The sequence below is a fragment of the Cupressus sempervirens genome, chromosome 11 (assembly GCF_028749045.1).
Source record: "Cupressus sempervirens isolate cs-2001-9-10 chromosome 11, ASM2874904v1, whole genome shotgun sequence".
In the NCBI taxonomy this organism is placed as follows: Eukaryota; Viridiplantae; Streptophyta; class Pinopsida; order Cupressales; family Cupressaceae; genus Cupressus; species Cupressus sempervirens.
In genome coordinates this window covers 655,863-727,951 of record NC_143128.1, presented here as the reverse complement: position 1 = coordinate 727,951, position 72,089 = coordinate 655,863, and the positions used below count along the sequence as shown (strand labels likewise).

General features: G+C 34.0%; 1 protein-coding gene across 1 annotated transcript; it reads right to left on the bottom strand.

The window, feature by feature from the left end:
* Nucleotides 1–40,803: 40,803 nt before the first annotated feature.
* On the bottom strand, nt 40,804–67,672 carry LOC149527934 (uncharacterized). The gene is made up of 2 exons (XM_089811164.1): nt 67,561–67,672; nt 40,804–41,432 (listed from the first exon to the last, which is right to left on the bottom strand). Exons 1-2 carry the CDS (start codon nt 67,670–67,672, stop codon nt 40,804–40,806), a joined length of 741 nt encoding a protein of 246 aa, XP_089667290.1.
* Between the last annotated feature and the right edge of the window lie 4,417 nt (nt 67,673–72,089).

Sequence of the window (72,089 nt, the reverse complement as noted above, 5' to 3'; positions counted from 1 at the left end):
CCAAATATGCAAAAGCAGGCACTTTATCTCAGTGCATTTACAAAAAAAGGAATGCAACAGAATAGAAGCATACAATGCTCAGAATTCAGAAAGAAGAGTGAGCCAAAGGAACAGAAGAAGAGATTCTAGGACCTGTAGAATCCAAGTAATCCGCCAGAGTGCGAAAGTGCAAAACTCGAAGGAGAAAGAACCTGGAGTAGAATCTGGATAAAAGACCTCTGCAACTAAATAATTCATAGAACTAGCTTTCCAACGATATCTGGCGAGCCCAGAAAAGAGTCTGAATGAGCGAGATATGGCTCCCGAAATACAAAATAGAACATTTGGCTTTGACTGCCAAAATAGGCAACCAAATTGTAGCAAAAATTAGAAAAACTTGTACCATCATCTCTGTCTCAGAACCAGCTTTCGAACACACTTTTTAGATCAAAAAAATATGTCTGTATGATCAAGTTACGGAAGAAAAACTGACAGGGCCTCCCATTGAAGAGCATATGCTAAAAGTGAAACTTGGGCACAATAATCAAGGAAACAAATAGCACCATTCTAATCTACTCGAAAAATCATGCACTTTCAAAACAAGAATCGCCTCGATACGAGGTCGTATGAGAAAGTTATGAACCTCTGAAGTTTCCAAAATGAGAACTGTGCATAGCCACGGCTAAGAATCTACAATTTTTGAAGAATTCATGCATGAAAATCAAAAAACAACTCCACTAGTGGATAGAGCAAAAAAAAATAGCCAAGTTCATAACAAGAATTGTCAAAATAGGAGTTTGTATGAGCAAGAATGAGACATTTGAAAAATGCGTTCAAATCTGCGACTGCTAATGGAGAGGGGTATGGCTGTAGCTTTGCATGCTAGATTCTACAAAATATACAGCTTGCATGCAAAATCTAAAAGATACCCAGATGGTTTCTCGGGGCTGCGAACAAAACCCAGAAAGTGTTTTTTCTTTTGATGTATAGAAGATTCTACTGTAGTGTAAATTAGATGCCTTTAACAGCAAAAAATGGCTCCAAAAATCAAAAACCGACCCTAGCAACCAGAATATAACATGCAAATCTTAGCTCAGCTTCCTAAGTCCATCAATGACATTCTGGAACCTACAAAACTTATTGAAAACTCCAAATATGCAAGTTGGTTGTCAGATTTGAGATTAAAACCCCAGAGAAAAATCATTTTTGTCCAAACTTTTTTGATTCTCAAGATCATCCAAAGATGCAAGAGAAGAGCATACTTCGTTTTTCAAAAAACTACAATAAAGTTTATTTGTCCCCCCCGAATCTCTCAAATAAGGAAACTAAAATCTACTCTTGCACATAGAAATGCTCTGATACCATGTTAGAATCTGATAAGATTAATAACCCAGAAAACTAGTGCAAAGAGTAAATATCTAAACTATGAATGAAAATGATACAAAATAAAAATAGAATCATAGAGTTAGTCTCCAAGAGAGTAATGTAAATGCTGGAAGTAAAATAGCATTAAGAGGATGCAAAAACAAGAGATGTAAATACAAGCCAAGTAGCATGCTTATATAGGCTAGGAAGAGGAAGGAGGTGGCAACACCAACCAATGAGGAGCAACCATCTATTGGACTAAAGATAGAAAAGTATCTTCCCAAGATAGCTAATGGATGCTCACATGTAGGAAGGCGACACCTCACAACCATTCACCTAATAAGACATGCTTTATTAACCTAAGCGAGATTATTAAAAGTGTAGGAAAAACCTAGCAAAATAGAAAAAACAAAAAAGTACACCAACAATCCTTCCACTGTGCCACTCTGCATCAATCTCTCTCTCTCTCTCTCTCTCTCTCTCTCTCTCTCTCTCTCTCTCTCTCTCTCTCTCTCTCTCTCTCTATCTATCTATCTATCTATATATTAGAAATTATCATACTTCAAGAGTCAAAACAAAATTTCAATTCAAAACATAAATTATTACATATAGCCAAAAATTTATCATTTGCAATTTATGTCATTGTCATATTGATTTATGATCTTCTTGTTCATGTTTAAACCATGCCTTCTATGTTATGCATCTAAAAATTTATCATAAATTATTATTACAAACATATAACAAATCTAAAACTAAAAATGATACGTTACATTAATTCCAAGGTTTAGTTATGATGTAAAGCCTAATAGGATTCTCAAGGTTTCATTAATTCCATATGTTAGATTTGCCATCATAGAATACCAATTATAATGGGCACTCACATGTATTCCAATGCATATATTTCCTTATATGCACAATTGGTCAATGTTGTACCTTATAGAAGATATAATTATATAGGTAGAATGATGCAGAGGTTAGGGTACAATAAGCACAATGCTGATGTCAATCCAACAAGACAGATTATACACCCAAACTTCTACACTTTGATGCAATAATAACATTAAGGGATCATCATTAATCCATACAACTTTACACTAGAAAACTTGGCTTCACACCCATGAATGGTGGATTCTCACAAATAAGGTTGATCAACATGTTAAGGGGTTTATCCCAAAACTAAAACCAAGGAACCATGGCCAAACAACAACCCAAACACAAATTTCATAACTTTGTCCCCATAATGCAACATCTAGGCTACTAGCCCTTCCAAAGATAAATTATGCAACAAGTACCATATCTTCCAAAATACCTCAGGAACTAATTAGCATTCCAAGTACCCTTTATTGAGTTTTTTATATCCCCAAAAGGGAAAGTGCTAAAGCCATTTACAAGCTATCCAAAACTGGACTGTTATGCAGCCCTAATTACCCCAATTAGGTCACCTTAACAAAGGAAGTACCAAAAATCTAGTGAAAAAGACCAAACCAATGCATCAAATGATTAGGTTAGGACAAGGGAAGTCAGTTTCCAAAGTTTCACTTACTGGTTTAAACCCCAAGGCATGCAAATTAGCAAATTCCATAATGCAGCAGAGTTGTCACATGGTAATGCCAACTCATTTGTGCAAATTCTATAAAGTAGATCAAACACATAAGTTAATCTTGTCAAAACTTAAGAGACGAGGAAACAATCAAACCCCAGTACTACTCTCACTTGAACACACTTAACTATAAAGTTTCCTCTATGGTTAAACCCACTCTTCTTGCAACACAATTTGCAAAACCTTCACCAAGTGTTGTGCCTTATGAAACATTCATTAGAATTCCCATTAAGCTCATTGATTGATAAGTAGGAAACATTTCTATAAGAAGTCAAATTGTGATATTGCTATCAAAATTCAACTATGTAGTATTTGAGACAAATTCATTGACCCATGTTTCATGAGTAGTGGTTTACACGAATTGATCTCTCATGATAATGGATAGAATACTTAACACTAATTGAAACTAATTGATGCTTAGAGAGGTGAAGTGCCAATACTTCTTGGCAGGTCACCCATCCTAGTACTACTCCAACTCAAGTGCACTTAAGTAAAAAGTTCTCCCGATGGTTAAAACCACTCTTCTTGTAACTCTATTTGTAAAAGCTTCATCAAGTGTTGTGCCTTATGAACCATTCATTAGTAATCCCCTTAAGCTTGTTAATTGATACGTAATATATATATTCCACAACATGTCAAATTGTGATATTTCTATCAAGATTCAACTATGTTGTTTTTGAGTCAAATTCATTGACCCATGTTGTATGAGTAGAAGTTTGCATGAACCCATCTCTCATGAGAATGAATAGAACACTCAGGACTCATTGGATTCCTACTTATCAATTAATACTTCCCAATCCAAACAATACACTACACCATCACGTCAGCTCCTAGAAATAGTAATCTAGATGCCACACACTAGCAATCATCACAACAAAAACCAAATGAATTGAAAATCCCAAATCATGCACTATTCCAAGTCTTCTACCATGTTGTATGCTCCAAGATATGCTCCATCAAAGATTGCAGCCCTATGGCATTTAGTGACCCTTAGGGACGTTCTGGTTCGGCATGCCCAAGAATGTTCGAGCACTAAACAAGATGGGAGGAGGTTGGGGATAAGGTTTACCTAGCCACCTGAAGCTAACAGAGTAGATAATTTGATCCCACAATGAAAGGTGAGAGAGATTTGGTAGTTAGCAACTTTGTACTGACCAACACTACAAGTTTTAGCATCACCCGAGATGGCATTGCAAAATCAAAATAGAGTATGATCTCTAAAAAGTGAGAGAGGTCATCGTAGGTCTCTACAACATGGTCTTATAGGAACTAGAATCACATCCATACCTCACACGAGCTCTGAGATATGCCCCATCAAAGATCGCAGCTCTATGTCATTTAGTGACCCTTAGGGATGTTCTAGTTTGGCATGCCCAACACTGTTTGAGCACTCAACAGGATGTGACAAGGTTGAGGATAGGGTTTACCTAGCCACTTGGAGCTAACAAAGTAGACAGTTTGATCCCACAACGAAAGGTGAGAGAGATTTGGTAGCTGGCAACTTTGTACTAGCCAACACTACAAGTTTCAGCATCACCGGAGATGGCATCACAAAATCAAAATGGAGTATGATCTCTAAAAGGAGAGAGAGGTTATTGTAGGTCTCCACAATACAATCCTATAGGAACTAGAATTGCTTCCATATCTCACATGAGCTCTAAGATATGCCCTGTCAAAGATCATAACTCTATGGCATTTACTGACCCTTAGGGACATTCTAGTTCAGTGTGCCCGAGAACATTTGAGCACTCAATGGCATGAGATAAGGTTGGGGATAGGGTTTACTTGGCCACCCAAAGCTAAAAGAGTAGGCAGTTCAATCCCACGACAAAAGATGAGAGAGATTTGGCAGCTAGCAATTTTGTACTGGCCAACACTACAAGTTTCAGCATCACCTGAGATGGTGTCACAAAATCAAAATGGAGTATGATCTCTAAAAAGAGAGTGAGGTTATTGTAGGTCTCCACAATACGGTCTTATAGGAACTAGAATCCCATCCATACCTTGCATGAGCTCCAAGATATGCCCCATCAAAGATCACAGCTCTATGGCATTTAGTGACCCTTAGGGACATTCTGGTTTAGCGTGCCCAAGAATGTTTGAGCACTCAATGGGATGGGACAAGGTTGGGGATAGGTTTTACCCAACCACTTGCAGCCAACAGAGTAGACAGTTCGATCTCATGGTGAAAGGTGAGAGAGATTTGGCAACTAGCAACTTTATACTGGGCAACACTACAAGTTTCATCATCACTTGAGATGGCATCAAAAAATCAAAATAGATTATAATCTCTAAAAAGTGAGAGAGATTATTGTAGGTCTCCACAACATGATCTGATAGGAACTAGAATCACAACCATACCTCGCACGAGCTCTAAGATATGCCCCGTCAAATATTGTAGCTCTATGGCATTTAGTGACCATTAGGGACGTTTTGGTTTGGCATGCCTGAGAATGTTTGAGTGCTCAATAGGATGGGAGAAGGTTTGGGATAGTGTTTACTTGGCCACCTAGAACTAACAGAGCAAAAAATTTGATCCCACGATGAAAGGTGAGAGAGATTTGGTAGCTGGCAACTTTATACTAGCCAACACTACAAGTTTCAGCATCACCCGAGATGGTGTCGCAAAATCAAAATAGACTATGATCTCTAAAAAGTGAGAGATATTATTGTAGGTCTCCACAAGATAGTCCTATGGGAATTGGAATTGCATCCATACCTCGCATGAGCTCCGAGATATGCCCCATCAAAGATCGTAGCCCTATGTCATTTAGTGACCCTTAGGGACATTTCAATTCTTTGTACCCGAGAACATTCGAGCACTAAAAAGGATGGGACAAGGTTAGGGATAGGGTTTACCCAGCTAGCCAGAGCTAAAAAATTAGATAGTTCGATCCCACAATGAAAGGTGAGAGAGATTTGGTAGTTGGCAACTTTGTATTGGCCAACACTACAAGTTTCAACATCACTCGAGATGGCATTGCAAAATCAAAATGGAGTATGATCTCCAAAAAGTTAGAGAGGTTATTGTAGGTCTCTGCAACATAGTCCTATAGGAACTAGAATTGCATCCATACCTAGCATGAGCTTTGAGATATGCCCTGTCAAAGATTGCAACCCTATGGCATTTAGTGACCCTTAGGGACATTCTGGTTCGGCATGCCCAAGAATGTTCGAGCACTCAATGGGATAGGAAAAGGTTTGGGATAGGAAAAGTTTGGGGATAGGGTTTAATAGCCACTTGGAGCTAACAGAATAGATAGTTCGATCCCATGACCCTTTTTCCACTAAGTTGCAAATTTGAGCAACTTTTACAACTTTCAACAATGCAACTCTACACAAAAAGTGTAATTTTTACATTTTTCCCTTGATTCCAATTCTATGACTTGGAAAAGGTTAGAAAATAGTAAAATAAATTATTTTGAAATGCTCAACCCTTCATCAATTCCCAAATTCCTGCAAATTTATCAGCATTTTTGCAATTTTGCTTTGACAACATTTGCAATGTTTTGCAATTTTTGACATCTTAACTCCTAGATGCCTAAAACTTAACCTAATGACCCTAAGGACCTTTATAACCTTATAAGAAACCCAACCACTCCTAGAAGTCCCCAATCACAAGGAAAACCTATCACAAAGACAACTAATCACTAATTGCTCTTAAGGGCATCTCATGACTTATTTGACAGAAAACCCCACAAATAAAAATAATGACTAGGGGTGACTTCCAAGCATGAAAAGGGTCTATTTAGGTCCAAACTAACATGAATCCAACATTAGATTCAAACTATGCAACTTTCATTGGCTAGTTGCTTCACAAACTCAAGACTAGGCTTGTAGCCTTGAACATGGACAATCACAACCATCTTCTCACAACCCAAAGAAAAGAATCACTTATTTAGATACCCTTTTTGGTTTTATAAAACATAATAAAGCCTTTGGATCTCAAGAGAAGTATGCAGCAACTGACTTTTTTAAGTCTCACTTAGGAATGTAGGCAATTAGGCATCCATTAACAAAGGAAGTACCCTACCCCATGACCAAAACTTCAATATAGAAATTGGAACATGGGGGGGATTATGTAAGATGATCAAATACCAATTTTCAAGTCTCTAAACCTTCTTTATAGAGAGTTAAGGAAGATTTTTCTATGAATTTCTAGCATGCACATGGATCTTGCATGCCTAGGGCATCAACTTTTTCTCTCCAGCCTCATTCTTTTGACCTAAAACCAAAAGGAACATAAATTTTTTTTTCCTAACTCATATTCCACCAAGGGTCATTAATTTCCCATGGTGGAATCTCAAGATATGAGGGAAAATAGATGAAACCCTAGGTAATGGCACAAAATGGGGACATAAATTAGTAAAATGGGAATATCTTGAGTTGTAGAGTGAATTAGAACCTCATGCTAAGTGAAATAGAGAGAATATTCACAAAGATATCCAACCATACTAGATATCTATACTTATATGTGATCAACTTGACCAATGAGCTAGTGTTTTTCATGAGTTTGAGTATAATAATCTATCTTTTGTTATGATTGAGTTCAATATTTTACTGTTCTTGTTGATTAGTGTTGAAAATGATTAGTGTTAGTGTTGATAAGTGGTTGTGACTATTGGAGGACATCTATTTATGGTTTTCACAAGAGGAGAAACCCATTGTATGGATGGGTGAACAATAAACATTGAATAAAACTCAAAAATTTTGCCTTTTTCTTTGTTATTTCAGTACTGTACGGCTTGTATGGATTGGTAGGAGTGAAAGTTTTGTATGTTTGGATAAAGAATTTATTTAATGTTCCATTTCATTTGGTTTGAATTCTTTGTCTTATCTACAACAAAAGTTACATCAACTTTTGTAGAGGTTGGTCAGATTTACCCAAAATCTGAGGGTTTCTTCAAGATGGCCTCCTAACTTGCAATTCCACCATGGGATTTCAATGACACTTTGGGAAATGCAAGGTAGGAGAGGGTATTTAAAGATGGAAAAGATTCTGAACTGTAGGTGTAGGTTACCTATTTTTACCAGCAAGCCCTAGACTGAATATTGCTATATGTCTAGTCTAGATTTGAAGAAAAAAGAAGGTTCAAGCTTCCAAACTAATTGATTTGACCCAAATGAAGGGTGTAGGATGATTAATTGAATGTGAGGAAGAGTTAAAAGGGGTGGAGTCAGGTCTGTGAACCCATTTACTCATACTTCCTTTATAACCTAGCCTAATCTGGCCAATTAAGTCTATGACTGAAAGTGGGTGTTAGTTGGTGTTGGAACAGAGTCAAAGTTTGATCTTTTGGAATCTCTAAGAGGTGGTTAAAGGGTGTCTAAAGAGGTGAAAATATAGTGTGGCCCTTTGCAAAGTTTTGGAGTTTGACTGAGAAAGCTGGGATTAGACCTATTAGAAATGCCGATAACAATAATGCAAATCAGTTGTTGGGGGTTTGAGAAATTTAAAGTTGGGTGTTTTTGAGAGATTAGGTCCATAGAAACCTTTTCTATTAGGAAAGTTGAGTTCTAAACCCATCTAGGGAGAGTTTTCCTTTTTAGGGCTATTGGAGAAAGGGAATCCCTAAAAAGTTGTGATTGATCTAAGTCAATTAAGAACCATAGTGGTGCAGGGAACCTAAGGCTCTTAGGCAAGAATTCAAGGTGTTTAATAGGTTAGAATCATTAGGAAAGAAGTTTGATCCATATTTCTAATAAAAGACTCAATTGTAAGGTACAATGGCACATTGGTGTGGTTATAAGCCAAGTGACCATTTGTAACCAAGGAGTCATAATAGGTGTTATTTTGAGTATTTTGATGTTTTAAGGATGTTTTAGGTGGATTTGAGTCATTAAGACACCTTTGGATTAAAGGTTTGTAAAAAAGTGCAAAAGTGCCAGAAAGTTACAAAATGCAAAAAAGTTGCTAAAGAGCAATTTTTGCAATTTTTGTTGTCAAACTATAAAAAAGGAAGTTGTATAGTCTTCCAACCATCCAAATGGAATTTTTAACCATTAGAAGACACTTCTTTAAGGTCTTTACACATGGGGAAAGTCATTGCATGGATGGGTGGACAACATTTGGTGAATCAAACTCAGAATTTTTGCCTTTTTTAATATTTTTTTCAATTATGTATTGCCTGTATAGATTGGGAGTGGCACAAGTTGCATATGGTTGGATAGAGAGTTGATTCAAGATTCCATTTCATTTTTTTTTAAGTGCTTATCTTTTCTAGAACAAAAGTTATAGCATATTTTGTGAAGGTTACCCAGATTTACCCTAAATCTAAGGGTTTCAGCAAGATGACCTCCTAACTTGCAAAGCCATCGTGGGATTTCAATACCACTTTGTGGAATGCAAGTTAGAAGAATGATCTTTAATATGGAAGAGTTTTAGGGTTGTAGGAGTAGGGCACCTATTTTTACCAGCAAGCCCTAGACTAAACATAGTCTTATGTCTAGTCTAGTTTTGAAGGAAAAAGAAGGATCAGACTCCCAAGTTGATTGATTTGACCTAGGTGAAGGGTGTAGAAGGAAAAATTAAAGGTGTAGAAGAGATCCAAGGGTTTGAACCAATTCTATGAACCCATTTGTTTATGTTTTCCTTGTAACCTAGCCTAAACTGGCCATTTAGGACTGTGACACAAAGTGGGCATAACTTGAAAGGTAGAATATGGTGGATCCAAGGTCCAAATACAAACTAAATCAAATGAAAAATTGAATCTCCTGACCAAAAGTGCCTTCAATAAGTGAAATGGTAAATTATCCACCAACAAGTCTTATGATGTGATGGGTATGTTAAGCAATCTGAGAAGTTTCCAATACCTATGCATGTTCTTCATATATTTTTGAAGTGAAGCTCGACTCCCACAGTCTATTAACCAGTGGGTGCACATGATCTCCATGCAGTCTACATTTTTAGGATGATTAAGTCAAATGCATACTCAAGTTTAGTTTAAAACCAAAAACAATATTTTGGAGTTTACATACCAAAGGTTAGTCATTTGAACTCCTTGCACATGTATCTGATGATATCCCTATTTGGTCCTGATTTGTTATAGTTTTTACTTCCTTAGCTCCCTTATGTTTTCTTCCACTTCCATTTGTAGGTGTGTTCATAGATTCAACTTGTTTACTCTTTTATCTTTGTCCTCCTTAAGTTACAAACCAATATCACAATGACATTAAATGCTAGAAAAAGATCAAGAAATATAGTAAAAGTTGTTAACATAGGAACCATTTTATGGAAGAGTATATTGATTATCTATATACTATATATGATTAACATACAATGGTACTTGAAAAAAAAGTACTAATAAACATTGAGGATGTGAATTGATAATAACATTTCGCAGATGACTTTGGCATCTCATCCTTTATCACTAGTGCTTCGACTTTATTAGCCCTCTTCTTTGGTGACCTGAAAATGAAGAATTAGCATAGTTTATGTAGAGAGTGAATGATATAGTTTTCTCAATTATAAGTAGAGTCGGTACCTTATGTGATGCAGAGGTTAGTGGTGAACCAATGATTTGATGTAGAAACAACTAACTATCCCTTTTCTTTGAAACAATGCCCTTATATCTTCCTCAAGTGTAACTAAAACAATGACCCAACCCACTCAATCTTTTATCAAAGGATAATATTTCAAAAGGCTTAATCCATTGAACTCCACACCTTTGGATCCACAAGACTAACTCCACTTCCAAACTTCTTCAAGCAAGCAAGTTATCCAAGTTATGCAAATGCCTTAACCAAGGGTTGAATAAGACTTTTATGAGTTATATAATGTGTATTCAATTGGATTTAACCATTTACTTGGCTAGACCCAACTCCCAATGCCTAATTCTTCCAAGGTGTCTTAAGAGACCTAATTGACAAATTAGTAGCCCTCCAGCAACACAAAAGTCATCATGGGTCATTCCACAAGGATCCAATAGTACACCACCTTCCTAAAGATTCACGAGGAAGACAATAAGGTTTTAGGATGTTAGGAATAATTTCATAATGTTACAAGCTAATGTAGAGGTTAGGGTATGTTAAGCACAATGTTGGTTTCAATCCAAAAGGACAGACATATACCCAAAACTTCTACACCATAACACAAAGACAATACTAATGGATTAGCATTAATCCATATAACTTGACACTTAGCAGCTTGACTAAATGCCCAAGAGTGGTGGATTCTCACCAATAAGGTTAATCAACATTTTTAAGGGGTTTACCATGACACTAATACCAAGGAACTATGGCCAAACGACAACCAAAATCAGATTTCTTAACTCTGTCTAGATAATGCATCATTTAAGGCTTCTAGCCCTTCCAAAGACAAAATGTGCAACAAATACAATATCTTCCAAAGGACCTCAAGAACATTCTATTTTTTAAATTTTACATTTAACATTCTCAATAGACCTCATCAATGTTTCAGGCCTATTATAGTTTAGTTTGGTCCCAGACCAACCACATTGTTGTTGGAAATTTTGATCCAAGAATCATGGTAAAACATCTATCATTTTCTCTTAATATTGAAATTTCATATAATATGGAAATAGTTCAGCCCTTTTAGAGCCTAATGCAGATGACATGTAGTAATTTACTACATCAATTCTAAGAAGCTTAACCTAATTGTTGAATGAATTTCTCATAAATAATTATAGCAAGTAAAGACACCAAATGCTGAAAAAAAAATAATGAACCTTTTGAACACCATTGCACTCTTTCAATAGTTTTAACCTCCTCTTATATCCAAGCAAGAGAGACTATTGCTATAATAGATTCTAAAACAAAACCCACCAAAATCATCCATTTTTCAAACTTTGATGTTGGCCATAGGGTGAAGGGGAATGCATAATCTTTGTTTCACTAAGAGATGTGTAAAACAATGACTTTGATTAAGTTTTAAAAGATTCAAAAATAATTAGAAATTGTTGCTAGGTTAAAAGTTAACAAATGCTCAAGTTAAAATAGCAAGTGATCATGGGCAATTAAAAGCAACATTAAGTACATAATAATAATAATAATAATAATAAGGAATTATTTAATTAATGCAAGGGCATTAAAAGAGCAGATCTTTGGAGTGTGACAGAAGTTAAGGAATAGACCATGGTCACATGGAAGGTGAAGAGGTTCTTAAAGTGGGTACTAACGAGGCAGCAATATATATATTTATAAGGTTGTGGCGAAGTATATAAAGGTCCCACATGGCCAACTTTCCTTGATTGTTTCAACTATTTTTATTTTACTTCATGTTGGATTACTTTTATTTTTTCATCTCTTTCTTAGAAATTATAATAATAGTTTGCATGAGTAGATTTGTACTATGCATTATCTTTAGTGCTGAGATTGAGATCACTATTAGAGGAATGAAGATAACTTGGAGAAACAGAGGCATCATTTCTAGGTTCTCTTACTTGTTTTAGAATATACTAACTATATTTCATATTGATCAACCCTAGAAAGAAACTGATTTGAAAAGAATTATTTTATGTGACACTGCATCAATAACTTAAGAAAGGACACATGAGAGTATCTTTTTTTCAAATTTGAACCCAAAAAACATAAGGAAATAATTTTTTTAAGAAGGAACAGAACCAAATAAATGTAATATCCTTTTTTGTTCTTTTTAGGGCATCTAAAGGACTGATGTCCTACTTGGTTACAAGTAAAGCACTTACCAGTGAACATGCTAGGCCCTCTTCCACTAGACCTTCCTCTACCATTGGATCTTCTACCCCTAAGTGTCCCTTTATTAGCAGACTCACTTTCAGCATTTGAACCACTAGATTCCTCCTAATTTTTATTAAAAGATAAAAGCATGTTAGTCATAATATCATTATTCGTAATAATGTTCCAAATGCAAAGAATTTTTTTTTTTGAGCTTCTAGCAATGATCAAGTAGCTTAATCAACATGGCTTGATGAGTTTTGGAGACTTCTCCCATTGTATCCTTGCTTTTGCCACTTTGAAGTTTCTAGTTACATGCACACAATCATGACTTTACATCACAAAGCATTCACATTCTAACAATTTTCATGTTCTTTCATTACATTTTGATCTAAACAATGCATTCTAAACTTTCACTTATTCAAATGACTAATCTGAAAATGGGTCATATTAAAGAATCTAATATAAATTCAAATAATGTATCTAGATTCTACACAAATCAAAATATAAAATCTATGATTTAAAATTATCTCATCACTTACACATCATAACAATATAGTCCACCTTGTCATGTGGACAGTCTTGGGGAAGAGGTTACAACATTGTATTTGGATCCAATTGATCACTCTTTCTGTCTCTCCCTCTCTTCCTATTCAATTTAATGAGCAAACTGGATCTGCTCTACATTTTAATGTCTCAAATATTGCCTTGTGGTCTGACTTGCGAAATTTCCAAAGAATCTTATTATATGGTTTTCCACCATATTTTATCAGGTGGACATTTGATGTGAAAACAAGGTTTGAATAATGAAGAATCTTCCTCTCTATTTGCCAATCCTCAAATAACCACAAGTTGGGGTTCTTCATAGAATATCGTCTAAGCCATGTGCTAGTTACAACCACCACACCGACATGGTACTCTAAACCTTCAACATCTATAACCGAGTGATCCAATTTTTGTTTGGCTTGGACATAATGACACAAATAATAATTTGTCCCTTCTTCATTGTCTTCAAGTGCAATAACAACAAAAACATGGTCTACAGTGACAAATGTACAAAATGTGGTCATTAATTCAGAAAATACTTAGGTAAAAGTTATAAAATTACATATTGAAATTACAAAGATATATAAATATATATATTACCAAGTTGCACTAGATCAGAAAAGTGGTCAAAGTCAATAAAAAAATCCATTTGTACCATTTTCAATGCTTGTGGAGGATGATAGGTGTCAATTGGGTCAAAAACTCGTATATCCCATTTGTCCACCCATTCATTTGACTCACAGTCATCCCAGTTTTCCTCTGTACATGATGGACAATAGCATGCCATTTTTCATGTGTGGATACTCCATTAACCTGCATTAGAGCTTCTAAAAGAGTGCAGCTCATTGGATCATATTATTGTGCAACAATCCTGATATGGTGCAATGTTAGTATTATCTATCAACCAAAAAAATCTATGAACCAGAGACTCACCTTCCTTACTTGAACCCATTATAGTGTTACACCACTGGATGATGGATTTTGCATCTATTAATATTGATCCATCTTTGTACTTTAGTTCTTCATGAGCTAAGGCTCTTTTGATGCATGCACCTGCACCATCGTGCTCTCCCTTTCCATGACCAACCTCTGTGAGATTCCACATATATTGAATTCTACACAACTTGTGCATCTTGCTCAACCAATAGAACATATGTGAATTCTTGAATTGAGATGCATAATTGTCTGACCAAATAATGTATTGACCATATGTGATGCCCCTATTAGCCAAATCTCCATAAAATAGTTGAAAACAACCCTGTACAAACTTCATAGAATGTGATCGATCATTGTGGATGAAAAAATGGTACTCCCTCAAAATTTTCCTATCATCCTTTGTACTTGTAGGTGAATGCATGAATGTTATGTGAACAAATATGGAAACCTATTGAGAAGTATAGTAATTATCTTGCACCTCATTTTGTGATTGTAGTGTGTAGTTCTCTGTGAAGTCTACAACCGAAACATCTTTTTTTGTCTCACCTCTTGAGGTACCAATAAGTACACCACACAACCAAATATTCTCAAATGTGCTATATTGTGCTTCCTTTTGCTCGAAGCTTCTTCTGGTGTTTTATTTATTACTGCTTTTGTTGGACATCTATTTAGTATTTATGCTAAACATGCAACTACTTCAGCCCAATACTCATTTGGCAAGTGTTTCTCCTTTAACATACTACTTGTCACCTCCATAATTGTTCTATTTTTTCTTTCTGCTACTTCATTTTGTTGTGGAGTGTACCTTTTTATAAATTGTTGCTTTGCCAAAGTGTAACTCTCACATGTTGTCTTAAGTGGCTCTATAGATGGCAACCCATAGACCATTTGTTTCTTATATAAGAGTTGTAACCCTTTAAAGTTTAAATGACCAAACCTTAAATGCCATAGCCAAGATTCATTTTTGTGTAAAGCTTTGAATGCAAATTCAGCTACTTTTTTCAATTCATTTGGCTCTAAGAATAATTCACTTTGGATTTTAAGTGGGAACATTCTATTTTGAGTCAGTTCAACTTTTGCAATCAGCCTGTTGCTTGGTCTTTTATCTAGAATCACACATTCACCATTTTCAAAATATATCCTATATCCCCTTTGTACTAGTTGCCCAATGCTTATGAGATTGTAATATAATCTAGGAACATAATATACATCAGGAATTTCCTTTTCTTCACCTTTCTTAGTTCTTATGCTAATTGACCCTTTTCCCGTGACTAAAATTTGATGATCATTCCCCAACTTAACCTCTGATTTTATTGATTCATCTATTGTTGAGAATATCTCCTTAGACCCACCCATATGGTTACTACAACCACTATCTAAGAATCACACTTATTTAGAACTCTCTTGTGCAACATTGCATGTTATCAAGATGGTGTTTTGCTCACTAGTGTTGGGCTGACTTTTATTTGTAAAATGTGCCTTTTGCCTATTCATGTCATATTGTCTTTTTCTACACTCAGATGCAAAATGCCCAAATTTATTACAATAATGACATTGGATGTTAGATTTGTCATACCTTTCTCCTTGATGATGGTTGCTCCCCCTTCCTCTTGTTGATGTGAAATTGGTTTGTGAGCTTGATGTTGGCCTTTTACTCTCAAATTGTGGATTTTCTCTTCCTCCTCTTGGTGTAAAATTTCCTCTGCCTCTACTATAATATGATCTTCCTCTTGTTCTTCCAAATGAAAGTTGAGACTTGAAAGCATTCTCCAATGATGAATTTCTCAAAAGATTCAACCTTTGTTCATGTGATAAGAGAGAACCCATTAACTCATTTATTGATAGCAAGGAAAGATCCTCAGATTCTTCAATGGCTGCAACTCTTGAATCAAACTTATTTGGTAGACTTCTAAGTATTTTCTCTAAAAATTGTTGATCCCCAAGGGTTTCTCCATATGATCTAATCTGATTTACTATCCCCATTGTTTGAGTGAAGAACGAGTCTATTGAATCTGAATCTTTCATTTGTAAATTTTCAAAATCTCTTCTAAGATTTTGTAACTTTGAAATTTTTACCTTTCCTATGCCCTAGTATGTTGATTGCAAGTTGTCCCATGCTTTCTTTGAGCTTGCGGCAGTAGCTACCTTTTGAAATATTGCTTACTCCACTACCTTCTGAATAAAGAACAGTGCCTTAGCATCCTTTTTTCCTATTTTTCTTTAATAAAAAAATTTCAGCTTGTGAAAGAGCTTGATATGCCTGTCAGTTTGTTGGTTCAGGGAACCCACTTTCAACTAAATCCCAAACATCCTGAGAATGAAAAAGCATTTTCATTTTGATGCTCCAATAATCATAATTTTTGCCATTAAAAGTTGGAATTTGTGGCTATGAAATACTTCCACTGGTTCTTGCCATGATTTAACAGTAAAACTTTCTGACTTGTAACAACTACAAACCCTTTCTCTTCCTTCCTCACACAACAACTATGATCTTTTCTTTACATCTTCATCTTTGCTCTCTTTTGCCCTTTACCCACAATGACATCTGCCCAAATTTTCTACAACTCTCATACCAATCTAATAGATGTGCAGAAGAAAAATAACAAAGACACAGAACAACACAATGTGCTGCTACACAATAAACTATATTATATTTTATTCTCTAGCCGAGAAGACAAAACATCTACAAACTTCTGAAAAAATATTACAGCCAACTCAAACTTCTGGAACAAACCCTAAACCTAAACCTAATAATCTAAAAGTATAGTTTACAAAATATGAGATCTAGAACTCTTGATGAGAAGACAACAATAAATAAAGTAGTTGGAGAAGGTAAAGGCAGAGGAGATTAAAAGGACAGCTGGAAGCCTATGTCACCAACAACTAGTACCTCTATGTTTTGATCCTTAACATGAAACTAAAATAATTAGAAACCTTTAGTAGCAATCTCAAGTATAGTTAATTGGGAGATAAAATCCTTCAAAAGTCTTTTCAACATCTTCAAATTAAGAAATAAGATATTGTAGTTGTCATAGCATTTGCTGATTTAATGTCTAATATACTTAATAATATAACACTAATAGTTTTCACTTTAAAATTATTAGTCCTTCCAATAATATAAAAACTAATCTTGAGATGCCACAGTAACAGCAATAAAACATTATTAGTGCACAACTACTGCTTTGAATCTTTTTCACTTCACAACAAAATGAATGTCCATATGACATCAATATTTCAAACTATAGAAATGAAACCTTGATTTTAAACAAGAAACTTTTTCAAATAAATAACAGTTAAAAATACAGGTGATTTAAATTTGTCTTATAAGATTTTGAAGGACTCGGCTACTGAATCCTCCCAGTTCTAACAAATATACAAAGGTGATCTCGCCATACTATCAGTGAGTTTGCCAAATCTTACGATCTATCTCTCTTATGAAGAATCTACAGACAATAATCTCAGGAATAAAGTCTAGAGTGTGATGTTTAAGCTGTCCCATTCCTACACTCATTAGATCCCATTATAGTTTTCTACAGAGATCTATGAAACTTTCATAACAATGGAGAAATCATTGATCAGCAGCCTTCAAAATGCTAATACATGGCTTGCCTTTGTACATTATTAAGATTCGGTCGAGCTGGCAAGCAGTAAAAGGAGGTAAACCAAAGTGGTGGGAAGCTCCCTTAAATTTTGAACTATTACATGCGTCACATTCGGAGGCACTGCAAGAGAAATCGCCGGATTCACCTGACACTCCACCCTGCGTTTGGCGATGGAAGGAGATACGTAATGATAACACTGATGAAAAATAGAAAATGAGTATGAATCTGTCATAGATGCAAAACAGTCAATGAGAATCGAAAAACACTTGGCTGCTACACTGTGCACGTCAGATTTGCAGAAACATGCCGACAGAGCTAATTTTAGATGGGTTTTCCATCAATTGTGCCAAATAAATATCTGATCTTGGATTAGCTAAATCTGTCTTTCCTTGGCATTTATTCCTGCCAGAACGATATGGCCATTCATAAATAATAGAATAGAATGAGAATGCCATATAACCCATTTCTCGCTGTCTTAATATTCATACAAGGAGATTATGTTCTAGGATTCCCAACCATTTATTTATTATCTGATAGATATATTAATTGTGTATATGCATGCAATATATTTCCTAGTGGAGAGAGCTTAAAAATAGGACTGTGTACCCTAGTTTGATAGGAATAAGTTTTTGCAGAGTTGTATATGTGACATATGTTGTTGACGATAGTGGTGGTTGGGAATATCGATGTGGCTGTGAATACATTGGATACATGTTGTGTATACGTCCAGAGAGATATATCTTATGTGTATGTGTCCATTGACCTATAGGACAAGTTAGGCTGCCATTGAAGATAGTTTTTAACGTTTGTATAGCTCAAAAATGTCTGTATCAGGTTGTCTAAGTTACAATATGTGCATCTCCTATTTGAAAGTATATAATCTTTCTAACATATATGTTCATTGATTGTTTTTCAGTGATATATTTCGGTTCACGTATGCTTCATGGTCTTACAAAAATAATCGAGTGCTGGTTTTGAATCATAACTTAGGGTTCCAATACAAAAATAATTGAGTGCTGGTTTTGAATCATAAATTAGGGTTCTAAATGTGTATTGGCCAAAGCGGTTTATTGGGTTATCAAATGATGTCTCGTGCTTTTGCTGCATGATTTCAACTGAGAGAAAAACTTCATCTAGAGTCGTGTTTGGGATTTGAGAACTGGTTTTGTGAAGTGGGTTTGTGAGGATCAAGGATATGGATTGCTGGGACAAGGATGAAACAGAACTTGAACTCATGCTCTGCTCCCCCCCTGTGAAGAGAAAACGAAGAAATAGTTGTACTCTGGATTTGTTCAATGGGAGTTCCTGTGAGACTATTGAAGCAACTACAGAGAATCCGAATAGTAGAAATAACAATAGCTCTAAGGAATTGAAGGAGCAAGATCTTATCAGTAGTCTAATGAAGAGTTCAAGTAGCTGTAAGGACAATAGTTCATTTTCTTTCATCAATGGTGTGGATTGCACACTCTCTCTGGGCATGCCCCATAATGGACTATCTCCAGAGGAACAAAACCCCATTGACATGCTAAAGCAAAGGACCATGCAAGGTAGCTTCAACTTCATTGAGAAAATGCAGTCTAAACTTCTTTCACCCAAGGTACCACTCTCATTTCATTTCTATGATAGAGAATGTTTTTAGGATAAATTAAGTTTTTGGCACTATCAAGGGTGAAGCTTGTTGAAACTGAAAACATTAGTAATTTTGTTACCCTGATTTATTATATTATGTTTGACTGTAAAAAAAATTAAATTTAAATTTGTTTGTCTTCTCACGTCCTGCTTGTTTATTTATTGAAAATGAAAAGATTTCAGCATTATTATGAAGGTTTCATTCACTTTGTGACCAAGATTTTGATTAAAACTTGTGTGGCATGTGTTTCATTGATTGTTTAATTACCAAATAAGAGTTGGAATTACGTTAAACTTTCTTTCATCCATTGATTAATTGTCAAATAAGAGTTTGAGTTACAATGTCATGCTGTTAGGTGCACATAAGGTTTCTTTGTGAGGGCTTATCAGTCACCGATAGTTATAAGAAAAAATATAGCCTCTTTACTTCTTGTCATTGAAAAATCATTAGGATTTGACCAGACAAAGTTCAACATCAGGATCTGATTAGACAAAGTTCAAAATTGGATAAATTGCAAGCATAAAGATTACTAAATAAAACCATTTAAAATTCATTAATTTCTCTGCTCAACTAAATAGGTTTATGCACCTTGCATTGACAAAACGTCGTGATAGCCAATCTAATTTGGATTGTGACTATGAAACAAAGAAAATCAAAACTTATCAATAAAAATATTTGTGCTTAAGAGATTTACTCTTTCTTTAAGAAGAAGAAAAACTAATCTTTCATGAATATAATGAAGCTTGTTCTATAAAATATATCATATAAATTTTTTAAATTCTTGAAAGGAAATTTCATCTGTGATAGTAGCAGCCTCAAAAAAGTTATATGCGCCTTTATAGTCTATAAAAGAAAGTTGGTTTGTACTAGCAACAGTGTGAAAATGTAAGTTTTCTTGTCAACATTAAAAAAGAAACATAAGGCTTCAATACACTATGATTTTCTGAAAATCGAACTAATTATTCAATAAATTTTACTGAAATGAATAGATTGGTCTTTTGTCTCCTCTTATCATTTTGGTTTCTTGTTTTCATAACAGGTAAAGAATTCTGACATAGAAGTTTCACACAACATAGCAACGACATTTGATGGTTTGTACAAAATATCATCATCAGTAAACAACAATGTTAATAAATCCCAACTCTACAAGTCTCATTGGGGTGCCATAGCCAATGTTGCTACCACTTCCTACCCCATAGCTTGGTTTCCAATAGCTCATTCCAGATCAAAGTTTATGGATTCCAAGGACATTTTGACACATAGAAACCATGCAAGAGATTTTGGACTCAAGAAGACAAGTGACAGAAACCCCATGAGAAATATTAATGGCAGCTCCACAAGAATAGTGCAACAGAAGCAGCGAAGTAATATTACTTCACATGGCTTAGGAAGAAGGTGTTCTACATGCCACACCAATACTACACCATTGTGGAGGAATGGTCCAAAGGGTCCCAAGGTAAATTTCATGAAACATATGTTTTGAAGATACAATCAAATAATACAAATATCAGGATCTTTGCTCTTAAGTTTCTAATTTGAACACCTTAAATAAATGTTCATCTATACCCAAAAACCCTAAATAAATGTACATTAATACCCACATCTAGGGATTTGTTTTTTAATATAGTCATACTCATCAATTCAGTTACAATATATGTCTTTAACAATATAGTGCATATTATTTCTCATTAGATATATGAATATCTCTGCAAATTAATATTTGTTTTCTTTGATGGGTTGATAAAAAGTCTCTATGCAATGCATGTGGCATTCGGTACAAGAAAGAAGAGAGACGTGCTGCATCCACCATGGCCACTGAAGTAGAGAATAAAAATGGATTTGTAAATCAAAATAATAAGATTGCCACTTCTTAAAGGCATAAATGATCCACAACCCTGGAATTATTGATATTCCATTTTTATTTATTGAATTAGAATAGGTTTACAAGAAGCAGATTTGAGAGTTAATTGTTAGAGAATCAATTCACAGAGAAATTGCGACTTAGATGGGTGTCTTGGCTTAAAATGTTATCCTTAAGCTGCAATATTTCATGAACTCTCCCTCTTCATTTCTATATTCTTACCATCTTTAAACCAATTGAAGGGCCATCTATGTCTTGTATATAGAGATGGAAAAACCTTTCTCAGCGATGTCTTATAGATTTTTCAAAAATTCCTTTCAGCCATGATGTGTGTTTTTTTATACCCTATAATGGATCATTGCACTCAAAATAATTAGATACATGTGTCATTTGTAAATTTTCTCTGTCGTGATCTACAATGGAAGGAAAGCATAAATTTTTAACCTTTTCCTTCTTCCCAAATCAAAATGTTATTGACTTAGCTATTCAAAATCTGGTGATGTTTATTTCCTTTTATAAATGATATGAACTGATATTAGTTCAATATTTTAACTTTCATTATGAGATGCAACATTGTAGATTTTTCAATATTCTGTTGATTAAGTATATAGATAGTTAACAGTTAATCAATCATATATTGAATGGATGAAGTTAACAAGATGCTGATCAAGTTTAGATTTTTCAATGTTCTATTGATTAAGTATATAGACAGTTAACAGTTAATCAATAACTATATTGAATGGATGAAGTTAAGAAGAATGTTATTTCAAAATGACTGGGATAAATTATGTTCAAATTTCAATTGAAGAATCATAAAAATAGTGAAGCTAAATAATTTTGAATAATCCTACAAAAAATAAGTCTTGTTGAGTGCATAATAAGGCCAAGATGGTTTATATGTTCCATTCACTATTAAAATCAACCTTCTCAATATAATTATAGAGAGAAATAGTATATATTTTAAAAACAAATCAACCATACATTTTGTACCATCTCTAATTTTTGTTTATAGTAAACATGTTTTTAACTAATTATGATGTCTTCAAAGTGCGAATTATGCAAAAACACTTCATTTCAATAGGACATGACTCCTCAACTAAATGGTTAAAATTTTATTTTCTCAACTAAACATAATGTATTTGAAAACATGTATGGAATAATTTGTATTACATATATAATGATAAAGAATGTTGATTTTAAGAGAATGGAAAAAGTTAAACTTTCCTTTTTTCAACTAATTATTTTTCTCCCTAAATGTTCCTTGTCTTTTTTGGCACACACACACATCCATCCATCTATCTATCTATAGGTTTTATAGAAGAAAATATTTATTGGGGGTATTGGAAGGCATGAAAAAGTAGAGTTGGGGTAATATTTTTTGGAAATAAGGCATTAAGTTAATTTCCCCTCAGAGAGGTTCAAGAAGGGGCCCTAAAAGATCTTCCTAATAAAAACATTTCACTTAATTCAACTTAGAAAGGAGTATAAAAATTTAATAGTGAATTTTGAAAGGCTTCATAGAATCTATGAGCATGAGGGCTAACTAGACAAGACATGGAAATAGACTACTAATACATTAAAAAAAAAATCTTTTTGGAAGGTATTCCAAAGAAATAAATGTTGAGAGCATTGTTAATTTCTAAAAGAGCACTCAAAGAGCATGGAAAGGATGGATACCTAACTGTAGTGAGTTAAGTCAATCCCCTACCATTCCACCCTATCACTATCCCTAGAATGGTTTGGTGGCTATGGCTATGGCACTGCCTATAGATAGATAGTAGGACTTTCATCTTCATACCTTAGCCCCTACATGCATAGCCAAAACCTATTTATCATTCTGGTAGGCATGCAAGGTGAGGGTAGGGACAACACAAATTTAAGAAGCTTTGCTAATCAATCTATTTTTCATCAACACAACTTTATGATGATGACTTCCACCTATTAGGGCTATCTTGCCTCTAGAGAGTAGGGCAGCCCTTTAGAATGGTAGTGGAATCTCTCCCAATTTTCAAAGTTGTACTTCATATCGATATAGTTGATTAGATTCATATTATAGAAGTAACAGGGTGATGCAATAAAAAGGAAATATAACTTTTAAAATCTATCCTAAAACTTTTTCCCAAAGACCACCTATTGCAAGTGAGCCTTCTATAAATAAATGTGTTTATAGCAGTGAAAAGGGGTAGAAGATTTCCTAAAATCCTTTTTTAAATATTACCATCTACCAACATAGAAAGGACCACCTTAAAAATCTCAATACAAGAAAAATAAGGGAGCCATCTCTCTAGGATCCCTAGGAGAAAGATGAGTTAAAGGACCAAATATAGAGACCTTAGAAGAAAATAGAGACACCTATTAAAAACTAGATCTCTTATCATAAGAAGTTACATAAGAAGAATATCCCTCTTTGATATAACACGTATATTGATACCAACTTTCTGCATGCCACTAATACTAATAAATCACTACTAAACTAGACTCCATTCCAATAAGGATTCCATCATTCATCAAAACCTACATAACACTGATCTCCTAGAACACCCACCTATAAATTACATAAGAAAATCAAGTTTTATCTCAAGGATGGTGGTGAACACTTCCAAAGAGAACCCACTAGAACAAATTATAGAACTCAACAAATAGTTCCAAAAATAACACACTAAGGAAAAACCAAGTATAAATAATAGGAAGTGCCAAAGTAAAACTCATAGCTTCCTAAGATATAATATTCATAGCACTAGACGATAAAACTCAAGAAACTATGTAAGAGAGGCCAAAAATACCATTAATGATTGATGAGATACAATTAAACCCTAATATCAAGGGAGAATAAATGCTCATCTCCAAGAAAAGAGTAACCCCAACAACGAGGAAGTAGATCCAAAGAAAGAAAAATACTTGGCAAAAAACTTGTACTAAATCAAGGAAACCACCAACGAATACCAAAATAAAGAGGCCATGATTTGACACATTGATACAAGTAGATGTGTAATCAAAGTAATAAAGTGAAGATCCAAACAAGCAAGAGGCATAGTAAAATATTACTAAAATTAAATTCTACCAAGATATTTTCAAAGAGCATCAACTCTAGAAGGTAAAAGTATTTAGGCACCTTCACCACTTAATCACTATTTATGGGTAAAAGAGAGATTCTTTAATAAGATGTAGATATCCACTTTTCACCACTAAGCCATTCAAAGGACATGTAAAGAGAAAGCTAGATAATCTCCAAATATGATTCATCTTCATATCCAAATTAGATTAGCAAGATCCAAAAAGAGAAAGGGTTCCAATTCTAAATTTCAATCATAAATAAGAATGTACTATAAGGAAATACACTCTTTGACCCATGTGTGATAATGTGTATGGAAAATTGAATTAATTGATTAAATAATATAAATCTAGATGTTAAGTGTACACAATCAACCCAATTAAGATATAGATCTAAGATAAAGATATGAAAGAAAATAAAGTATGAAAGAATCACCTTGAAATGTGTAGTAGAAGATGCATTTTAGCTTCAAAAACCATGGATCTAGATCTATTACAAAATATATGATTATGAATTGTTGAGTAAATTGATGAATCAGACAAAACCCAGAAACCATTTTTTTGGGAAAGAAGAAAATTCTAGGTCGACTTGGTTGTAACTTGACTATTTAGGTTTCTTTGAGGTCACTGTGTACTAGGAGAGATGTAAAAAATTCAAACCAACTTCTACAAAAATATCTTGGGGAGTTATTTCCAGATATGTCATCACATTTCTACTATCCTACTCCTACATACATAAAATGAAGGGTTTATGTTGTTTTTTGGATGAAGGCTTTCCTTGGTCGAGCTCTAGATTAAGGAATCAACCTTGAAATAATAAATGTAAATATAAATGTTTGAAACAGGATAAATGTTAGGATTCTCTTTTCTTAAAAACTTTTGTCAATAAGGATTTTTCCTTGTAGAGCGTTCAAGACCTCAAATTTGATATGTGAATTTAGGGTATCTCCACAATGTGCAATGGATCTATCATAATTCCATTTTGGTGTTATAGATGTAAGTGTGCATCAATGTAGATGGTGATGAATTATTCAATATAGATCTCATCCCTTGATGTCCAACAATGTGTTAGATCTTGAAAAAAAATGCCCACAAAGGATCCTTTAATGCTTGTTAATATCTCTCTTGCTTGAATACTTGAAAAATGATATGAATGCTTGAACTCCTTGAATGGAAAGTATAAAAGAAGAATTTTAAATCTTGTTTCAGTATGCTATGAGATGATTTTTTTATGCATTGAAAAATGAATCGTCCAAGTCTCCTTGTGTATGATTTATCTAGCGGGAAAACAATACAAGTCAACTAGAGAGAGGGTGTCAACTAATTAAACCCCCAAGGATTTTTGAGTTCCGATCCTCTCAATATTTGGGATGAAAGTTAACTTGGGTCAACCTTGACTAGTCTAGGTCAACTTGGTTTGACCTTGTCCTAGAGAAGGGGATGGAGGAAGCTTAGAAAGCTTAGATGGATGATAGAAGATCTTGGGAAGAAGGTGGAAAGAAACAAGGAAAAAAATGCACCGTGTGCATGTCCATCCATGGTCTAGAAAGTCATTATGGAACAGGTGATTAAATATATCAAAAGGAAAGTGTGTCCATTTTAAGATGGTACAATTAGCCCCCACTTTAGCAAGAGTATGAGTTTCCTCAAACTCACAATAAAGTAGATCAAAAGAAAAGAGTTGATAAGGTTTTTGTAACTTATTATGAACTACATGTGAAAAGGAAATAAAAGAGAGGGGAAAGTTCTTTGCAAAAGGGATGGCATTGAATAATCTATAAAGTGTGTTTGCATGCTATTCAACCCATCAAAAATGAATTGAATGGTCTAGCAAGTGTGTGTGGAATGCTACTTAGTCCATTAAAGGATCCAACTTTGAGGGAACTCCATGTCTCAAAAAGAAGAGTCCAAAAGGAAATCTAGGCATAATGATGTATGTGCCCTTAATTGATCAACAAAATATTAGGCTTCCCAAACTGTCAATATTCAAAAGAAGGATTAAAAACAAAAATTGGGCCTCCTAAACTGTCCATAGTTTAGAGAGAGATCCAAAGAGACCAAGCCCCCAAGAACTATCTGTTCAAATAAATCATTAATTAATTAATTATTATTTATTCTATTTACTTAATCTTACTTAGGTTAATGCATTTATTTAATATTTAGTATTTAATGGTTGTAGTGATGAGTTTTTGACAACATGGGAGTTCATTCCCTTCTAGCATGTTCCACCTTTTTGTGGAAGTGTATTTAGTTATCAACCTTATCTTCTACCAACTTCTAGCTTGTTCTAGAAGCTTCCTTGAGGCCTTTATATTCAATCTCTCTCTCATTGTAAATTCATCCATTCACATAGCAATTTCATTTTCCTATTGTGAAATATTTTCTATTGCTTTGTTTCCTTCAAGCTCTTGCTCCTTAGGTTTCTCTTTCGAAAGTTACTTCCATTTTAGGTGATCTTGGCAACTGCAGAGTGATTTGACGAGAAAGGAGAAAGAGGGTTTGACATAACAGGTCTGATATTTTTTGGGCTTTTTTCTTCTTCTTTATTGGAGGTGCGATGGTGGTGATTTAGAAAAAATAACTACAGAGGTGATTTTCAAATAGCGATATCTCCCTCACATAGACTCATTTTTCGAGCAATTTTTTTTGTTTTGGGGTAGGAGTTCACAATCTACACATTGGTGTAGGTGGTTTGAGATTTCTATTCCTGAATTTTTCTGCAATTTGCAGTTCCCAATTTTTGCCACTTGAAATGCTTAGTACGGGTTCATCTAGACACATAATTAGGTTCTATTTTTTTTTAAAGTGTATATTTTTTTGTCTACTTTAAAAATTTGCAATTAGATTATAGGTTCTATAGACAGAAATACTACTTTCAAAAATAGGTCCTAAATTGGCTATTGTAATCGCACTAAGTAAAGAGTGCCCAATTTATACATTGTGGAGGGGGGGGGATCATTTTCTTTTCTGAAATTTACTTTAGAATAAGACCCTTCTACTTCTACCTTCTTCTCTCTCATTGGAGGATCCATCTATGACCTGTCTCATGCCACACAACTATCACACCTGGAAGGCACAAATGACTAGGCTTCTCATGTCAAGGGGCTTATGGTCATGTCTAGATGAGAAGTAACCTATTCTTACACACCCTTTTGATGTTCTTTAGCATAGAAATAAAATGGATGAGGCCATGGGATTGATTGCATTGAACATCGTAGATAGTCTTCTATTTCACTTGGATGGTTTGACGACTCCACGGGCTATTTGGATGAAATTTCAAACTTTGTTTTCCACAGTGAATGAGTTATGGGCACTTCAGCTTGATACAGAGTTGACTTCTTTGACACTTGACAACTTTTCCACCATTGAGGACTTCTTGATGAAGTTCAAATCTTTGTGTACACTGTTGCAGGGATCTGGGAAAAGAAAGATAGATGATGAGTATATGTTTTTGATACTCTTAAAGTTGAGGAAATAGTATCATATTTTCTCTTCCACTTTCTACTCCACTATGGATACCCTAGGTGACAGACACAAGATGCCTTCATTTGAGATATTTTGTGATTGGTTAACTCATGAATAGTCTAAGATCACTCAAATGGATTCACTTTCAGGTTCACAGTCACATGCATTGCTCGTCAAGGATACATAGGAGCAGAAGTTGAAGCAGATATCAAATCCCTCTTCTACTGGTTCATCATCTTCTAAGAAGAAGGAGAAAAAGAAAACTGAGACTCCTACCTATTCCTATTGTCAGAAAGGATCTCATGATGAAGCACATTATTTTCAAAAGTGATTTGATGGCTATGAGAAATAAATTGCATATTTGCAAGCTCTTCTTCAGAAGAACATTTTTTCTTCTTCGTCCTCTTCTACCTCATAGGGGTCTGCCTTTCAATCTTCTTCCACATCTTTTCCATCTACATCAAATCTTGGAAAGGGTCATGCATTACAGGCTTCCATTGCATCTCCTTCACAGGTTCCTTGGATATTGGATTTAGGTGCTTCTCACCATATGACATCTTCTCAAGGTGTCTTCTCCACTCTTGAGGCTTCTCCTATTCCTCATATTCTCATGGAATAACACTGCCCTACCAGTCTATGGGGAATTTTAAGTTAGCATTTAGGATGGAACAATTAATGATGTATTGTATCTTCCATCTCTATCTGCAAACCTTCTCTCAATTTCTCAGATTACACACAATGGATCAAGGAAGATAGTTGAGTTCATTTTTGATTCAGTCTTCATTCAGGATTGTGTAATATGAGGTCTTATTGATATAGGGGAAGTTGATCCTTCCACTCATCTCTACACCTTCTCACACTTTGGTCCACCATCTCCATTTTTGGAGCACACTACTTCTCTTTTGCAGGAGCATCATGTGGTGCAGTCAAGATACTTGAACCTTTGTATTGTTCCTGAGATCCCTATTTTGATTGCCACACTACATCCAATTGCAGACTTTTCTCTTTAGTAGGATTCTTCTTCTTTTGCTCCGCCTGATCCTCTAGCTCCATTCATCAAGCCTCCAGGTGTACCTATTGCGGATTCTGCAGTGCACATTCATGACAGAATCATCACAACTACCTTGGTGATTCCCTTTCAAGATCCTCATATTTTCTCCTTTGAGCATCAAATAGGCCTTCTAGTCTTCCCTCTCATTCAAGGGTTCCCTTGTTTTGTTCCCTTGTTTACTCCACATTGGAGTTTCATTGGTTTGATTGTTTCTTCAAGAGCTCCATTAATCTGGTGAGTTTTGACAACTTTTCTATCTCTCATGGGGGGCTGGTTGTACTTGTGGTTTTGAGAGAGTCTCTTGAAAAATTTTCGATGGAAGTTGTCCTTGGGGGGGTCTTGTTGAGGCCTTCCTTCCTTTCTTTATTTTTTCAGCATGTTTGTACTTACCTCTTTTTGGGGGAGGGTTTTTCCCACATGGTTTTCTCTCTTTCCCCATTTTCAGAGGTTGCATTTCTTTGCATTGTAAATGGGTACCTAACATGGCCTTGTTGCCGAGATCCATTCTACTTTTTCATCTTAGTTTTGTGAACTTAAGGAATTCCTTTATGTTGCACTTAAGGCGGGGTGTTAGACTAAATAATTAATTTATTATTTATTATTTATTCTATTCACTTAAGCTTACTTAGGTTAATGCATTTATTTAATATTTAGTATTTAATGGTTGTAGTGATGAGTTGTTAACAACACAGGAGTTTGTTCCCTTCTAGCATGTTCCACCTTTTTGTGGAAGTCTGCTTAGTTCTCAACCTTATCTTCTACCACCTTCCAGCTTGTTCTACAAGCTTCCTTTAGGCCTTTATATTCTGTCTCTCTCTCATTGTAAATTCATCCATTCACATAGCAATTTCATTTTTCTATTGTGAAATATTTTCTCTTGCTTTGTTTCCTTTAAGCTCTTGCTCATTAGGTTTCTCTTCGGCAAGCTATTTGCATTGCAGGTGATCTTGGCAACTATGGAGTTGGATTTCATCAACTCCTACACTATCAATAGTTCTAGGAAACCAATAATTCATGGAAGGAGAAGGGAGAGAGAGAGAGAGAGAGAGAGAGAGAGAGAGAGAGAAAGAGAGAGAGAGAGAGAGAGAGAGATCTGGGGATAACTTTAAAATCATACCAAGAATACAATGGTGAAGTACTCCAAGCTATAATAAGAATACATATTTTCTACTCCATGATAAGGAAGGATGATCAAACTGTATGCCTCTATGTTAAAATGATTTCCAACACCTTAATGGGGGAATTGGGTTTAATGGAAGCACACATGCATCCACTAAAGAATGTTTCCACTATGAGATTCCCCCAAGAGGATAAATATATCAAGGGAAATGGACACATGACAAAAAGCGAGAATGTGAAGGGGTCTACTAACTTTAGGGACAATATGATCATATGATAATATGTAATATTATATCAAGTATGAAATACCAGCATTCCCCAAAGGAAGTAGAACTACAACAAAATGGAGGAAACGACATGTAAGAGTTGCAAATAAGAGTCTTTTTGGGCCAATAACATGGAGACCAAACTTAATTGGTGCCACCATATCATGAGAAACAAAGAAAACTATACAAGATCACTGGTAAAAATAATAGCATAAGTACAACATAACATGTAACAATATATAAAAGAAAAGAGATACAAGTAGACTAATATGTATGATAGTTTCAATTACTTTATCTTCTTGTTCTTGAAAAAGAAACAAGGATTATCTAAATAAATCTACTCAAAACATATAACAAAAGCACAAAATGAAGGCGAGCACAATATAATATCACAAAGATTACCATGCCAAATGGATTCCATGTCAATAATTTTGTATGCCCCCCATCTCATTCTAAAATGATATGGAAAGGATGGAAACTCTCAAGAGAAATGACATGTAACATTTTAGGAATCACAATTGGTTTCAAGCAACTGATTCTTTTTTGGTAATATGCCCTTGAGATTATTATTTGAAATGAAATTTGTGAAGTTTCAATTGTATTCTACAATGGCCAAATAACTATTTTCTTCTCTTGAGAAGAATAAATTGTATTAAATTCACCCTCCAAAATCACATTAGATAGTTCAAATATTGTATGCAGGAGGCTAGTGTATATCATAATATCTTTTTTTATGAGAGGTTTTTTTTTATGGTTAATTGTTCAAAACCAACATTAATTATTATTTTTTATAATTAATTATATTATTTGTTAATGTCAAGTAGACTCTAGTCCAAGACCTCCTAGGTACAAGGTACATAGTTTACTACTGTGTTGTAGTTTCCTTTTCATGAGATGTTACATAAGCTCATATTTATTGGTTTAGGGAGAAAAGGGAGAAACTTTAATAGGATTGTAGATATCCTCTTTTCTAGGGAAACTAAACCATTCAAATATATATGAAAAAGAAAGAGAGGAATTTCTAAATATGATTGCTCTTATTATATTGGATATAACCCAAAGGGATGAGGTAGCCAATACTAAATTTGAATTATAGAGAGGAATGTGATACAAAGAAATGTACTCTTTGGCCCTTGATAGCATACAGTGAATATGGAACTGAAGTAATCACTTAAATAATGTAAATCTAAATGCAATATATACATAATTAGCACAATTAAGATATAAATCTAGGGTAAAGATATGAAAGGAAATAAAGTATGAAATACTCACCTTTAGAGGCACAAAGGAAGATGTTTTTAGCTCCAAAACTCACAAGTCTAAATTGTTTCAAAATATCTACTTTTGGATCTTGAAATAAAATGACAAAAGGAACAAAACCCAAAAATCTCCCTAGAAAAGAAAACTTAAGGTCTACGTCCACTTGGAAAGGCACCCTTATACTAGGTTGACATTGTTTGGTGACTTGCAACTGAATTCTCCAGAAAGATCTTGAAATGTAGGTTCACGATTTGTAAGCTTCAATTGGTATCCTACAAATAAACATAGAAAAGAAAGGGTTTTTTGGTTTGGGTTTAATGAGATCTTGCCTTGGTCAAGCCGTAAGGGAATTAACCATAATTGAGAAATCTAAATGTAAATGACTAAAAGACAAGATAAATGTTAGGATTTGTCTTTCTTCAAATCCTTGTCAATAAGGAATTTTTATGTAAGTATATTGTATATCTTGAACTAGGAACATGTACAATCATATATCCACACTTTGCAAGGGATCTACCATAATCCCATCATGGTTCCATGGATGTAAATGTGCATCAATGAAGAAGATGAATGCTTCAATATAGATATCCTCCCTTAGTGGTCAACAATAAACTAGATTTTGAAGAGGAAATACTCACAAAGGATCATCCTATACTAAATAGGAATCTCCTTACTTGAATGATTGAAAATCATGAATATTGGAACTTCTTGAATGCAAAAGGAAAAAATCTTCACTTGATAGAAAGAGTTTGTAATCTTGGAATTTAATTGGGAATAAGACATGAAAATGAAACCTCCAAGTCTCCTTATATATGAGTTTTCAATGGGAAAACAATACAAGTTGATGGGAGAGTGAAAGATAATTAATTAAACCCTTAAGGCTTTGTAATAAAAATCCTATTTTAAAGGAATAATTTTTATTTGGGGTAAATCTTTCTACTTTTTGTATTCATGTTGGTGGTTTTCATTTTGGTTCCTAAGTTTTAAATTAAAAATTTGAGTGATTTCAATTTCTGAAATATCAAAGGCCTAATTCAATCTCATACTGACTCCTTTTCAAATGCTATTTTTTTTAAGTGTATAATTCTTTGTACTTCATAGTAGTACTATTAGTTTTTAGTCATTATGATAAGAAATTTCATATTCTATACATGGTCTTATGTGACATGTTTTTAGAAGTTTTACTATGTATATATCTTATTTTTATGTTTTCATACTGATCTAAGTATGATACATTGATTATAGCCATTGTATCTAGAAAAAGTAGAGCTATGTGTTTACTATTACTTTAAAGATGTCATTTTACTGACACTAGTATGAAGTGATAAATCATTTCTTTGGAGAGGGTGGGGTATATTTATTCAACTAAAATTAGGGGATTATTGTACATTTTGTTGGAAGTTAATTGGGAAAGCTGAGATACTAAGAGGGTGGAGAATCAAGATTTATAAAACTTTTATCCTTCAAAATAACTTTACTACATTCACCACATTAACCATCTCATATCTATCTTATGCATGGTAGGTTTTGAAAATATCAAATGCTGAAATAAATCTAACTATGCATCACATCCATGAAATGTAAATACATAGCACAAAAGATTTGGTAACCCATAAACCCTCCAAGGTGAAGGTAAAATTGAGGTGAGGATGACACCCATAAATCTTCACTACTATAGTAACAAATTTATCCTATTAGGAATATAATTTTGATCACTTATGATGATCTACCTATGAGGGGTATGCTATGTTAAAAGCTTTAAGACTATCAGGTCTACCTTGATTAAAGGATTTTAGACTTAAAATGAAGGACTTTATTAGGAGATGTACAAAGGTCTGTTAAAACCACCTTGATTCAATCTATCAAAACTAATTGAGTACCTGATCCTTTAAAATTGCTAATTAGCGATCTCTTCCATCCAATCCCTGATCTAATCTCCAATCTAGTATGTCTTTACTCTATTCTTCACTACTTCATTAGGTCACTAACTCTATTCTTCACAAATTTCTCCTGTAGCATCCAAAAACTTAACTAATTTGCTTCCATCACTCAATTTGCAATATCTTATTGATATCTCTCTCTATATATATGAAAATAGGGTTTTGATATACCTATTTAAAGACATCTGTAACATCTTCTAGATTCTTCCATTTTTTCATCTTCATCTGATTGGTTGTTCATCACTCATAGGGATCGATGATCCACATCAAAATGCATAATAATCTTTGTAACAAACTCTACAATCATTAAATATTATTTACATATCAGCTTGAAATGGTTTACATAAATTTTTTTACCATTCCAAACATTTATGTCATCTCTATGTTAGGTGGCACTATAGTCTCTGATGCTTGGTCATAACTAGTCTTCCTGTTGTTACTCAACCTTAACTTTCTCGGCTCCTTTTGTATAATTCAGCACTATGTGCTCTGTCTTCTTGGCAATAATTGTCCTTAACTTATACTTAAACTACTTAGTGACCAAAGACTTTCTCAATTCCTATAGAGCTCATCTTATACATGACTCGACCTATATAGAGTAGTTCAGTCGTAGTGATGACCGATTGATTGACTCTTCCTTATATATGACTAAGTGTTTTACACTAATAGACAAAAAAACTTAGAGATACCAAAACATTTATGCCTTAATTTATCTCTAGTACTTTTTTTATTATCTTTTCATGGGTAATACTAAATTTCAACTTTTAATTCCACATAAGCATGCAATGTAGAAAATCAATACACAAAATAGACTAATATAGAAATAATTAACTTACTGCACTTCTTGAATTTTTCAAGAAACATATATCCTAGTTTGAAAATAGATGAGACCATTAGAATTTTTATGGCTCTTAAAATATTAAGGATATGTGTAACAATCCATCTTATATTTTACATTGTTATGTGTAAAATTGTTAAGTATGTTTGGGATAAACATGTTCACTTGTATAAAAAACTTGATGACTTTGGAGGATTAATAAATTCCAAATTTATATCCTAAGCATTTTGATACAATATAGGAGTGTGTTAGTAAGTAAAATGATATAAGAGCCTAAGTTCAAGATTGTGGCACTTAGAAGGAGGATGCACATTTTGTTCTCAATTTACTAGGAAATCTTCCTTTAGAGTATACAACTCTTATTTCTAGTTTTCATACTCATTGGTTGAATATGGGAATACATGGCTATGTAGCATTATTTTATTGTTTCATATCTATTTTGATTCTTTAGCATGAAGTGTTGGTCAAAATGAGTAACCCTACATTGATGAAGTCATATGCTTTGGTAGATTGTCATGAAAAAGGATCCAAGAAGAAGAAAAATCAATCAAAGCCTACTATATATAAGGATAGAGTACAATCTTCCTCTTTCCAAGGAAAGTATACGTCTTCTCCATTATGTGGGGACCATAAAAGAGGGATAATTATGTGTATTTATATTTGAAGAAGCTAGGACATGAAGGAAATTATTTTCATAAGAATGATATTTATGAATATATGTATCTCTAGAAGAAGAATATAATCAAATTTCCTTCAACCATGTCTAATTCAACTTATTCTTCCAAATAAATATAATATGATAAGGACAAGATCACAAATTTGTGACAAGTGATAATAAAGGAAAATATCATTTCACTACTACAAGTCATGATAAGTGAGACATATTCTAGATTATGGTGTTTCTCTCATATGTAGTCTTTGTGTGTGTGTGTGTATGTGGGAAAGAATATCTTGATGTTTATGATGAAACCTAAATAGTGATGTATTCTATGTACCTCAGTTGACAAAATATCTCCTAAAAATATCAATCAAATCACTCATGGAATAGTAATTAATAGAATGGATTTCACTCCTAATTTTCTTATCACTGGAAAATTATAAAGTGGAGATACTAGATCTATTGGGGTGGTAGATCAAACAATATCCATTATAATCCTTTTATATTTTTTTCCTAATGATGACTATAATATTTAGATGATGATAATATACTTCTAGTGTGGATTTTAATCTTTAGAAGAACTTTTGTTAGTTTCATTTGAAGGGGTCAAAAATGAATTTTTTTTAGTGTCAGTTTTACTCTGTCTCAAAAAATGGGAATCATTTTTGGGGGCTAACCAATCCTACTCCCATAGATGCTCATATTCTAAGATTTTAGATGTGATTCCCTTTAAAAAGACATGAAATTACCATCGATGAATTTGTATATATTATCACCTAACTAGGTTAGATAATAAGTACTTCTTGGGACTAGGTACAATATCATGCATCTTATCCTCCTTTAATGGTTATATGAGATAATATTTAAGTATAGGGGAGAATAAAGAGACACAAAAAACTATAGGAGAGTAAAGAGAGAAAAAAGTGAATAGATTATCTTAAGCCATGAGGATGTTATACCTATCATTTCACAATTATTTTATAAAGATTACTTCACCTATAATATAGTATTTTTCCTAATATCCTCTCATTAATAATAATGTGCAATGTCATCCACACACCTCTAACTATATTCTTATAATATTCTCTAATAGCACGACCCTTCATTTGTGACCTAATCTATTTTAATGATATCTAAGATATTTATAAAAAAAAAATATTTTATATTTTCAAAGGTGAATCGGTTCTAAATGACTACAAATTTATGACCATGTTGATATAGAAAATAAAAATTGATCAAAATAATAAGAAATATGTAGAAGGGGAAGTAGGCTCTAAAATTTGTATACAAAGCCTACTTGCCTGCATTTATTTCTCATCCCTTGAAGATTACATGGATATGCATTCACAAGGATTTATTATCAATAGTAGAGGCATTTCTTCTAACTGAAGAAAATAACTATTCTAATGTATTATGTCCTAATTCATCCTCTAGAAAAATTCCTAGTAGCTGTCGGCCTTTCTCACTTCAAAACCTTTCAAAAAAAAAAGATTACTTTGACCAATTAGGAGGCTTCGAATATTTTAGAGAAGTGATCGAGGGGACTTCTTCTATACAATATGGATCCAAGTCTATTCCTAAAGAGTAGAAGAGAGAATAATTTGGCCCAAGTAAAGGTGATGTTGCTAATGATCATTTGCCTTTTATTCTATGTATCAAGCCTAACACCAAATTGGGAATTTTCATCGAGTAGGAGAAGCATAGGCTTGGGGGTTGTCCTATTTTTTTTTCTTCCCTTAAAATTTTGAAGCTCTCTTCTAGATTTTTTTCAAAAATCTGGATTCATAATACTTAGGAAAGAAAAAAAAGGTTTTAATTTTCACATTTTTTCTATAACTGTCATTTACAAAATGATTTTTTTAATAGATAATTTTGGAGACTTGGGTCTTGTGATTTTAGTAATACCCTCTAGTCTCTTGTGCCTATCCATAGTGAAGTCCTTCCTATTTCAAGCTCCCCATGACTTATAGTATGGAATCTTTCACCCTTCCTTTGGAGCCTCATCTTTTAGGCCTTAGACCCAATTGGTAGAGTGCTCTAGGTTAATAGGTCCAATATCCTCATACCTACTATCGATGTGATAGTTTTGGTGGACCTATCAACCAAGGTGTTAAACTCCATAATAATCTCTCATTTGATTTATATTTTTCTCATTATTGCTTCCCAAAGGTATTAAAGTCTTCTATTTTTTGCAGGAAAGAGGGCAACAAGAAAAATTAAACTAATTTTTTCTTTCCAAGAAACCCCTGTAATTTCAAAAGTTCAAAAAATGAACTTATATCCCCACAACATTGAGCCACAAGTGCATGAAACTCACCTCTCTTGTGTTGCCACTAATACAAAAGACCCCCCTATAACCCCCCCTCTCCACTTGGAGAATTTCAAGGATATTTGTTCTTCCCTTGATGGACTTAAGCTTAACTTTGTCTCTGATAAGGTGATAGTCCCAAGCAATAGCCTATCTGAGATTGAGAAGCTTTTCAAGATACATAATATTGACATTGGTTTTAATCAAGACCAAAATAGAGTAAATCCTGAGAATAAGAATGCTCAACAACAAGTATTGGAAAAGATAATGAAGAGCATTGGAGGTGGGAATAATAATTGTAAATCTCATAGGAAATATCCTTTTTTTGTTAATCCCAATCTAAAATGTATGTGGGACTAGATTAGAAATAGAATAGAAAAAGAAACTCAATAAATGGAACAATAGAACAATAGATTATTATCCTTGGCTAGGAGGATTAAGATTGTTTAAAAGGTTCTATCCTCTCATTCTATATATTATTACTTAGCCTAGTTATTTAACCATATTTAATTCAATTTCCTTCAAAAATTATTCATGATCTCATGTGATCTAATAGAGAGGGAAATAAGAAAAGACATGTGATCAGTTGGGATTTATGCACAAGAAGTAGAGAGCTAGGGCATCTTATTCTAAAGGATTTAAAGACTCAAGGGCTTTCACTAGAAATAAAGTGGAATACCAAAGAAATTCATGAGAAAGAGTCTTGGAAGATCTTTACTAGGAGCAATGTCTTGAGGGTTGCACCAACTCATGCTAAATATTGGAAATAACAAGGACTAATTCTAAAATTGTTTTCACTATAGTTATACATCAAATTTGAAGGGTCCAACATCTTTAAATCCATTTGGGGGAATTGAAACAAAATTAAAAATATTTTTGATGAAAATCATCTTATGGAGAAGGATAGAAGAATATGTGGTGACAACTATCCTACTCTTGTAAGCGATTGACATTATTGCAAGATTGCTCTACCAAAAGCTAGGTAGCACTAGTTATTTAGAACTTGAAGGATGTTTTGTGCAACAATGAACTAAAGAGATGGGAAGAGATTAGTTTTTCAAGTTCTACATTCCTTCAACTCAATGGAGAACATACTAACTTATGAAAGAAAGATGTCTTGACCTTGCACGTCCAAAACCATGTTGTGAACTAGGAACCTCTTCTAAAATATTGAGGTCATTAGACGGCTCAAATTTATTTTTCTATCTCCAAACTAAAAAAATTGATATCCTTTATCACCTCAATTATAAGTACAAAATGAACCTAGACTATGATACTTGCAGGAAATCTCTTAGCAGACTAGGGTACAAACCTATTGAACCAAAAATTTCTTACTTCCTATATCATCGCTTTTTTCATAAACTAACCTTCAAGAGATTAAGGGGTAAACCTAATAGCTACTCTATGTGAAAAAATATTGAGTCTGTTCACTATGTTTTCTTTGAACATATTTTTTCTAAAGATTTCTAGATTATGTTTTGTCTATATTTAAACTATTATTTCACTTTTACTCATATTCTCTTGGGCCTTATTATTGACAATGACACATTCTTTAAAAGATTTTGGTCTATCATCTATGATCATGAGCTATGGATCATTTAGAAGGCTAGGAAGGATGACATATTTAATGGTAAATCTAGGCACCTTACTAAATCTCTTTGAAAACTCGTATATTGTAATATGTCTCTATAAGTAATAGCAATATTCAAGCTTTTAGAACAAAAGTTCCTCAAGTTGCTAAGAGAAAAAAGGGTGAATGCACCATTAAAGAAATTTTATATGGTCATACTACAATGATCACTAAAGATGAATTTGATTGAATAGTGGGAGAATTAATCTAGAATCTCAAAGAGGATGGAAAATGGGAACATTAGAAATAAAGAGGACAAATCAAAACCATAGGTATTAGAAAAATGGAACCAAAAAGGCTTGACAATAAAGTTTCTCCAGGCCACCAATAGAAGGTAAGTGATACCAATAGAGGTAAGTGGTGATGATGGTCTAGATAGTTCTCAAAAATCACATGGAAGTGGACCCATTATTGGGATCAACCTTGATAACTACCTAGTGGAAGATGACTCTGATGACACTTGGAATGAGCCACTTAGCTAATATGATCTCCTATGAATAATTGTAATGCAGACATCATATATTTTGTAATATCTTTCAACATATATTTTTCTATGGAATCTCAATGAGATAAAACAACTATGTACTCACCTTTTTTCTAATTGATAATTAAGGTGTTGGGAAGAAAGGTAAGCATAGCCATAGCAAGGTGAGACTAGAAAGGCTGGAGAAAGCCATGAGGGGCCTAGTTGACAACCAAACTACTATCTTCCAAAGGTTTGAAACATTGGTGGAGTTTTCCACCAAGGTCATGCACTCCATGGCCACCACCCTTTATTTTCTGCATGCCAACAAAGAGGAGGACCTACAAAAAGTCACTAAGACCACTCGATCCATCTATGGGTTCTTGGCTAAGGATTGGTTAAAGACCATCCTAGAAAAACTAGTTAAAGTAGAGGGGGAGGATGTGGACAAAGATGTGCATGAGAGGCATGACAACCATGGGCTAGAAGAGGCAGGTAGCCCTATATCTTTTGTTTATTTTTGTTTCATTTATGATTATGCCTATGAACTTGGTACCCTACAAGGTCTTTATGTTTATGTTGATTAAGGGGACTTATAGCAATGATTTTATAAGAGTTGTTGTTTTATTTTACAGTCTGTTATGCATATTAGTTTAAAGACTGATAGTAATGTTAAGCTGAATATGGACATATATTTTTTTTTGAAGTTTAAAGTTGTTATTAGTTAGGTGATTGGGAGGTTAGCTTCGGCTGATTTATCAACCTTTTTGTACTTCAAGGTCAGCCCCCCATATTTTTTATTTCTATCAATTACTTCAAAAATTGATAATTAATACAAAAATCAAAACAAATATCACTGAATTGTTTGTCATAACTTTCATGAATCAAATCTATTAGTCATACATAGTTTAAATTAGAATAAAAATATATAATCAAGTAAGATTAATTTACACATAAGACTAAAATGAACAATTTTAATAGATATTTATAAATTTTAATAAATATAAATTATTATTCAAGTTTACTTAATTTTATTTTTATTATGATACTTTAATTCTTTTAAATGTTTTTTTAATCATTTAAATTTATATATGTATCATTTCTATAATAAATACTACATATAATTTATGTCTACATGCATATAGTGAATTAAGATATATCATCAATTTTATATCTACATACAGTTAATAAAGAAAAATATCAAATAAAAATTATGCTTACATAGATATAATAAAAATATAATTTTAAATCATTATTAATTAATTATGAAACAAATAAAATGACTCTAAAATAATATTATTCAAACTTTATATATAACAAACATATATTAGATACCTATGCTAATTTATATTCATGAAAAAAATTAATGTGCAAAAGATTTTTAATCAATGTAGTGAAGATCTTTTCTTTCTAGATTAGATTTCAACATTCTTCTATAGGTTAAGATTTTAAGATTTTTCTGCAGGGTTTGCCTTAATTTTAATAATTGTAATGTAGATGAACTCCTTGCAAAACCTCCTACTAACAACGGGGAGGTAGCTCCAATAAAAACCTAATGAATAACAATAGCCAAACTCTACCCTAACGAAAATAGGACATATGCCTCCTGTCATTCCTTTTAAAATTAGCAATGGCTTCTTTGACATTATCATAGAGATAAGCCCCCTTACAGAACCCCTTCAGCTTACATAACTCAGTATCCAAACTATCATCCTCCTCCAATAGAGTTACCAGAAACCCATTACAAGGATGATGTTTAAATGCAGAAGCATCACAGTCCACAATCACAACATTCTTCACACTTACATATTCCATGTTCAAACCCTTATTCAGAACACCAATATCCTTACACAGCCAATAATCTTGGCAAGAGTCTCTGTAAAGTCTGCGGTTGAGATGAAAACCAATGTCCAGCTTATGAAGAATAGGATCTACCAGTTCCCGAGTATAACGAGTATAGAGAACAGTCTCATAGTTTTGCTCCAGCTCAGCCAAAAGATTGTCCAAACCAGGCCTCTTATTTACATAAGTCATGCAAAGCTCTGCAGAGATACCGACCAGAATAGTGAAATCATGCTTCATAAACTCCTTGCTCCTCTTCACCAAAGTGTTCATCAACTCTAGAACAATAATATTCTTTTGCGGTGCTATTGCATGCAATTTACGTTGACGTGCACATAAAAACTCATACTTCAAATTGTTACAATCACCTACAAGAAATACACATTTGAATACATATAAATTAATTCAAGATATTACAAGATATAAATTTAAGTTAGTCTATTAATTCTAGAGATCAATGAAACCCTAATTATTAAGGATGAAGGAAAAAAATGACAAGTAGAAAACTAAATGCAAAACATTGTGCAGGTAAAAAGAATTTTTAATGTTATTCCAACACACCTATGGCCAGATATATTTTGATAGTCTCTCTCACATCGCAGGACAACACCGCAATGATGGAGAGATCTCTAACGCAACACAACTCTCGATCGTTCAAGTGCTCAAAAAATGGTTTCATGGGGAAGGCATTTTTCGGATGAATTTTATAGCTTGCCAGATTATCGTCCACAATTATGACATTTTTGAGGTCTCTTTTGAGGACTGTGATGTCTTTAACGTAGCCATCTTTGTTAGAGAGGAGGAAGGAGTCTCTGTAGAGGCAGATGTCTATGTTGGCTTTGTGAATAATGTTGATTTGTAGCTTGTCGAGAATGGCATCTACGTATTCTTTGGTGGCTGAGGTGAATATTATTATCTCATAGTTTTTTCTTACCAGTTCTGCCATCAGAAGGTCTATTGTGGGTCTCTTCTGTACGTAGTATGTGATTGCCCTTGGCGCTGAGTGCTCCTAATGGCCTCTCACGGAGATTGTGTAGTCATATTGGGGGATGAATGTGGAGCTTGAATAAACAAGGGTGTTCTCCAAATCTAAGACTATTGTTTTCCATTTGGGCTTCTCATTCTTGTTGCTGACCATGAGTTTGTATGATGAGTGCTCCATTTCTTACGGTTTTGCTATCTCAATCAATTTCAAGCTATCTTCAATGGTGGATGGGTATTCTATGCTGACATGAAACTCCAGGCTTATGTTCATATGGATCTAAATGTTATGTTTATATTGATCTAAATGATAGGGTGATTAGTCACAACCCCTCCTAAGTATTTCCAATACCAATATCTATCATTATGTTAATAAAAATAATAACAATGATTCGAGCATGTTAAGAAACATGTACAAATATATAATGCTTTATCTTGTTTTACTAAATTTTACCTAGATTGAGAATTGTTTCTTCTAACGTGAGAATACTGTGTTTTACAAGGAGCAAATTTTTAAAAATTAGGGTCTATTTGATTGGGGGAATAAGAATATGGAATAGGAATACACATTCTGGAATTGTTATTCTAGAATAAAAATAAGAATACTTATTCATTTTCTTGTTTGGTTCAGTCAAAATTTGATGGGAAATTATGGATATAAAAATTTATATATTCTAAAATAAATTCACAGAATTGCAAATGCTCATTTTTGGGCTAAAATTACAATACATATTCCTATTTACTATTCCCATTTAGTACACCCAAACAAAAAATTTGAAATTTTAAGAATTTACATATGCTTAATCCACTCATATTGCAAATAGGAATTTTTAGGAATAATGATGATAATCTAAAATGTCAAATGATGTGGAGGTATTTGGAATTGGAAGAGATTTTTACTATATATATAAAAAATTGAGACTATAGTATATATATATATATATATATATATATATATATATATATAGATATGTATATATATATATATATACATATCTATATATATATACATATACATATACATATATATATATATATATATATATATATACATATACATATATATATATATATATACATATAAATATATATATACATATATACATACATATATACATATATATACATACATATATATATACATACATATATATGTATATATGTATGTATGTATATGTATATATATACATATACATACATACATACATATGTATGTATGTATATATATGTATATGTATATATATATTATATTTAATTTATTATTTTATTAACTATAATGGATAGACATGTTTCATGAGGAGACATGTCTCTCGATTTGTCATTCACTATATATATATATATATATATTAGAGGATATTGATGCATTTGAAAAGAATATACCAAAATGTTAATGCAATTACATTTGCAATTGATCCTAAGAAATCAACATGGTATCAGAGCCCAGTTGCAGATGTAAATTGAATAAAGGCTAGAGAAAGGGCACAAATATGACCTATACTTCTATTGCAGATACAACTTGTACGTCTAAAGCATATACTTTTATGGCTCACCAAAATAACTCTTAGCTTTAGAGGGATCCTCTTTGAATGGTGGTTGGAGCCTCCATGTTGATGAAAAGACGAAACCTCCATGAATACAGAACTAGATGAACGATTTCTTGATTGAGATATTAGAAACAATGAAAGTACTCCAATTTTTTTAGAAAAGATGCCACTTTCAAGTTCGAGTCACCCATTTGGGCCATGCTTTGTTTGTGGGTACTAGAGAATAGTAAGTGGGGTGACATCAGGCTGGGATGGTGTACGTAAGAGTCTTCAGATCCATTGCTCATCGTAATACATCATGCATAGAAATTACTTAAAGGTGAGTTTGGAAGTTATGACGTACTAAGGAACCCTTAATTGTTCACTATCTTATGTAAGACTAGACATGATCCAAGTGGCCATGTAATGTTGCTTCTAAATTTCTTCGCTACTACGCCACTCAACATGCTCATAGTGGCACCCTTCATAGTAATTGATCACCTTAAAATTATCAAACCTCTCCTAAACCTTGGCAGATGAAATAAAGATCATAGAACTATTACGAGAAGCTAAGGATTGGGTAAGTTGGTTATCTCTACAACACACATCACCGATGGATATGAGAAAAATGAAGATGAATTGTGCCTCACCTTGATCACAAGAAACTAAATCCACAAAAGATTAGTTTTTTCTTACATGGATAAATAAGGAGATTAGTACATGGATAGTTCAAGACCATATAATAAACACTGAAGCATGGTGTGAATCACCAAATATCAAGAAAGAGGAACAATATGACAAATGTCAATTTCCTCCAAGATGCCAATGTCGGATAACCCGAAAGGATAGGCTTACCTCATACATATTAGGGCACTTGATTTGCATATGATATAAGATATATCCTTAGTGGTTAAAGTATGAGTATATTAGATGTAGTTAACTTAAATCATATATATATATATATATCTATATATATATATATATATATAGGATTAAAATTAATTATGAATTTAGTATCAAGTTTTAATGTTCTTATTATTATTGAGAATAATTATTAAAGGTATTATTATTATTATAAGAATTATGTGCCTTGATGTTTTCCTCCAAGAATGTTATTGTAGGAAAAGGAAGATTGATTTCAAATTTAGACGGAGATTGGTATTCAAAAGGAGTTTTCCATTTCAATAGATACAACATTGAAAGAGAGAGACAATAGACAGAGGAGATGGTTTCATTAACCTTTAGTGATCTTGGATGTATTGATTAAAAGGGAGTAGATTGTATTGAAGATGGATTGTCCAATAATCAATAAAATTATAGAAGTCAAGAGCATTGTAATTCTATTTCTCAGAACTATATGGGCCTACCTATGTATATCACGAGGAAGTGACTACTTCCAAATGACTATCACTTGTATTTGTAGAAGTTTTTGAAAGGTGATGATCTTCAATTTAAGTTAATCTATTATGATGGATATCTTACAATTTCTATGCAGATCATGATAGATTATACTTTGCATGGTGGATGTTTATATGGTACACATTATGCAAATGTGAGTGAACATACCTTATAAATGCTTTGAGTACATGGTGAATGGTATGCAAATTGATGTTCAGAAGGCCATTACATAGAGTACTTGGTGAATATCTTCCAACATGACATTCAGGAGGCCATTACTCAAAAGCACCTAGTGAATGTCAAAAGAGTTGACATTAGAGAATGGAAAAAGAGTTGGCTTTCTAATAGGGTAAGTGGACCAAGTTGTGGTGCCAAAAACATGACACCTATTTTTTTCTAGTTTTACAAAATGCATACGCACTATAGCATGTATGTGCTTTCTAAAACAAAACAAAATTTAAAATGGGCTACAAACCCATTCCCCATTTCATTTTCACTCCATTTTGCAAGGATTTCATAGCCATAGCACATACATGAGTTGAAGGAATTGAAGATTTTCACCACCCGCCTCCTCAAAATGCCTCCTCGTCACCAAAGTTAAAGATCAAGATCATGCCATATGTTTTCTACCCTTCTTTTTGCATTGTTTTATATGTTTTTGCATTGTTTTGTAGTTTTTTTTCAATTTTTTTTTAAATATGTTTATTTATTTAGATTGCAATTGGTTTCATAGTAGGAAATGTGAATAATGAACCGAAAAGTACCCAACAAGATCAAAACCAAAACCTTCAACAAGATCCAAAGGAAAACCCTCCACAAGATGAGAATCAAAATCCTCCACAACAAGAACAAGAAATTTTGCAACCTGCACTGATTGGAAGACCTCCTCCTGGCACATAAGACAACATAATAAATGAAATAGAAAGAGGGAAAAATGAATTACAAGCACTCATTGGTAGGTTGAAAGCTTGTGGACTAACCAATCCAATAAGAGGACAATTGGCATCCTCCCTTGAGTCCATTATGACCCATGTATCTTCTGTTAGTGGTTAGTTAGATATTTGGTGTGTTAAGAGGGAGGAACAAAAAAATATTATGCAAACAAATTATCATATCAAGATGTACTATATATATATATATATATATATATATATATATATATATATATATATATATATATATATATATATATATATATATACACCAAAAGGTAGCATTTGTGCATTGTTTAGAAAGCCTGGTGAACAAAATATTGTTAGAGAGACAAATAAATGGTTCATCATCCATTGGTGCATACATGATGGTATTAGAAATAATTTTTGGGATAGATGGTGAATGATCTTTGATGCCCCTCCCTGCAATAATCATGAGGTCCCAATGTATTTCTTAAGGAAATTGTATTATGAATTTGTCCTTGGGGAGATCCCAAATTATTTTGATATATTAGAATCTTAGGGTAGAGGTGGGATGTCATCATTTGAGAGGCCAGGGCATGTCATGACCCTAATGTAGTTAGGGCATTTATTGTCAAGCCACAAGGTGAGCATGTGATTATTCCTTCAGTTGTGAAGGAACATGAAGAGGCTACCACTCTAGGGACTATTAATGCTTTGACACAAACCCTCATTCATTGCACAAGTCCATTAGTTGAGGAAGAGCCTTCTATGCATCGTAATCACATGTGCACATCATGTAGATCCTTATGCACATTTGGCAGTCATGCTGGAGATACTATGGATGATGGGCTAGTCATTGATCAGTTCCTGAATGAGAAATTTGGCATTGATGAATAGGTAAATTACAATTATAATAAACTAATTTGATTACATTTCATATGTATACTGAATGACTAATTAATTAGCATGTATTGACATTGTTCAAAATTTAGGGTCAGAGAGTGTTGGTGGCCCTAGTAGAGATCCCCCAACCCCATTTTTCATCCCGTCGACAAGTCCAAAGGTATGTATCAATTTAATAATTTAAATTAATACATATATTTATTAATTAACTATATGAAGGATTGACAAAAAAAATTATGCATGTGCATCACTTCTCTTACTGGACCATCGATATTCACTAGGGACTTTGAGCCTAGGTGTGATATGAGCTTTGTAGAGGTACATTTGTTTCATGTTAATTTAATTAATTTCATTATATATTTTTTATGTTTCATGTTACATGTAATTGTATTGTATGACATAAAGCTCTTGACATCTGGGACTCCTCCTCATCTTCGGCAGTCCATCAATCATGGAGTGGCTACAACTATGGCTAGTTTAGAGCCATTGACTGAGGTATGAAAGAATTTTCTTGGTTCTAGTTGTTGTTTATAATAGTTAGTATCAAAATTTCTAATTTTATTTATAAATGATTATATTGATTGAATTTTTGTAGGGTCTTGTTACACTCAATCATCAGCGAGCTTTGAGGTGGACTTGCATAGTGACTATTTGATGGTGGTAAGAAAATAATTAATTTTGTGTGTACATATATTTGATTTCAATTTATAATAATTATTGATTCATATCTACTTTGTTTGCATCAGCTTGAGTTAGAGAAGAGCCTAAACAAGAGGATGAGCGAGCATTTGAGGAAGATCCCATCATCTCCCTCCACACAAAGATCAAAGACCTCGAGAGATTTGTTTCCTTCCCCTCATGGGAAGGAGAAGAAATAGTCGATAGACACACATGTATAGGCATCAATCGACATATATATTGGATTTTATGTTAGTGGACATATTCGATATACATTTGATGTCTATATGACATTTTATATTTGGTGTATGACATATATTTGATGCATGACATTATTAGACTTATGACATTATTGGTGAATATATGATATGTCTGTTCATGTATGACATAATTGGTTATCATAATATATTATGTGTTTGTTAATGTATGACATTATTAGTTATCATTTTATATTATATGTTTGTTCAAGTATGACATTATTGGTTATCATAATATATTATATGTTCATTCACGTATGACATTATTGGTTATCATAATATATTATATGTTTGTTCATGTATTACATTATTGGTTATCATAATATATTATATGTTGTTCATGTATGACATTATTGGTTATCATAATATATTATGAGGTTGCATGGGTACTTTTACCCACACCCCTGGTACTTGTACCCACATACCCAAGTATCAGGTACACATATCCCAAGTATTGAGTACTCGGTGGAGAGCATCATCGCTAAGAACCTTGATTGAGATTTTTGAATTATTTTTTTCAGTTTTTTGTTTGTGCATCAGCTCATTGGTTATCAAGCTTAATTCAATACCTTATTAGTTCAAAACTTTGATAGAATATTGATTAGCAATAAACTTTATCACTTTTCAAGTACAAGTTTATCATTTCCAATATGTCATCATCATATGTTTTATGATCTTATTCATGTTTAAAGTTTTTCTTCTTTTTTATTTGTTTTCAATCTTAATTCAATATCTAATCAGTTTGAAACTTTGATACAATATTGATCGACAATAAAGTTTATCAGTGTTAAAGCCAAAAATTTATCATTTGCAATATGTCATTATCATATGATTTATGATCTTCTTGTTCATTTTTAAAGTCTACCTTCTATGTTAGGCATCTAAACATGAATCATAAATTATTATTACAAACATTTAACAAATTTGAAACTGAAAACAATACATTACACTTGTAAACTTTATTACTGTTCTTGATTTGAAAAATTATTGTCATGACTCATAAATTCAAGTTTTCTATAAATATAAAAGTATAATTAAAAATAAATTTTGGCATACCCAAGTAACCCCCTCCCCTATTATAAAAAATAGTTGTACCTATACCTTAAGTACCCCAAGTACCTCTGTCCCCATGCAACCTTGTATATTATATGTGGATCTTGGTATTCTCTCTACACCTATGTGGTCTATAGGATCTCTTGCTACTTAGGAAATCCCCTGACCTTGCCCAACTTCATCACTAAGTTAACTGATCCAAACTTGCAGCATCACTCCTTTACTCTTCTAGGAACACTATCCCTCCAAAGGTTTTATAGATCTACTAGGGTATCATAGAACTCCCCAGTCCAACCAAGGTTTCCATGATGTCCTAAGATGTTATTGGAACACTTGTACTATTATTGAATGGATAACAACAATGGATTTGTGTTTGATCTCAAGATTTCTTCCAAAAGGGCTACAAGGAGAGCCCCTAATTAGGCCTTCACCCAGATTTCTAGGGCCAATAACTCCTTTGTATTATGATGTAGGAGAATCTTGGGTTGCCTTGTTATCCTGCTCATTTTGTTCACCTAGTAGTTCCTCCATGTGCCTAGCAATCTTTCATGTGCCTAGCAATTCCTTCATGTGCCTAGCAGTCCTTCATGTGCCTAGCAATTCTTTCATGTGCTAAGTTCTTGTAGCATTCCTTCATGTGCCTAGCAGTCCTTCATGTGCCTAGCAATTCCTTCATGTGCCGAGTTCTTGTAGCATTCCTTCATGCACTGAGTTACCCAGTGGATGTCGAGTGATTCTTCATGTGCTGAGTTACCCAGTGGATGCCAAGTGATTCTTCATGTTCCGAGTTACCTAGTGGATGCCGAGTGATTCTTCATGTGCTGAGTTACCCAGTATATGTTGAGTGTTAGTATTTAGATGTGATTTTGTGAGCTGACTCGCATGATTTATTTCATTCGTGACATTTATGTTAAGATCTTTTCTTGGGATAAGTCCAGACCATTGTTGGTTCGGCCTTCCTCTTATGTAATGTTCTAAAATGTTCTATAAGCCATTTTGGCAAGTATAAATAGAGAGTTTAGGCATAGAGCTAAGTAATTTTTGCCGAAAGAAATTTTTTGAGGGAGTAGAATTGAAAGTGCAAATTTGCTATTGGATCTTTGTAACTGAATGTATTAAATTGGCCATAACCAAGAAGGCCTCAGAGCTAGGCATGTATGAAGATATTTTGATCAATCAATATAATTATTTTCATCTTCTCCTCCTTTGGTTGTTGTCCATTTGTGTTTTCTTCCATTGTGTTAACTCTTGCAGGGTGGTTTGGATAGCTGGGGGAGCCCTTGGCCCTAGTTATTCACCCCTTGCCTATGTCAGTTGGTATCAGAGCTTGAGGTTCGTCCTTGTGGAGATTGGATCATGTAGAACCCTAATTTGGATTTGGTTCTAGGGTGGAAGATCTACGGATTTGAACTATAACTTGTAGAGGATTACGATCTTGCAGGAACCTAATTTGTAAAGATGGTTCATGGTAGAGGAAATAATATTGATAATGCTATATTAGATTAGTTGAGAAAAATTGCAACTAGATTAGATGCTATGGAGACATCCCAAAGGAGAGGAGCACATCTTGATGATGTAAGTGATGATGAAGCAGTAGCACCAAACCATAATCCAGAATCTGAAGGAGATCAAGATGAGGAAAGATTGTTGAGAGTATTGTCTAGAGCGAATTCAAAGCCTATTGTAGAAGTTGTTCCTTATGATGGAAAATTGAATACCAATGCTATGGTGGATTGGATCTCTGATATGGAGAATTTCTTTGAGTATGAAAACACTCCTGATAATAGAAAGGTGAAAATAGCAGTCACTAGGCTGAAAGGTCATTCATCTCTATGGTGGGAGCACTTGCAAAGTGATAGAAAAAGAAGAGGAAAGTAGAAGATCAGAACATCGCCAAAGATGGTGAACAAGGTAAAGAAAAATTCCTTCATGTTGATTACCATGTTAACTTGTTAAGAAAGATGCAAAATTTGAAGCAAAAAGACATGACTGTGAAAGAGTATACCGAGGAATTCTATAGACTGGACATTAGATCTAGACATGTGGATGATGATGTTGAGAAAATTGCAAGGTACATTAATGGATTGAGATCTGGAATACAAGATGAAATAAGTTTTGTGAAGTTGGAAAGTGTAGAAGAAGCATACTAGTATGCCTTGAATGCTGAGGAGATCTTAACAAAGAAGCATGAACAAAGACAAAGAGGTAGAGGTGGTAGATTCCAGAGAGGCAGAGGTAGATCTTATGGAGAAAGTGGCAGATCTGACAGTTCTATGCAGGATAAAGGAAAATCTGAATGGAAGAATGATGACAAAGGAAAGACTGAATGGAAAAGTGGTAATTCTTACTGAGGAGGCACTAATTCTTACCGAGGAAGAGGTAATTCTTATTCTAGAGGTGGATCTCATGGTAATTGTTTTAGATGTGGTAAAGAGGGACATAGATCTTTTGAATGTAGATCCTCTGAAAGTAGACAAGGTAATAAAAATGCTATGATTCAAGAGGATGATGAGGGTTCACCAAGTGGACCTGAGGCTGGAGAAAATTTAATGGTTAGACGAACCTTATGCAATAAGGGAAGTGATGGGGAACCTATTTTAAGGAGAAGTCTTTTCAAGACAAGATGTAAGATGGCTGAAAAATGTTGTAAAGTGATCATTGATGGTGGAAGTTCTACAAATCTAGCATTAGAAGAGCTAGTTACAAAGTTGCAATTGTAGAGGCTGAAACATCCCAAACCTTATCATGTTTCATGGAACAAAGATGAGCATCAGATATTGGTAAGTGAGCAATGCCTTGTGAAGTTCAAAATTGGACATTACTTTGATGAAGTTTTTTGTGATATTATGCCCATGGGTTGTTGTCATATTTTGTTGGGTAGACCTTGGCAATATGATAGATATGTTGTACATGATGGAAGATTGAATAAATATACTCTTTGGGTAAATGGGAAGAAATAAACATTGTTGCCTTTGATTGAAGTTCCAGATAAGGTTAATTGTACTACTATAAAATTTGCATAGTTAATGGGAAACAATTTGAAAAAGAAGTGAAAAAGAATCAAGCTTGTTTTGCTATAATTCCAAGAAAACCAAGTTTTGTCAATGAAGACTGAGTGCCAAAAAACAATGTTAACCGAGTACCAGTCAGTGGTGACCGAGTGACAGATGGTAGTATTGACCAAGTACCAAAAGAAATTCTAGAGTTATTGAATGAGTATAAAGACATTATTATTGAAGATATTCCTAATGGTTTACCTCTAGTAAGAAGTATAAGTCATTGTATGGATTTGATCCCTAGAGCTAGTTTGTCAAACAAAGCACCATATAGATTGACACCTGCAGAGAATGAAGGACTTAATAGACAAGTGCACGAATTGTTGCAGAAAGGTTTGATCAAAGAAAGCTTGAGTCCATGTGTTGTACCTATTGTATTAGCACCTAAAAAGAATGGAGAATGGAGAATGTGTACTGTTTCCAGAGCCATTAACAAGATAATAGTGAAATATAGGTTTCCTATGCCAAGAATGGATGACATAATAGATTATTTGAGTGGAGAAAAGTATTTTACCAAGATTGATTTGAAGAGTGGCTATCATCAGATCAGAATCAGAGAAGGTGACAAATGGAAGACTTATTTCAAGACAAAAGATGGTTTGTATAAATGGTTGGTTATACCTTTTGGTTTGACTAATGCGCCTAGTACTTTCATGAGGTTGGTGAATGAAGTTCTGAAAAGATTCTTGGGTAAGTTTGTGATTATTTATTTGGAAGATATTATGATATTCAACAAGATGAAGGAAGAACATCTTGAGCATATTAGGCAAGTATTGCAGAGGTTGAAAAAGGAAAAGTTGTTGATTAATCTAAAAAAGCGTTCTTTTATGCAAGAAGAGATTATGTATTTGGGATTTGTGATTTCAGCTGATGGTTTGAAGATGGATCCTGAGAAGGTTAAAGCAATTTTGGAATGGCCTACACCTGAGAATGTAAGTAAGGTAAGATAATTTCATGGTTTGGCTAGTTTTTACAGAAAGTTTATAAAGAATTTCAGTGCTATTTATAATGCTATGACTAAAACAATGAGGGGAGATAAAAAGGAATTCAAGTGGACACATGGAGCTGATAAGAGTTTTGAGACTTTGAAACAAAAGGTTGTTGAATTACCTGTATTGGCTTTACCTAATTTCAACAAAGTATTTCAAGTTGAATGTGATGCAAGTGGTAATGCAATAGGAGCTGTATTAAGTCAAGAAGGTAAGCCTGTTGGTTTCTTTAGTGAAAAGTTGAATGATGCTAAAAAGAATTATTCTGTGTATGATCAAGAGTTTTATGCTATTGTTCAAGAATTGAAGAAGTGGAGACATTATTTGATGCCTAAGGAGTTTGTGTTGTATACTAATCATAAAGCTTTAAAATACTTGGAAAGTCAACATAAATTGAATCAAAGACATATGAAGTGGGTTGAGCATTTGTAGAGTTTTACATTTTTAATCAAGCATAAGAGTGGAGTTACTAACAAAGTTACTGATGCATTAAGTAGAAGACGTTCTTTTTTGACTTAAATGAAGGTTGAAGTTCTTAGTTTTGATGAGATGAAAGAGTTATATGATGCTGACCCTGATTTTTTTGAGGCATGGAAAGAGTGCAGAGCACCAAATCTAATAGATAACATAAGTAAGTATGATGAGTATTTCCTTCAAGAAGGTATCTTGTTCAAAGGTATTCAGTTGTGTATTCCTAGAAGTCCTATGAGGTTGAATTTGATTAAGGAAAAGCATAGTGGTGGATTAGTTGGACATTTTGGAATTGATAAGACATTGAGTTTACTGAAAGAGAAATATTATTGGCCACAAGTGTATAAGGATGTTTAGAAATTTGTAAAGAGTTGTGGAGATTGTCATGTTGCAAAGGGAGTGAGTTAAAATATTGGTTTGTATACACCTATTACTATTCCTGAGAAACCTTGTACTGATATTAGTATGGATTTTGTTCTTGGATTGCCTAAAATGATGAAGGGGTATGATTCTATATTTTTTGCAGTGGACAAATTTTCTAAGATGGCTCATTTCATACCATGTAAGAAGACATCATATGTAGAGCATGTTGCTCAAATTTTCTTTAAAGAGATTTGGAGATTGCATGGATTACCAAGAAGCATTATTTCGGATAGAGACAGTAAGTTTGTTGGTTTTTTTTGGAAGACTTTGTGGAAGAAGATGGGTATTGAATTGAAGTTTAGTTCTACATTCCATCCACAAATAGATGGACAGACAGATGTTGTGAATAGAAGCTTGGGTAATTTGCTGAGATGTTTAGCTGGGAATAAACCCAGTAATTGGGAGATGGTATTGGCCCAACCTTTATTTGCATATAATAATTTGTGAATAGGAGTATAGGGAAGACACCTTTTGAAATTATTACTAGAATGCATCCTTGAGGTATATTAGATTTGAGAGATGTTGCTGGTGAAGAAAAGAAAAGCACTATAGGAGAAGAATTTGCTGATTTTATGGAGTCCTTGCATAAAGAAGTGAAGTTGAGGTTGGAACAAAGCAATCAGAAGTATAAGAAGAATGCTGATCAGTCTAGAAGACACTATGATTTTCAAGTTGGTGATGAGGCGATGGTTCATCTAAAGAAAGGATATTCCTAGTTGGAACATATAGCAAGTTGAAGATAAATAAATTTGGACCTTGTAAGATATTGAAGAATTGTGACAGTGGTAATGCTTATGAAGTGGAGTTACCCGATGACATGGATATATCTCCTATATTTAAAATTGCTAATTTGTATAAGTATCATGAGTCAGAGGATGAAGTTGTTATACAAGATGATTATCCTAAGAAACAGAGTGAGGAAGTTGAACAGATATTGGATCAAAGAGTTGGCAAGAGTACAAGAGGAAAAGATTACTATGAATATTTTGTGAAGTAGAAGAACAGACTTATTGAAGATGCTTCATGGATATTTCAATTTGAATTGGATTCAGCTCAGGTTGGGACATCTCAATGATTCAGAAGAATCATTTCTTTCAACCCCGGTTGTCTGATGCAGGAGCATCCTAGGTTGCCTTGTTATCCTACTCATTTTGTTCACCTAGTAGTTCCTTCATGTGCCTAGCAATCTTTCATGTGCCTAGCAATTCCTTCATGTGCCTAGCAGTCCTTCATGTGTTGAGTTCTTGTAGCATTCCTTCATGTGTCGAGTTACCCAATAGATGCTGAGTGATTCTTCATGTGCTGAGTTACCCAGTGGATGCCGAGTGATTCTTCATGTGTTGAGTTACCCAGTATATGCTAAGTATTAGTATTTAGATGTGATTTTGCAAGCCGACTCGCAGGATTTATTTCATTCGTGACATTTATGTTAAGATCTTTTCTTGGAATGAGTCCAGAACATTGTTGGTTCAACCTTCCTCTTATGTAATGTTCTAGAATGTTCTGTAAGCCATTTTGGCAAGTATAAATAGAGAGTTTAGGCTTAGAGCTAAGTAAGTTTTTTTGGAAGAAAAGTTTTGAGGGAGCAAAACTGAAAGTGTGAATTTGTTATTGGATCTTTGTAACTGAATGTATTAAATTGGCCATAACCAAGAAGGCCTCATAGCTGGGCATGTATGAAGATATTTTGATGAATCAATAGAAGTATTTTCATCTTCTCCTCCTTTGGTTGCAGTCCATTTGTGTTTGCTTCCATTGTGTTAACTCTTGCAGGGTGGTTTGGATAGCTGGGGGAGCCCTTGGCCCTAGTTATTCACCCTTTGCCTATGTCATATTAGAGTTTCAACAGCTCTAGCATTAATAAATAATTATTCATAGGACCCATGCTCAAGGATTTTTAGGGTCTCAAGGTGCCTACAGGTCGTACAACAAAAATAGCAAAATTGAGGGTTTGGTAGGGTTTTCTTGGTTGTCTGCTATCTCCACTTTTAAGACACCTTCCACACTTCATCAAGAATCCTCCTCCATAAGTTAGAACCTCCTCAAACCCCTGTTCAATCCCTTAGAAGGGAAATCCTTATTCTTCAAGCTTTTCTCTCAAGAGATCTTTCTTTGCTGATAGTCCCTAGTCAAGCATTGCCTAGCTCACCTAGGGCCTAGTCAAAGAATTTTTTTCATTCACTTTCAGGGCCCTTGCTTGCATAATTTAATACATTAGAGTCTATATCCTTGAAATCTATAAGACCATAGAATTACAGTAGTGGAGATAAGACTAACAACCCTTTCATGATATACAACTCCAAAACTGGTAGTAGACAAGAATCTTTGAAGAAATTTACAAAACCTTTCAAAACTTGGTCAGAAACTATAAATAATGCATGGAAAATGGAAAAAAAATAATAATACAACTACAACATGTAACAAAGTGATAATAGCCATGTGATTTTCCTCCAAACAAGATTCAAATCTAGTAAAATCTATGCTAAAACAGTCACAATCTACTAAATACATTCCAACAGTATGGATTCCTACAAGAAATGAGTTGTCAACCCTTGATTAGGGTTCCTCCAAGCATAAATAGGTTTCTCCTTTGGTTAGAGATAGGTTTTAGGGATTTTTCAAAGCTTCTTGACAATGTAGGTCTTTTAGCAACAATTGGAAAAAGTTGCTCAACAACTTGTAAAAATTGCAAGCAATTTTGGGGCAATTTTTATTGCTCGAGTAGTCTTGTTTTGACTGACATTTCAAGACTATGCTATGCCTTTCCAAGACATCCTTGGGAGTGAAAATTTTACTATCTTCCTTCACCTAAGAATCCCCAAACTCATAATAACATCCCTTCCATAAGGTGGCAGATTTACATAACATTGCATTATTCATGCACTTTGGTCTTCTAAACAAGTCCACCTAAAATGCAATAAAAACACCTAAGTCAACCTTCCCCCAACAAAAAGCTAAGAAGGGTACCAACCCAGAGTCAAGGTACCATTCTCACTAGATACCAAAGAGGAAACTTTAAGACATATCCTAGCTTGGACACACAAGCATGAGCTAAATGTTCTTATTATATTCACATACTTCTTCAAAGAAGTTCATCACACCAAAAATGATAATGTGGGAGCCTCGAAAGGGTTCACCTGCACCACCTTCCAAGATATTCTTCAACATCCTATGAGTTAAAATAATCTTCTAACATCATATGACTATATTTTCTTTGCAACAACATGTAATTTGTTGATTTTCAGACAACTCTTCACAAAGGGAAGTGGTTATGTTTCAAACCCATGAAATGACTATTAAGACAACCAAGAAGATCATTAACATCTTCCACTAACTCCATTTAGTGATAACATGCAACTATATAAGGTGTAATGACTCTCAAAACACTTATTCAGTCAACTTATTAACAAAAATAATAAAAAAAGGAAAATTGTTAGGACTAAGGCAATTTGGGTTTATAGGTAACCTCAAGTTCCTTGACCTTACAAACAAGGATTACCTTATTACCATAAAAAAATAACATGTTCAAAATGATGTGTATGATCACCCCTTTAACTTCTATCAAGAGTCTCCATCATTGGATGAGATGACATATCCAATTGCCACCATCAAAGATCGCTACCCTATGGAATTTAGTGACTCATAGGGATGATTCAGTTCAGCCTCCCCCGAGAAAATTTGAGCACTCAATGAGATGGGACAAGCTTGGGTCTAGTGTTTACCTAGCCACCTAAAGCTAATAGAATAGATAGTTTGATCCTACGAAAAAAGGTGAGAGAGATTTGGTAGTTGGCAACTTTATACTAGCCAACAATACAAGTTTCAACATCACCTGAGATGGCATCACAAAATCAAAATAGAGTATGATCACTAAAAAGTGAGAGAGGTTATTATAATTTTTTGCAACATGGTCCGATAGCACCTAAAATCACATCCATACCTTGCATGAGCTCTGAGATATACTTTGACAAAGATCACTTCCCTATGGCATTTAGTGACCCTTAGGGATGTTTTGGTTCAGCATTCCTGAGAAAATTCAAGTGCTCAATGGGATAGGAAAAGCTTGGGGCTAGGTTTTACCTAGCCACCCAGAGCTAACAAAATAGAAAATTTGATCTGACTACAAATGGTGAGGGAGATTTGGCAGTTGGCCACTTTGTACTAGCCAACACTACAAGTTTCAGCATCACCTGAGATGGTGTCACAAAATCAAAATGGAGTAAGATCTCCAAAAAGTGGGAGAGATTATTCTAGGTCTCTGCAACATGGTCCTATAGCACCTAGAATTGCATCCATATCTCACACGAGCTCTAATATATGCCCTGTCAAATATCACTACCCTATGGCATTTAGTGACCCTTAGGGATGTCTTGGTTTAGCGTGCTCGAGAATGTTCAAGCACTCAACAAGATGAGACAAGCTTGGGGCTAGGGTTTACCCAGCCACTCAAAGCTAATAGAATAGATAGTTTGATCCCATAAAAAACAACGAGGGAGATTTGGTAGTTGGCAACTTTGTACTAGCCAACACTACGAGTTTCAACATCACCCGAGATGGCATCAAAAAATCATAAAAAATTAAGATCTCCAAAAAGTGAGAGAGATTATTGTAGGTCTCTGCAACATTGTCCTATAGGACTGGAATCACATCTATACCTCACATGAACTTTGAGATATACCCCATCAAACATCATTGCCCTATGGCATTTAGTGACCCTTAGGGATGTTTTGGTTGAGTGTGCCTGAGAACATTCAAATGCTCAATGGGACTAGATGAGCTTGAAGCTAGGATTTACCCAACCATCTAGAGCTAATAGAATAGATAGTTCAATCCTACGATAAACAGTGAGGAAGATTTGGTAGTTGGCAACTTTGTATTGGCCAACACTATGAGTTTCAGCATCACTTGAGATGGCATCACAAAAATAAAATGGAGTACGATATCCAAAAAGTGAGAGATTTTATTGTAGGTCTCCATAATATAGTCCTATAGGACCTAGAATTGCATCCATACCTTGCATGAGCTCTGAGATATGCCCTATCAAAGATTGCTGCCCTATGGAATTTAGTGACCCTTAGGGACATTTCGGTTTGGCATGCTCAAGAATGTTCAAGCACTCAATAGGATGGGATGAGCTTGGGGCTAGGGTTTACCTATCCACTCGAAGCTAATAGAACAAATAGTTTGATCCCATGATGAACGGTGAGGGAGATTTTCCAGATGGCAACTTTGTACTGGCCAACACTACGAGTTTCAGCATCACCCAAGATGTCTTAGCAAAATCAAAATGGATTAATACCTCCAAAAAAGTGAGAGAATTTATTGTAGCTCTCCACAACATATTCCTCTAGCACCTCGAATTGCATCCATATCTCACATGAGCTCTGAGATATGCCCCGTCAAAGATCACTGCCCTATGGCATTTAGTGACCCTTAGGGACATTTCAGTTTGATGTGCCCAAGAACATTCGAGTGGTCAATAGGATAGGATGAGCTTGGGAGTAGCATTTACCTGGCCACCTAGAGCTAATAGAATAGATAGTTTGATCCCACGACAAACAATGAGGGAGATTTGGCAGTTGCCAATTTTGTACTGGCCAACACTATGAGGTTCAACATCACCTGAGATGGCATCACAAAATCAAAATGGAGTAAGATCTCCAAAAAATGAGAGAATTTATTGTAGGTCTTCACAACATGGTCCTATAAGACCTAGAATCACATCCATACCTCACACAAACTCCGACATATGCCTCGTCAAAGATCACTGCCCTATGACATTTAGTGACTCTTAGGGATGTTTTGGTTTGGAATGCCTGAGAAAATTCAAGGGCTCAATAGGATAGGATGAGATTGGGGCTAGGGTTTACCCAACCATCCAGAGCTAATAGAACATATAGTTTGATCCCATGATGAATGGTGAGGGAGATTTGGCAGTTGGTAACTTTGTACTGGCCAACACTACAAGTTTTGGCATCACCTGAGATGGTGTTGCAAAATAAAAAAGGAGTAAGATCTCTAAAAAGTGAGAGGTTATTGTAGGTCTCTGCAACATGGTCCTATAGCACCTAGAATCACATCCATACCTCACATGAACTCCAAGATATGCCCCATCAAAGATCGTTGCCCTATGGCATTTAGTAACCCTTAGGGACGTTTTGATTCAGTGTGCCAAAGAATGTTTGAGCTCTCACAAGGATAGAATTAGCTTGGGACAATGGTTTACCCAGCCACCCAAAGCTAATGAAATAAATAGATTAATCCCATGACGAACGGTACTAGAGATATGAGTAAGATATGTATGCGTAGGCCACTTTGTGCAAGATATGAGCAAAAGTTGCTAGTTAGGCCAAATTGAGTCTTTTTGAGTTTTTGGTCAAGATAGCCTAGGATTAGGTGTTTTCAATTTTTTTTTAATAGTTTGGAACCTTTTCCAAGTCCTAGAAGTGAAATCTATTGAACTTTGCATTAGTTGAACTTTTTGTGCAAAATTGCAAAAGTTGTAAAAGTTGCTTTAAAATGAAAATCTAACTGGAAACAATCTAACCTTTAAAAAAAAAATTCCCATGCTCATATACACAAGCATGGATAGTTACAACTTCCCAAACTTGCATTTGCAACTTTTTTGCAAAAATTACAAAAGTTGTTCAAGCAACTTTTTGAGCAACATTGCAACTTTGCATTTATAGGACTTGGGATGCTAGGATACTCAAGTTGGGAATTATCCCTCAAATTTTTCATCAAAATATATTAATGATCTTAATAGAACAACAAAAATCTCATTTCCAACTTTAAATGGAGACTTCAGCTTAAATGGAGATTGTTAGTTCCCAAGCATGTCCCAATCAAGCAGATGACTGGTTTACAAAGCAACTAGTAGGAAACGAGGTCATGGAAATGAACTCAATGCTCAATAAGTTTTTAAAACACTAAATAACTTATTTCCAAATTCTCGGCACTTCACCAATTCCCAAACTCTTACCATTGACAAATCAACACGCTACAAGAGGTCAAATCCTTCATGGTACTTGACCTAGGGCTTGATTGGAAAAATAAAAAAAGACATCCTCTAGTCTTGAAACCCTAGAATCTTAAAAAAGACCCTACTAACTTTCATTTCCCAAATGCACATGAAATTTAAACCAAGGAAATTGTAGTTAGATGCCCATTTTTGCTGTGTGCACCAAAATGTTGTCTTATAAACCTAGTTTCACTAAAAATACAATAACTTGAGTTAGATAACATGTAGAATGACAAGAGTAGAAGAAAAAGAAAGATTATTCAAAGATCTATCTCAAAAATTTATCACATCTAGTATAAAATTCCATACATTTTGTGCAGCATGAAAACAATAGTAAAAATGACTCAAAAACTAAATTGCTTTCTTTACAACTTCTTCCAATCTCTACGTTAATGTCCTCCAGACCTCAAAAATGAGGTATATATATCTCTTATATATATTTAAATGGTTAGATCCAATATTTTAATAGTTATAACCCTTTTCCCACTAAGTTGCAAATTTGAGCAACTTTTACAATTTTCAACAATGCAACTTTGCACAAAAAGTGTAATTTTCACATTTTTCACTTGATTCCACATCTAGGACTTGGAAAAAGTTCCAACATACCTAAAATTAGATATAAAAAAATTATTCCTAGGATTTATTGACCAAAAATATTAAAAATCTTGAATTTTCCTAATCAGCAACTTTTTCTTATAAATTAAATAAAGTGCCTTAAGCATACAAAATGGTGTCTTTCTTTGACAACCATGGACTTCTCATTAAAGGGTTTTTTATTCTATCCTAAGTAGGTAAAAAAAAAATGAAAACTAAAATATTTAAACCAAGTTCCTTGGTGCTATGCACCAGTAACATACCCCAAAACATGAATGAAAAGAGAACAATGACCATGGACATAGTGAGATTGGTGAAATGCAACAAAAAAAACTCTTTGTGTTTACAAGTTTGCAATAAATGGCATCCAATACCCATACTACCACACTTAGGTCCAATTTGATGTTTTCATTTATTTAGATGAAGTTTTGTAGATAGTCATTTTCACATTGTTTCTAATGTAGATCTTACAACCTTCTTTCACCAAAAGCTTCCTAAGTGCCTAGTAACACCCAACCCACGGCAAGATGCCAATCAGGCTTACTTTCCTTTACCCAATGCTGACCACTATCTCTCCAAGTGGACTCCACTTTTCTAAGGTCTTTCCCCTTCTATGGGGCTCTTAGAAAACTTGGGTCAATTGTAGGTTTTAGGGACACTAGCCCTCAACTAGGCCAAATAAGGAAAAATGTGAAATTTGGTTTTCAAACTCCAAACTTAGGCTAGGACCAACATCACTAGGTTCATACCACAAAGATTCATGAACTTTTAGGGTTCTAACACCCCCAAAAGACCAAATTTCCAAAATCAAGCCTAGAAATCCTAGTAGGTCAATTTTTAGTTTTCGATGGCTGACTTCCAAACTTTCCAAATTAGGTATCAAAAAAATTCTCTTTTTAAATACCCTTTACCAGGTTCTTGAAGACTCTAAAATATCTTGGGCTGAACCTACCCTAGCATGTCCTAACTCCCACTTGGTTCACAGACCTAATAGGTCTAATTAGGTTGGCTTTCCAAAGCAAAGGTTAGGATATGGATTCATAGAACCAACACAACTACATGAAAATCTTCCTCCGCATACCACATCTCCATTTCAGCATTTTCCTAGGTTAGATTAGTTGGTTTGGAAGTCTAATCACCACTTCTCCTACAAATCTAGGCTAAACACATAGGGATGTTCAGCCTAGGGCTGGTTGGTAAAAATATGAAACCTTCTCCTCCAAGCCTAAAACTCTACCATATTAAAGTAAACTCCCCTAACTTGCATTCCTCTAACTGGCATTAAACTCCAACCATGCAAATTTCCCAAAACACTCAAATTCAGCCCCAAACAAGCAACTTGAACAAAAAATGCAATAACTTGAACAAATGGAAAGATAAATCCTTCAAACCAAAATAAAATCAAACCTAGTTCATCAAGCTATCTGACCATGTCAATTGATCCCTTCTCCCAATCTATACAGTTCTATACAACATAGAAAAATAGTGAAAATGGTAGAAAATTAGAGTTTTATTCATGCAAATGTTCACTAGTCTGTACCATCATGTTGTCCTTTCCATGTAAAACATATTTAAACATGTCCTCTATGTCTTCAATGGTCATAACTATATTTCAAATCGTTATGCCAACATACAACCATTTTTGCAAACATATTTCAAAGTTGTCAGCATTTTTGCAATTTTGCTTGACAATTTTGACAATTTTTGCAATTTTTGACAACTAACTTCCTATACACCTAGGGCTTGACCAAATGACCCTAATGACTATTAAAACCTTCTAAGGATCACAAAAATCCTATTTGCATTTAAAAACAACCAAAATTGCTTATTTTTGACCCATTTGTACAATTTCACACTCTGGCTTATAATGGCACGTAGAGCCCAATTGACCTTACAGTTTGGTCTTGTTACAACATTCTTATTAATGTTCCAAATCCAAAAATAGGACCACTATCCATTTGCCTTGGTGCCCTGCACTAGTTTCCTTCAAGCAAAATGATGTAACCATCCCCTTTCTATTCTAACTATGACTTGGGGATGGAATATTAAAATATATCATAAGTAATTATGCATACTAATGCAGGGAATAGTTAGAGGATGCAGATGATCATTCAACTAGACAAGTTTTGAGTGCTTGGGTGCATAAAAATGCATTAAATTTGATGCCATAGGTATAGTAGCGAGAGATCTGCCTAAAGGAAGCCATCGTTTTATGTAAAATAGTAAAATTAGTCATCATAAACATGGTGTAGGATCAAATAACAGGTCCTGAAAGTGATTTCTTGGTTAGATTTGAAGAGGCCCTAATTTTTGGCCTTGTTTGTTGAGGGTTTCATAAAAAGCACATATAAAAAGTGTATGGGTTCAATCCAATTGAATAATCCTCACTTTAGGTTCATATTAAGATACTTTACCAAGTTTTATGGCTGGGGGATAATTATTCCATATAGTTCCTTTGTAAATGGAGAGGTTTTTATGATTAAAAAGTGGCCCATAGTGTAACAACAAAGACTTGGTCCAAAATAACCATACCTCATATTTTGATATGTTATAGAGAAGAAAAATGGGTATCCTAATATTCAATGTATTAACTTTATGTTATGGAAAAATATGGAGAAAATGCAAGAGGACAACATTTGAGGGCTAATTGGGGGCTTGTAGGCCTAGTAGGTTGGGATGATTGGTTTACCTTAGAGATAGGCTCTTGGTATTTTGAGAGCTAGTTATTTCCAGGGTTTATTATGGTATTCAAAACCATTATATTAATAAGAAGTCTTTGGATAGTTCATTTACCTGATTTGGGAAACTTAAGCCTTAAGGTTGCATTCGAAAACCTTTGTCAAAACTCTTTGTTTAGAGTATTTTCTCATAGAAGTTGTAAGGGACCATCTTGCTCTAAATTAATTTTCCTACAAGTTTCTATAAAGAAGATATGTAATCATATCCTAAAGAATTGGTTGGAAGTGTAGAAGAGATACAATATGTAATTGGGTCCTAGAGCTACCTTACAAGTTGTAAGTTCAATACATGTTCATATGTAGTCAAGTCTCAAATACTTAACTATGATTGTTTTAAGAGGGTGATATGAAATCAGGTATTGAATACTAGATTTTAGGGATGCAAGACTTAACCCAATGACATGTGAAGATGCTTAAAGAGCTTGCAATCAATTCCTGGAGACTTGATTATAATACATGCCTATCAACATAGAAGGATGACTTATTGGTTGGGTCTTAAGGTTTGCCAACCACTTAGGCATGAGAAAACTTGCAATCAAGTTTGTGAGACCCAATTGAATTTTGATAATGCATGTAACCTATGACTTTTAATTGATGTCAAGGACCTTGACTACATATGAGAACTAAGACAAACTATTCACATGTTGAGATTCAAATATCAACCTATACACTAGTAACTATAAAGATAATGCAAGGGAATTAAAGAAATAAAAAAGGGCCTAAGTGATGCAAGTGTTAGGGTACTAACAAGGTAGATTGGGAGAGTACAACCTACAAGAACAACCTAACAAGTTTTGACAGCCCAAACAAGGCTCAAGACCCCACACTTGCACCTTGACAACAAATATTACTTAATACAAGAAACCTACACCAGACATGGAACCAAGAACTTAGACTCAAGAAATGATGTTCTTACATTAGAATAGGCATATCGACTGGAATTGAAGACCCCAAACTGAGAAAAGGACATAGTTCCTTCATTAACCTCTTGGATTCCTAATAGCCCAAGGAATGAGACTTAGGAATACAACTTGTATGCTCAACATGAAAAGAAAATAATAACACCAAGATTAATTCCTATTTGTAATGTACTATCAGAGTCCAAACTTGAGAGATCACATTAGCAAGCAAATTGTCAAAACCCGTGGGGACAACATTTAGACACAAGGGCGAATTAGGCCACATTTACAAAGGAGGTACCATGTAAACATGTGATAAAAACATGAGACCAATTGGAGATGTTGAGGAATGATCCAAATATGTTTATTAACAAGTTATAGACCATAATATGGAATATTGAGGTCTTAAAATGTTGGGACAAAAGGATTGTGTATTGATGCATACAAGGTATATGTATCTAGGGCATCATGTTACTTCGTTATCCCTACATCTTATCACTTAAAAAATAAATCATCTTAAATTGCATTAAAAATACAAGGATTGCACAAAAGGCCATAATTTTCATATGGTGGAGTCTCACATTATATCTTGATTTCAATCAAAACCCTTGAAACCCTTGAATTTTGGGTTGTCGGCACTAAAATAGGAATAACTTGAGTTCTAAAAAGTTTGAAGACCTCCAACCAATTAGATTATAAATATTATTCAAAAATCAATCCAACCATACCAAGCATAGATCTCGAGGCATCTATACATGATAGTACCATGCAGAAAAATAGCCTAGAATGCAGAAAATAAGGTTCTTTTTATTGATTTCAATGCCAAAAATGTACAGTGTATCTTCCACCCACCTAAAATAGATATATGAAGGTATTCCCCAACTGATCCAATGATATTTGAAAGGTTGTGACTGTTGGAGGAAAGATTAGAAGCATTTTTACTTAGTTATGCAAAAAGTTGCAAAGTTGCATAGCAACTTTTGTACTTTTAATGCTTTTTTTACATTTTAGTGCCTAAAAGGCATTTTAACCATTAAAATGAGTCTAGATTGACCCAACACAACTAATAGACCCTAGATTATAAGTATATGCATTCAAATTACATAAATTGTGCCCTTGTGAGCTCATTGAGCAATGAGTTCATAATATACCCAAATTGCTAATGGGCCGCACAAAAGGGTTGACGCTGAACCTAAGAGGTGCAAACACCCTTATTTCATTATTCCATGTGAGAGTGCTCCTGCACCACTAAGAGAGATGAGCCACAGTGCAAATGGATTTTTGTGTAGATTTATACTTAATTCTTACCAAGCAAAAATCAAGAGCAACATATTGAAAGGTTATGTTAAACAAAAATAATATTGATGATGACCTTCAATCTACCTTTGAACCCTTTCAAAAAAAGTCAAATCTCAATATACTTTGTTATTTAAGATGAAACAATATGTGCATTGTTCAATTCACTTGCTTCATATTTTTTTTACTCTTTTCTATCCTCACCAATATAATTCAAACTTCTACTACATGCAAAATACTTTCTAACACTTCCAACTTGTTAAATGGGTTATCCCTTAGCAATTCCATGCTAGGGACTCTTCCCTAAGCTAGAGACTTATCCCTTATCTTTCTCGTTTCCCTATGGTAATATATGCCTTGAATTTTAGACTAATTAGTGACTCTTCCAAATACATTGTGACCTCCTACACCCTAGCTATCACACCTAGGTCTAATGACCCTTATTGATGCAAAGTACATAGCCTACTTCTACCACTTGGTTCTTAGACCTCTAAGGGTACCCAAACCAAATTCAAGATGATATCTTGGTTACCAACCTTTGCCAAATGATGACCTTTACTTATCTAAGTGGACTCCACCCTCCTAAGATCCTTCCCTTTTCCTAGGGTTCTTGGAAAACTTGGATCAAAATATGGCTTTAGGGACACTTGCCCTTAACTAGGCCAATTAAGGGAAAACAAGTAAAAATGTTTCAAGACTTAAAACTTAGACTCGATTCATCATTTCTATGAGTAAACCACTAGGATTCATTCACTTTCAAGGCCCCAACACCTTCAAAGGATCAATATCCCTAACTTAGGCCTAGAATTCCTTGTAGGTCAAAATTAAATTTTCCTTGGCAATCTTCCAAACTTTCCAAAGGACAAGGAAAATTTATCACCTTTTAAAATACCTTTTACCTAGTTCTTGAAGAATCAATGAATTCTTAGTTATCTTTGGATTAAAATATTACACAAATGTAAAAGATTTAGACTTTTAAGATAGATATCAACTTTAAACAACATATAAAATGACACTAGCTTTTTATGTAGAATTACTCCCTCTAATGAAAACAAAAAATAAGTTCTACCCAAAAAATAAACACATGAACTATCTAAACAAATTATAACATAAAATATACTATTTAGATGAAACCATGAATGATGATAATGTATCTAGATTGGCATGCACGTCATCATCAACTTTAACATAGAAATCAACATCCCATTTAGTGAGTGTTGTAGAGAAGTAGATCATGGTCTTTTTTGAGGGCTAATGGTAGCCTTCAACATGTTTGAGTCTAAGGAAATCATTATGCTTTGCATCTTCTTCTTCAATTACATGATCCAAAATGCCACCTAGTGTAGCATTTTGCCCAATCACAAACCTTATCACTATCCCCTTCTCCTCCTCCAACTTCTTCGGCTTTTCCCTTGCCATTCTCATTTCCCATTTCCCATTTTATTCGTGGGCTTCAAAAAAGACATAGTAATATTCAAATTAAAATACTTACAATTGTTACAATTGTTTTAATTGAGTATAGTTGTTGACCTTGTGGCATTAAAGTGCGTCGAATAGAATCACATCATTTTCTACTGCTAAAAGCAATGTTTATTCCCACCACAAAAATTACTTTTTTGGCTGAAGATTTATTTGCTTTCTCCACTCCATTCATCTTCATTCCATTCGCAACTCTTGCTGCTCCTAATTTCATTTCTAGTGAAGAAATTGTTTTGTCTAATGACATGCATCACTTATGCCCCTTTATATTCTTCAAATGAATCTTAAAACCATCTATTACATTACCACTTATCCCAATAGATTTAGCTAATTTAAAGTTCTCATACATTTATGTATATCTTAGATGATAACACATCAAAATTCAATCTAACATTATAAGATAGGTTTTATAAGTTTATGATTCAAAAATAATTTTTTTTTAGAGTTTATCTGAAATAATTATAGATGGAAAAACAAATAAAAGATAAAATCATGTTAGTCATAATATCATTATTGGTAACAATGTTCCAAATGCAAAGAATTATTTGTTTGAGCTTCTAGCAATGAAAAAGTGGCTTACTGAATGGCTTGATGAATTGTGGAAACTTCTCCCATTATATCCTTGCTTTGGCCAGTTTCAATTTTTTGGTTACATGCACACAATCATGACTTTACATCACAAAGCATTCACATTCTAACAATTTTCATGTTCTTTCATTACATTTTGATCTAAAAAAAAAATTCTAAACTTTCTCTTATTCAAATGACTAATCTAAAAATGGGTCCTATTAAAGAATCTAATATAAATTAAAATAATGTATCTAGATTTTAAACAAATCAAAATGTAAACTCTTTGATTTAAACTTATCTCATCACTTACACATAATAACAATACCCACCTTGTCATGTGGATAGTCTTGGGGGATAGGTTGCAACATTGTTTTGGGTGAGGGACAGTCCACATTCGGTATGCAAATAACATAGCAATGCAGAAAAAAGCAAGGTACATGAATACAATGAATTTGGAGGGAATGGTAGAAAGGGAAACTCCAACTCCTCATAGCTTCTTTTGATCTTCTAGACACCTAAATATTTTCCCAAAGACCCCAAGGCATTTAAATCTATCTAAAGACCTAAAAAGTCCTTATTGCATATAAAATAACTCAAATTCCTCAAATTTGATGTTTGGTTCAATTTGGTATCTTGGCTTATAATGACACCAAGGATCCAATCGACCACTCTTTCTCTCTCTCCATCTCTCCCAATTGAATCTAATGAACCAACTAGATTTTCTCTACATTTTAATATCTCAAGTATTGCCTCATGGTCTGAGTCACAAACTTTCCAAAGAATCTTATTATGTGGTTTTCCACCATATTTTATCAAGTGGACATTTGATGCAAAAACGAGGTTTGAATAATGAAGAACCTTCCTATCTATTTGCCAATCCTTGAATAACCACAAGATAGGGTTCTTCATAGAATATGATCTAAGCCATGTCTTAGTTATAACGACCATACCGATATGGTACTCTCAACCTTCACCATCTATAATCAAGTGATCCAATTTTTGTTTGGTTTGGACACAACACAAATAATAATATGTCCCTTCTTCATTATCTTCAGGTGCCATAACAACAAAGACATGGATTCCAGTAATAAATGTATAAAATGTGGTCATTAATTTAGAAAATAATTAGGTAAAAGTTATAAAGTTACATATCAAAACTATAAAGATATATATATATATATATATATGGTTGTACTATATCAGACAAGCGGTCAAAGTCAATAGATGAATCCATCTCTACCATTTCTAGTGCTTGTGTGGGATGATAGGTGTCAACTGGATCCAAAACTTGTATATGCCATTTGTCCACCCATTCAGTTGACTCACAGTCATCCCTATTTTCCTCTACACATGATGGACAATAGCATGCCATTTTTCATGTGTGGATACTCCATGAACCTACATCAAAGCTTCTAAAAGAATCCAACTCACTTGATCTTGTTAGTGTGCAACAATCCTCATATGGTGCAATGTTAGTATTATCTATCAACCAAAAAAATATGTGAACCGTAGACTCACCTTCCTTACCTAGACACATTTTAGTGTTACACCAATGGATGATGGATTTTTCATGTCAATATTGCTCCATCTTTGTACTTTAGTTCTTCACAAGCTAAGGCTCTTTTGATGCATGTGCCTGTACCATCATGATCTCCCTTTTTATGACCAACCTTTGTGAAATTTCACATATATTGAATTCTACACAACCTGTGCATCCTGCTCAACTAATAGAACATCTATGCATTCTTGAATTGAAATGCACAATGGTCTGACCAAATAATGTGTTGACAATATGGTATGCCCCTGTTAACCAAATCTCTATAAAATAGTTGAAAACAACCATGTACAAAATCCATAGAATGTGATCGATCATCACTGATGTAAAAATGGTACTCCCTCAAAATCTTCTTGTCATCCTCTGTACTTGTAGGTGAATACATGAATGTTATGTGAACAAATATAAAAACTTGTTGAGAAGTATAATACTTTTCTTGCACCTCATTTTGTGGTTGTAGTGTTTAGTTCTATATGAAATCTACAACCAAAACAATGGTATCTAGTGGAAACATATCCTTGCACAACATGAATTGCAAATCCAACTATCAAGCTCTATGTGTATGCCTTGCATACTCATAAATAATCATTTCACAAAAAATCTTCATCAACTCATACATTGGAATCTTTTAAATTACTAAATCACATCTTTTACCCTATTTCCCATCTTTTAGAGCATATTTCACTATCTTAAATTTTTCATAATCTATTATTTCATTTCCAATTGCACGTGTACTATCCATATGTTCACAAGTTGATAAAAGTTGCAAAGAACCACAAAATAAGCATGTACCATCCAAGCATGATGTCTTTTTAAAAATTTGGATGTCCCCTATTTCACATAAAATATTGGATATGAATTTTCTTGAAGATCCTGGTGGCTCATTCATGTCACAATTCTGCAAAACAAACTTAGAATGCAAAAACACACATATATGCCTAAAAACATCAAAATGGTTAGAAAATTCAATATGTATCCTACAACAACAAGTTGTGTGTGTGTGATTTATCTTCACATAAAAAGGTTTACCCATCTCAAAAAATCTTTGACTTATTTAAATTTGAGGATACATACCAATAAATTTTGCAAAAAATTATGTTTGAGTTGAGTCCAAAAAATGTTTCGCACGTGAGTCACAATTTTGGCTACCAATCCTCCTTCTTACAACATCTCTTTGATTAGGGGAAACACATGTTATTTTTCCAAAAATCTTCGATCAATGATTTCAAAGCTTCACTAATTTCTTTATTCTTTTGTGGTAGTCTACTACCAAATGTCCATAACCCATTTTTTTTTGGATCTTCCAATCTCTCAGGCCTTAGCATGGCTCTCCTTAGAGTACCTTTAACAATTTTCAATATTTTTCTTGTCTTTCTCATGAGTTGAGCTTTCTTCATTTGGGTACTTACTATTGTCGATGTAAGTACTCATCTTGTGATATTACTATTTTTTATGCATGATTTAGAACCCACTTTGTCATAAGAACTCATTCAATTCTTTACAATACTTTTTTCATTTGAATCGTCCATTGTTCTTAGCCCAAGAATCTTCATGATAGGCCTAAATTTAAAATTCATCATCATTTCAACAAATAATTGGCATTGACCTATAATATTTAATTCTTCAAAGAATAATCTCCACATACAATTAACTTTTCTTTGACAAGTACACTTGCTAATCTTGTCGAGCATTGATTTCAAAATGTTAGTATCAATATCAATCAAATATTTTGGTCTTCTAAAACAAATTCTAAAAGGTACTATAATATCTTCCATTCCCTCAACATTTTGAACATCAACATAAGGTTGAGTATTTTGTGTACCTTGAACTAAGATGATGTGCTTTGGCAATAAGATGCAAAAGATGGAATATCACCTACTTGATATGTTGATTTTGTGCCTTCAACATGACATGATGGAATGTGTACATCATCGGATCTACAAATTAGTGTCTTTTCAAAATGATAGGATGATATGACTCTAATATTGGAAGATGGTGTAGCTTCACAATTTAATTATCTTTTTTAGCATAATAGTCTCATTCGTTCTCTTTGTCTTTCCAATTCTTCCTCTTTGTTTCTTTGTATTGGTGGTTCTTATTCCTCTTCGAAAGTCAATTCTTCATTATTGCTTTGAAATTTTCTTTCTTCATGTAGTAGTTTCATTTCATCTCTTTTAATTGCCAAATCCACCTCCCTCTCTTCTTTTGTTTGAGTTTTTGGTTTCTTCCTTGGCATGATGATGAT

What these genes read in the sequence shown, in the direction of transcription:
- LOC149527934 (XM_089811164.1), bottom strand. Translation starts at nt 67,672, where the DNA reads ATGGGAAATGAGAATGGCAAGGGAAAAGCCGAAGAAGTTGGAGGAGGA. An exon ending in TAGGTGGCATTTTGGATCAT is followed by an intron (nt 41,433 to 67,560) that starts GTAATTGAAGAA and finishes TATTTCTTGTAG; the next exon opens with GTGATTGTAACAATTTGAAG.